The following is a 72,089-nucleotide window of genomic DNA, read 5'->3' on the forward strand; positions in this document are numbered from 1 at the left end:
CGGGGGACCTTTACGATAAAGTCCTGTGCACTAAATGATTCCTTAAATAACTGGAATATTTGCAGTAAAAGGGAAAACCATTAAGGAAAGCCACCCCAACAGTTATCAGAACAATGCACAGAATCACACTCCAGGGTGTACAGACACCTTTTCGTGGCTTGTAGCCAAAAATAGGGAGAGGGGGTGAGATTCCCTCCCACATTTACAGCAGTTGTGAGTCAGCTAGCTTTCCCTTATTCACCTTGCTGTAATTCTGGAAAGTGCTCCCTCTGGTGGCCAACATAGGAAAACATGTCAAATTATTATTACATCCGTTTTTCATTGACTCCATTGAAAAACAGCTCCAATTACGTCCGTAAAAGACGCCGCGAAAAACGCGAGTACTTGCAAAAACGTCTGAAATTCAGGAGCTGTTTTCGCCTGAAAACAGCTCCGTAATTTGACGTATTCTGCGTTTGCGTGTGAACATACCCTTATACCATTTTATCTTTTATGTCTATTTATTAAAGGGGTTTCTATAAATAAATCTTCATTCCTGTATTATCGGCAGTTATGCACATTTTCAATAGATTTTGTGATTCAATACCTCGCCATTTTCCAAATCTCTGTTTGGTGTCATTGAATGGAAACATTGTACAGGCCTTATACTTTTTTAGATGAGCATTTTGGTCAATTTCAGTCCATGCAGTCCTATAATGTAAATAAATCAACAGCACAATTCTTCCCATGTTGATATATTGTGTCCCAAATCAGCTGTTCTCTCCAGGGGAAGCATAGCCACAAATTTGCACTGTATTTATATGAATGGACGACCATATAATAGATGGCTGCAACTCGCTGCTCTGGCTAATAGAGGGATGGTCTCGAGGTAGGGCACCGAGCCTCTGGTCCGTATTCTCTAATAGGGCTTCTAAAAGGGTATTACATAAAACCAGAAAAGCCTTTTAATAAACTCTTCTCCCCTCATGCTTTGAGGGTTCCATAAAGCTGGAGCTGCAACCGATGTTAGGAGCCTCTGTCAGATGTGCCGTTGTTTTTGACGGACATGTTGTCGGATCCGGCAGCTCTGGTTTATCATTGTTCTGCTTCTATGACGGAGCAGACTAACGGCAAGCTGTGACACCGATGTGAACAGAACCTTACTGAACTCCAACTAACAACTGTCTAAGAATAAAAACGACATGGCAAAGTTCAGATTTCATATTTCCTATGCCATACAGTACATAAAAATGAAGTTCAGTTACACTAACGGCAGTACCAGGATAAATGTAGAGATGAAGTTTATATGCACGCACACACGTTTTAGATTTTACATTTGCAGCCCATGTCATTACCCTAAAAGGGCAAAAATAAAGTAAAAATTTAAGTAGTTGGCCAGGAACCTCATCAACTCTGAAATAGAGATTACTGGAATTTAACATGGCTTCCCATTGAAATGCTTAGGATCGAGATATGTTTATATGTGAACAGTCAACCCCAACATTAAGGAGGAAAATAAACAACACATAATGATTCAAATGTTTCTCAAAATTGTTAGGCGATATCGCTTACTATTTATATAACTGACATTCCTTAAAGGGAACCTGTCACCAGCATTTCACCTATTAAATCAGCAATACCTGGTGGTAGTGGGTGACAAATCATTTTTATGTAACCTATAATTATCTCCTAAGTCGGCTCTGTACCTTTAGTATTCAGTTTTCTAGTGTTCCTGTGCCATTTGCGAATGAGCATAAGGGGGGATTCAGACGAGCGCGATTTGCGCGCGTGCAGGCCGCGTATTTTCTGCGCATCACGCACAGCACTATAGAAGTCAATGAGGCAGTTCAAATAGTGCGTGATTCTTGCGCAGCGTTTGTTCGCTGCGTACTATACGCGACCGGTTCAAAAACTCTGCGTATTTCACGCATCACGCACCCATTGAAGTCAATGGGTGCGTGAAAATCACGCGCACCACACGGAAGCACTTCCATGGGACGAGCGTGATTCGCGCAACAGCAGTGAAAAGGATGAATGAAAACCGAAAAGCACCACGTGCTTTTCTGTTTCCGAACATCCAAACGGAGTGTCTTTGCGATGAGCGAAGCCGGACAAGCGTACCGAACTTCACCGGGTTCGGGCAAACTCGTTTTGGCCGATCCCGGCAAAAAAATTATCGGTACGCGACGTCAGGAGATAGTCACTGTCCATGGTGCTGAAAGAGTTAAACTGTTTCAGCACCATGGACAGTGACTTGCGATCCCAAAATACATTAACCTGTAAAAAAAAACCGAAGTTCTAACTTACCGATTACTCCTGTCTCCTTCCTGCAGTCCGACCTCCCGGGATGACACTTCAGTTCAAGTGACAGCTCCAGCCAATCACAGGCCAAGCACAGGCTGCAGCCAATCACAGGCTGCAGCGGTCACTTGGACTGCTGCGTCATCCAGGGAGGTGGGGCCCGATGTCAAGAGAGGCGCGTCACCAAGGACGCGTCACCAAGGACGCGTCACCAAGGCAACGGCCGGGAAGTTCTCGGTAAGTAGGAACTTTATCTTTTTTTTTTACAGGTTTTTCGCTGTTGTGTTCGGCATTCACTGTCGAGGGTGCTGAAAGATTTAGCTCTTTCAGCACCTTGGACAGTGACGGGCGTCGACAAGCCTCATCTCTATGATGCCGGCTGCGCGAAAATCACGCAGCCGCGCATCAGACACGCATGACACACGCAGCTGTCAAATGGTTTTTGCGCTCGCAAAACGCTGCGTTGTTTGCGCGCGCAAAAACGCAACGTTCGTGTGAATCTCCCCTAAGAGTCATATCTTCATTTGAAAAGAGTCATATCGTCATTCCTTAAGCCTTTCCGAGTTTACCCCGCCTCCCTACTTGTGATTGACAGCTCCTCACCTCCCCTGAGCACACACAAAATCCTGCGCCTGCGCATTTATGTCCTGTTCTGGTGCGTGCGCACAACGGGACACCATAGCGGCGCATGCGCAGTAAATAGATTTGAGGCCGGGACGAAGCAGTGAAGGGTTTCGGATCACACATGACGGGCTGATGTGCGCTATCTTAGATGAGGGCAGGCCAGTTTTTGGCAGTGGGTGGGCATAAAAGGAACGAACGAGACTGCTGGATTATTACCATTAAAAGCACAAAATGTTTGCAGACTGTTATTTACGGTCGGAGGAGGAGTTTAGGAGGGGGGATAATGGCAATGAACTTTTGACAGCAGAGGCCAGCGAGGGGTGAGTAGAGTTCAATAGGTGAAATGCTGGTGACACATTCCCTTTAAAGAATGTTGTTTTATTTCAAGAACAGTATGGCCCTGTTCACACGGTGTTCTCTGGCACTATTTTTAATGCGGAAACCACGACAAAAAAGTTTAAAAACGCCTTCCATTGATTGCAAGGCGGAGGTGTTTTTTTCTCGCGGGAAAAAGAAGCGTCATGCCCTTTCTTCAGGCGTTTCCGTCTATGACCTACCATATTCTTCAATGGGAAGCAGAGAAAACGGTTTTCGCAAAGTTTTTTGCTAACGGCGCTCGATGGCCACACCCAAAAACCGGCGCGAAAAACGCGACAAGGGTTCTGCGGCAGGTCAAAATCTGCCTCAAAATTCTTGACGGAGATTTGAGCCAGATTTTTCCGCCTGCCAAAAACTCTGCGTTAACTACACCGCGTTCCAAATTATTATGCAAATGTTATTTTTCGCTGATTTTCCTAAATAGTCGATGCAAATGACAGTCAGTATAATCTTCAAGCCATCAACCGTTAGAGTATAATGCTAATTTTATTGAACAAATCTCCTAATGATAACAGATTTTTTTTTAGAAGTAAAAAACTCAAAATGCACTGTTTAAAATTATTATGCACAACAAAGATCAAAACATTTTAAAGGTTGTAAAGAGAACTAAAATGGTAATTTGTTGAATTTGCAGCATCAGGAGGTCATATTTACAGAAATCAAAAGCTCTTTCAATCAAAAAAAAAACCTAACAGGCCAAGTTACATGTTAACCTAGGACCCCTTCTTTGATATCACCTTCACAATTCTTGCATCCATTGAATTTGTGAGTATTTGGACAGTTTCTGCTTGAATATCTTTGCAGGATGTCAGAATAGCCTCCCAGAGCTTCTGTTTTGATGTGAAATGCCTCCCACCGTCATAGATATTTTGCTTGAGGATGCTCCAAAGGTTCTCAATAGGGTTGAGGTCAGGGGAACATGGGGGCCACACCATGAGTTTCTCTCCTTTTATGCCCATTGCAAACAATGACACCGAGGTATTCTTTGCAGCATGAGATGGTGCATTGTCATGCATGAAGATAATTTTGCTACGGAAGGCACGGTTCTTTTTGTACCACGGAAGAAAGTGGTCAGTCATAAATTCTACGTATTTTGCAGAGGTCATTTTCACACCGTCAGGGACCCTAAACGGGCCTACCAGCTCTCTCCCCATGATTCCAGCCCAAAACATGACTCCGCCACCTCCTTGCTGACGTCGCAGCCTTGTTGGGACATGGTGGCCATTCACCAACCATCCACTACTCCATCCATCTGGACCATCCAGGGTTGCAAGGCACTCCTCAGTAAACAACATGGTTTGAAAATTAGTCTTCATGTATTTATGAGCCCACTGCAACCGTTTCTGCTTGTGAGCATTGTTTAGGGGTGGCCGAATAATCGCTTTATGCACACTTGCAAACCTCTGGAGGATCCTACACATTGAGGTTCGCGGGACTCCAGAGCCACCAGCGGCTTCAAATATCTGTTTGCTGCTTTGCAATGGCATTTTAGCAGCTGCTCTCCTAATCCTATTAATTTGTCTGGCAGAAACCTTCCTCATTATACCTTTATCTGAACTAACCAGTCTGTGCTCTGAATCAGCCACAATTCTTTTCACAGTACGATGATCACGCCTAAGTTTTCTTGAAATATCCAATGTTTTCATACCTTGTCCAAGGTATTGCACTATTTCACGCTTTTCGGCAGCAGAGAGATCCTTTTTCTTTCCCATATTGCTTGAAACCTGTGGCCTGCTTAATAATGTGGAACGTCGTCCTTAAGTAGTTTTCCTTTGATTGAGCACACCTGGCAAACTAATTATCACAGGTGTCTGAGATTGATTACAATGATCCAAAGAGTCCTAAGGCTGAGTTCACACAACCTATTTTCAGGCGTAAACGAGGCGTATTATGCCTCGATTTATGCCTGAAAATACGGCTACAATACGTCGGCAAACATCTGCCCATTCATTTGAATGGGTTTGCCGACGTACTGTGCCGACGACCTGTAATTTACGCGTCGTCGTTTGACAGTTGACAAACGACGACGCGTAAAATAACTGCCTCGTCAAAGAAGTGCAGGAGACTTCTTTGGACGTAATTTAAGCCGTTTTTCATTCAATTCAATGAAGAACAGCTCGAATTTACGGCCGTCAAAGACGCCTCGCATAATGCGAGAAGGAGCAATTATGTCTGAAACGACGGAGCTGTTTTCTCCTGAAAACAGTCTGTAATTTCAGACGTAAAAGGCAGCTAGCGTGTGCACATACCCTTCACACGACCTATTTTCAGACGTAAACGTATTATGCCTCGTTTTACGTCTGAAAATAGGGCTACAATACGTCGGCAAACATCTGCCCATTCATTTGAGGGGGTTTGCCGACGTACTGTGCAGACAACCTGTCATTTACGCATCGTCGTTTGACAGCTGTCAAACGATGATGTGTAAAATAACTGCCTCGGCAAAGAAGTGCAGGACACTTCTTTGCAACGTAATTTGAGCCGTTCTTCATTGAAATCAATGAAGAGCAGCTCAAGATTTACGAGCGTCAAAGACGCCTCGCAAAATGTGAGGAGGAGCTTTTACGTCTGAAACGACGCAGCTGTTTTCTCCTGAAAACAGTCTGTCTTTTCAGACGTAAAAGCCACTTCTCGTGTGCACATACCCTGAGGGTATGTGCACACGATGAGAGGCATTTACGTGTGAAAAGACAGACTGTTTTCAAGAGAAAACAGCTGCCTCGTTTCACACGTAAATGCTCCTCCTCGTAATATACGAGGCGTCTGTGACGCTCGTAAATCTTGAGCTGCTCTTCATTGAGTTCAATGAAGAACGGCTCAAATTACGTTGCAAAGAAGTGCCCTGCACTTCTTTGCCGAGGCAGTCAATTTACGCGTCGTCGTTTGACAGCTGTCAAACGACGACGCGTAAATTACAGGTCATCTGCACAGTACGTCGGCAAACCCATTCAATTGAATGGGCAGATGTTTGCCGACGTATTGTAGCCCTATTTTCAGGTGTAAAACGAGGCATAATACGCCTCGTTTACGCCTGAAAATAGGTCGTGTGAACCCAGCCTAAGACACAATACCATCCATGAGTTTAAGTGAAAAACTAATAATTAAATGTTTATGATTATGACACTTAAATCCAATGTTCATAATAATTTGGAACACGGTGTAGTCCTATGCCTTTATAAAACCAGGTTTTTATTTGCAAATTTAAAATCGCATAAAGAAGGCTATGTTCACACGCTTATCAAAAAAAACAGCTGAAAATACGGAGCTGTTTTCAAGGGAAAAGCCTCTGATTCAAGCCTCTGGTTTTCAGCAGTTTTTTAAGCAACTTACGTTTTTGCGGCGTTTTTTTATGGCCGTTTTTGGAGCTGTTTTTCTATTGAGTGAATGAAAAACGACTCCAAAAACGGCTCAACAAGTGACATGCACTTCTTTTTTATAGGGCTTTTTTTACGCGCCGTTTTATAAACACACCTTGGGAACGATACGCCGTTTTTCCCATTGAAATCAATGGGCAGATGTTTGGAGGCGTTCAGCCCCCTGTATTTTCAGCCGTTTTTCGCTGCGTTTACGGCACGAAAAATGGTTGAAAATAGGCCGTGTGAACATACCCTAAGAACCGCTTATGTCTTTCAGGTTTCCAAAGCCCTTACAAATTTTTCCTTGGCATCAACTATGCAGCCCCTGCACAAAGCCATAAGGTTCACAGGAACTGACAATCACAGCAAGATAAAAATAAGAGAAAATGCTAATGAAAAATGAGAAAACACAAAACTTGAAAAATAAAATACAGATGCAAATACTGCGCTTAACCCCTTAATGACCAGGCGTTTTTGCACATTAATGACCAAGCAATTTTTTCTTTTAATTTTCTCCATTGCATTTCGGAGTCATAACTTTTTTCTTTTTCCATCGGCATAGCCGAATGAGGGCTTGTTTTTTTTTGTATGTTGTTTTTTGTAGTTGTATATTTTAATTGCACCATATTTGGGTGCACGTAGTATATTGATAAACTTTTATTTACGTCTTTTTCCAGCATTGTTTTTCGCGTTTTAAAATTACGCCGTTTACTCTGCAGCATGAATAACATTGTTCCTTTATTCGATAGGTCGGCACGAATGTGTTGATACTAAATATGTATTTTTTTTTAAATGTTTTACTATGTTTGCACAAAAAAACCCTTTTAAAAATGCATTCCAAGAGCCGTAATTTTTTTATTTTTCCGTCGATGTAGCCATATGTGGGCTTGTTTTTTGCGGGACAAGGTGTCGTTTTCATTGGTACTATTTTGGGATACATGGGACTTATTAATTAACTTTTATTTGATATTTTTTGAGGAGAATGGAAAAAAAAAAAGGAATTTTGCCGTTGTTTTTGTGCGCCTTTCACCCAGTGGTTTAATCAAAGTGTTAACTTCATTGTTAGAGTCGTTACGACACCAGATATGTGTATTTTTATTTATTTTTTACACTTTTCCTAAATAAAACCATTTTATGAAAAAAGAGTGTTTTTATTTTTACTGTAATCCTTTTTTTTTTCCCCATAAACTTTAGTTAACTGTTTTTAAATTTTAGTGCCACCAGGGGACTTCACCATACGATCTTCTAATCGCAGATATAATGCCTAAAACGGACAGTTCATCTATTAGGCAATGCCTCTGGCATAGGCGGTTACTAAAGACAGACCTGGGGTCCTTTATTAGGCCCCCAGCTGCCATGGACACCCATCGGCACGTTGCGGGTGTGCCAATGGGGTGACAGAGGGTGCTCCCTCTATTAAACCCCTTAGACACCTTAGAAGTCGCGGTCGCTATTGACCGCGGGATCTAAGGGGTTAAACTGCCGGAATCAGAGTGTTCTTCGGCATTTGTGGCAGGAGCCCGGCTGTGTATAACGGCCGTGCTCCAGCCAGGGCCGCCATCAGGGGGGTATTAGGGGTACTACTGTAGGGGGCCCGGCCAAACTTAATTGAAAGGGGGGCCCGGCAACTGCCGCGACTTTCCTTTGGTAGAAAAAAACAGGCCCCTGCAATGGGGCCTGTTCTTTTCACCAAAGCAATGTCGTGAGCTGCGGGCCCCCCTCTCGTCAAACACTGCCGTGAGCTGCGGGCCCCCCTCTCATCTAACACCGACGCGAACGACCGCAAGCGCGCACCGGCGTGCTCGTTACCGCAAACGCGCGCTCACGCGCGAACGACCGGGCACGCCGGAAAGCAACCCGCTCGTGCCCGGCGCCGAGAGGGATGCGGTGCGCACGCACAAAAAGTACAGCGACCAAAAAGTACAGCAACCAATCAACTGGGAAGAGCAGCCACACAGGGACAGCGGCGCAACAACTTCCAAAACCGCCTCCCATTGATTTAATCTGAAATCAATGGGAGCCAGTCGCGGAAAAAAGAAAAAGCAGCACGTCCTTTCTTGCCGCGGTTCCGCCTCTGACCTCCCATCGAAATCAATGGGAGGCAGAAAATGCATTTTTCCCTGCGTTTTTTTGTCTGCTGTCCTCAATCGCCGCGGGCAAAAAACGCGGCAAGATAGTGTGGGCAGGTCAAAATCTGCCTCAAAATTCGGTGCGCGGTTCCAGGCGGTCGCGGGTGCGCATGTGCGGGAGTTTGCGGGTGCGCGCGAACGGTCGCACGGGCGGCAGTGTTTGACGGCCCCCATGACGACCCCCATGCTACCCAGGGCCGCCATCAGGGGGGGTATTATGGGTACTGATGTGAGAGGCCCGGCCAAACCTAATTGAAAGGGGGGCCCGCAGCTCACGACATTCTTTTGGTGAAAAAAACAAGCCCCATTGCAGGGGCCTGTTTTTTTTTTCTACCAAAGGCAAGTCGCGGCAGTTGCCGGGCCCCCCTTTCAATTAGGTTTGGCCGGGCCTCTCACATCAGTACCCATAATACCCCCTCTGATGGCGGCCCTGGGTACCATGATATAGTGCTGGACGGAGTACCGTTAACAGGCGGTGCCACGGTAGGGGGGCCCAGAAAATTTAGCTGTAGGGGGCCCTGAAATTCCTGGCTCCAGCCACTGATCTCATGGGTACAGTGGCAGTACCCACGAGATACGCGCAATGGATATATCCGTCACTATTCGGGAACAAGCATCCACTTGTGACGGATATATCCGCCACTAGTCGTTAATGGAGTTAGTGCCGTATTTTTATATTTTCGTCATGTGCATGACTAATCCATCTACAGCAGCTTGCTAAAAGTTTGAGATATTTTTCAGTGTTAAACGGACAGTGAAACAGAGCAATGTACTCTATCTCCCCCCCAGAAAAATAAATACATTTTTGCATACATATCAGAGATAGCATATCTATAAGACTAAGGCTCCTATAGCTGCACCGCTGGATAGAATTGGATGCATTGTCCCAGCAGACAGCATCATACATGATGGGCTTAGATACATGGCACGAGACGACAGTATCACACATCATAGGCTCAGATATGTGGCCCCAGCAGACTGTATTACACATGATGGGCTTAGATACATGGCCCCAGCAGACAGTATCACACATGATAGGCTTAGATACATGGCCCCAGCAGACAGTATCACACTGTGCTGTGAAACAAGCTGGGCATGAATGAAGGGAAGTGTATGATGCGGATTGGTCACTGATTGGGCAGCGTCATACACTTCACTTTACAACACCCACTTGGTAAAAAGTAAAAACACGACCAGTTGGTCATTAAGAACTAATTAGCATAAATATAAAATTGTTCATAACTTGCTAAAAAAAATGATCGTTTTTCAAAATAAAAACCACTGTTGTTATCTACATTACAGTGCCGATCACATTATGTAGGAGATAGGGCAATTATAATCTGGTGACCGAGCCCCTTTAAGGCTCAGAGCCCATTTTTCAAATCTGACATTTCACTTTATGTGGTAATAACGTCGGAATGCTTAAACTTATCCAAGCGATTCTGAGATTGTTTTCTCGCGAGACGTTGGGTTTTATTTTAGTGGTAAAATTTGGTCGATATATTCACTGTTTATTTGTGAAAAATAGCAAAATTTAGAGAAAATGTTAAAAAAAAAAAAATTATTCTGAATTTAACTGCATCTGCTTGTAAGACACAGGGTTATACCACCCAAAATAGTTACTAGTTCACATTTCCCATATGTTGGCATCATTTTTTGAACATTCTTTTATTTTTCTAGGACGTTACAAGGCTTAGAACATACGCAGCAATTTCTTATATTTAGAATAAAATGTCAAAAGCCTCTTTTTTTTTAGGTTCCAGTTCAGTTCTGAAGTTGCTTTGAGGGGCCTATATATTAGAAACCCCCATCAAACACTCCATTTTAGAAACTAGAACCCTCAAAGTATTCACAACAGCATTTAGAAAGTTTATTAACCCTTTTCACAAGAATTTAAAACAAAGTAGAGGTAACCAGCGTAGCCCTCTGAGCTACGCTGTTTCCGTAACTCCCATAGTAGTGAATGGCAGTTATGGAAGCAGCGTAGCATGCAAGCTATGCTGTTTTCATAACTCACGACCATATAACCTTTTTGTCTAATTTCACCTGATTCAGCCACAACGCAGAGCGACAGAACGGGGTTTAGGGGCCCCTGCTCTGGAGATAGGTGCTGACGTTTATGATATATCCTGTGGATATGTCATAAATGCTACCCTCATGGGAAAACCCCTGTAAGTCTTGTATAAAAAAAAACTTCCCAATATCAGCTCCAATTTTGGGATTCCCCATAAAACTTTCTTCATTTTCTCCACCTCTTCACATTAATTTCCCTGCATCCCAAAAAGTCCGCACAATCAGTACAGGTCACGTGGAGAGATATATATTGGCAGCATAAGGACAGAGTAGAGAAAGAAAGGAACTACTTTGAGGAACTATTTTGAATCACAGCCATGGCTCCTTGTTTACTCTGCTGCATTATCCTTAAACTCTTCCTTCTAAGCAATGGTAAGACCCATGAAAAATCCCAATTTTTCCTACTTTACACTTCCTCACTGTATTGTAGAAATCTATTTGTATTTACATTTTAGTCATATTGAAATGATCTTCCTTATCTCTTGTCTCTTATATTGCTATGTGATTGTTATGTTAGAAAAGCTTGAAGGGTTCCTGTATCCTGCACAATTTGTGTTTGTTTTACTAAGGCCTTATTCACACGGGCATTGCGCATCTCAGACGTGAAAAATGTCAGTTTTTCATGTCCGAGGTGCATCCGTGCTCTGCGCTGCGGGATGCGATGTCACGGGATGCGATAACTAGAGTCTATGGAGGGATGCGTGAAGCGTGAATAAATAGGACATGTCCTATTTTCTCACGGACCCTTCACACGGTCCGTTAAAACAATGGCCGTGTGACCGGCCACATTGAATTACATAGGTCCGTGTGACGGCCTTTGTTTTGACAGCCGTCACACGGACGTATAACACGCTTGTGTAAATAAGGCCTAAATGTTCGATGAGTCCGCCAATGACACATTTTTTTCAAATTCTTGGCTCTAGGACTTTAGGCGGCATGTGTAGTACTGCAAAACATCTTGATATTCCAGCTTTAACTATATAAACGAGAAACATACTAAATGTCTATGCATACCAGAGCTGCATACATAGAGATCAATGAATGTAGCCTTTCAATACAGTAAAATTCTGGCCAAAGAAACCCTTAGGAAGCTTTTAAAGTGTAACTAAAAGTTCAACAAACTTCTCACATGTCATAGTCACGTGTCAGAGGTTTTGATTGGCGGAGGTCCATGCACTGAGACCGCCACCAATCGCTAAAACGAAGCAACAGAAGCGCTCGTGTGAGCGCTGAGCTGCTTCGTTTCTGTTCGGCTTTTTTCAGAAATCTATGTAGCGGTGTACAGACTCAATAGAAAGTCTATGCGCCCGTACTCCGCTACATCAGCTTCCCGGAAAAAGCCGAACAGAAACTATGTGGCTGAGTGCTCACACGAGCGCTTCTGCCACTTCATTTTAGCGATTGATGGGGGTCTCAGTGCTCGGACCCCCACCAATTCAAACTTCTGACATGTCACTATGACATGTCATAAGTTTGTGATAGATAGATAGATAGATAGATAGATAGATAGATAGATAGATAGATAGATAGATAGATAGATAGATAGATAGATAGATAGATAGATAGATAGATAGATAGATAGATAGAAATACATTAATACATAGATGGACAGAATTTCGCTAGCTCTGATGTATGACTGTTCAAAGTATATTTTGGCAGCTATTATAATGATTTTCCCATATGGCTGGTCTCACACGGCCGTTATACAGCAGCATTTTAGCAAACATTATATGGCCGCCCCACAGTTCAACTGAACATAGATATAGATAGGTTTCTATAGTAATTCAAGTTTGGTTTAGTAGAATTGTGGTGGTTCCAGGTGTTGTGGCCGTGTGGCTACATTACTGCCATGTGAAAGCAGCCTATAGCTGGTAAAAAATGACTTACTGTAATCTAGCAACTATTGTGCAATTATAATACAGTATCTATAACACTTCATCATCGTATCACAAAATCGGATACACTTGCACCTGTCGCACAGTATCCTGGCAGTATTCCTAGTGGTCAATCATATATATTTTTCACACTAGATATGAGATTATTCCATTGTAATATAATTTCTGTGACAAGCATAAAATGAGAGGTTAACCAGAATGTACCTATGGATTACTACTCCTAGCGGATACTTGCAGACAGCTCCTGATTCCTACTCCACTAACATTGCAAGTAGGTGAGCATATAAGACAATGTCACAGCATGTCAGCCCCATCTGGTTCTTCGAATACCCACATTGATCTATTAAAGAGATTAGCAGACAGCATTAATATTGTATTCCACAATACAAATACAATAGAAATCTAGTTTATAGGACATACAAAGGAGTAATTCTGGTTTAATCTGACAGCCATCTGAATGACTATGTTTTGGGACATCGGTCTGAGCTCTAATAGTTGCAAAAAAAAAAAAGCCCTATTATTGTCCATTATGAGGTTTCCATTCGAATCACTGTTTAAACCATATGTCTAACTGGTGGCCCGGGGTGTATGCACAGGGCCCCAGGGTAGGGGCCAATTCTTTTGATGTAGCTGCCTTCCCCACGATAATGATTAGATGTAAATGCCTTTGTATGCCAAATTCTCTGCCCAACCATGATGAAGAGTTACTCTGTTTTCTCCTCTTATGGGGTACAGTGATATCTCTGTGTGTGTCTATGTTTGGACTTTTTATACACCTGTATTTGTAGTCTGTGTTCCCTCCATATGTATTTTGCCAATAGCAAGAACAGATCCCAAATTATCTTTTTTTCTACATCCAACCTTTATTTTTTTTTATTTTTTTAAGCTAAATAAAACATATGGGTTAAGTGTAGACACAAATACAGCTGTGTAAAAAATAATTATATTTCAATATAATTTGAATTTAAATTGCATATATTTTAAACAACGGTATAAATACTCAGAATAAAGACACAATGTACACTTAACGTAGGTTTTCCTTCCAATCGACCTGCAATCGGGGGTAGCTAGAATACCAATACACATATAACACACCACTCAAAAAATTTACCTCACCCTCACCTTAAAGTTTGTATTCCCGCATTTTTCTGTATATATCCAGCCCTCTCATATTTCCCAGCACATTCCGCCCCCTTACATCACATCTCTCTTGCTTTACAACACACACATCCCATTGCAGAACATTTTCCCTTTATGTCATTCACACACCTGTTAAGAAGCCAGCCAATCAGAGTCAAGCTTATTCAATTTTATGCACTTATGTCAACTTATTTGCTCCATACTTACAGGCTGTCAGTCAGGGCATATGCAGGATTTTCTCTAGGGGGGGGGGTTAAAAAAATAAATTATGAAGCTTTGGCCGGACTTGAAGTGCTGTGTAGTGCAGTGTCGGCCCCCCCCCCCCCATTCTCGCAGCTCCTATCACAGCAGGCTGAGCTGAAGATGTGGGTGCTGGTTACCCTGGAGAAAGGTTCCTGGGATCCTTTCTCCCAAAACACCAACTGCGACATCCTCTGCTTAGCCTGCTGTACTGTACACAGCCTGCCCGGCCTGTCCTAGCGCTGCTGTGCTGGGAGAGAACACTTGCGATCTGTAGTAGTAATAGTAGTAGCAGAAAGTGATCTCTTCCAGTGCTAGGACTGGTTGTGTACAGTACAGCAAGCAGAGGATGTGGCTGCCGGTGTTCGTGGAGAAAGGCAGCTGCATCCTCTGCTCAGCAGAATCTTCTATACCTTATACAGCCTTTAAATATGACATTTTTACAGTTACCATGTGATACCACTATACAGGGTAAAATAATTCCTTCACACTATGACCACATATTACCACCTCATAGTGACTGAATAATATCACCATACTGTTTACTGAATAATACCACCACACCATGACCACATATTACCGCCACATAGTGATTGAATAATGCCACCATACTGTTTACTGAATAATACCACCACACCATGATTACATATTACCACCACATAGTGACTGAATGATACCCCCATACTGTTACTGAATAATACCACCACACCTTACCCACATCGTGAATGAATAATACCCCCATACTGTTACTGAATAATACCTCCATACTGTTATTAAATAATACTGCCACCCCATAACCACATAGTGACTGAACAATACCACCATACTGTTACTGAATAGTACCCCCACACCATGACCACATAGTGACTGAATAATACCCCCATACTGTTACTGACTAATACTGTTAAGGATCTGCCAGGCACAGCTTCTGTATCCACGCCAATAGGTAATCAGTCTGCACCTGCTTCTATGTCTGTGAGACTGACTCCATCTTCCACCACTCAGGATGGCAGGCTTAGGAGTGGGAGAGCCTATCACAGCCTGGCCAGACGGAGCTAGCTTCCGCCCTCTGCCTATTTATACCTGCCTTTCCTGTTCCTCCTTGCTTGTGATTCTTCTCGTTTTGTTTCCTGGCCCTGCTGCAGCTTCTTGAACCGTTTGACCCTGCTTCATATTGACCCTGGCTTACTGACTACTCTCCTGCTCTGCGTTTGGTACCTCGTACACTCCTGGTTTAACTTGGCTCGTTCACCACTCTTGTTGCTCACAGTGTTGCCGTGGGCAACTGCCCCTTTTCCCTTGCTTCTGTGTACCCTTATCTGTTTGTCTGTCGGGCACTTATTGAGCGTAGGGACCGTCGCCCAGTTGTACCCCGTCGCCTAGAGCGGGTCGTTGCAAGTAGGCAGGGATTGAGTGGCGGGTAGATTAGTGCTCACTTGTCTGTTTCCTTTCCCCCATCATTACATAATCACAAGCCCATTTACCTACTCTACCCTGGTCCCTCACACTACTATGGACCCCCTTGAGACCCTGGTTCAGCAAATGCAGGGTCTCTCCCTACAGGTCAAGGCCCTGGCTCAGAGGGTCAACCAGCCTGACGCTACCATGGTAGTGCCCCTCACCTCACCTCTTGAACCCCACCTCAAGTTGCCTGACCGGTTCTCAGGGGACCGGAAGACTTTTCTCTCCTTTCGGGAGAGTTGTAGGCTCTATTTTCGTTTAAAGCCCCACTCCTCAGGTTCTGAGAGCCAGCGGGTGTGTATAATTATGTCCCGGCTCCAGGAAGGGTCCCAAGAATGGGCCTTCTCCTTGGCTCCTGACGCCCCTGAACTTTCCTCCGTTGATCGTTTCTTTTCTGCTCTCGGACTCATTTATGACGAGAATGACAGGACTGCCTTTGCCGAGAGTCAGCTGGTGACCTTACGTCAGGGTAAGAGACCTGTTGAGGAGTATTGCTCTGACTTTAGGAAGTGGTGCGTAGCTTCTCGGTGGAATGACCCTGCCTTAAGGTGCCAGTTTAGGTTGGGTCTGTCGAACGCCCTGAAAGACCTGCTAGTTAGCTATCCCTCTTCTGACTCCCTAGACCAGGTTATGGCTTTAGCGGTACGACTTGACCGACGTCTCAGGGAACGACAACGTGAACGTTTTGGTGTTTTCTCCTCTGACTCCCCCATGATGCCTCCCGAGGTTCCGTTGCTTCGTTCTTCCACGGAAGACTCGGAGGTACCTATGCAACTCGGGGCCTCCGTGTCCCCCCAACAACGTAGAGAGTTCCGCAGGAAGAATGGTCTCTGCTTCTATTGTGGGGATGACAAGCATCAAGTGAACACCTGTCCTAGGCGTAAGAATAAGCAGCCGGAAAACTTCCGCGCCTAAGTGATCATCGGGGAGGTCACTTGGGCGCACAGGTATTTCCCGTAAATATGAAACGTAATAAAATCTTGCTTCCCTTTCAGGTCTCTTTTGGTGGTAGGTCTGCTACCGGCAGTGCCTTCGTGGATTCAGGGTCGTCTGCTAATATCATGTCTGTGGAATTTGCTATGTCTCTAGCTATGCCTTTGATTGATTTGCCTAAACCTGTCCCAGTAGTGGGTATCGACTCCACTCCTCTTGCTAATGGTTATTTTACACAGCATACCCCTGTTTTTGAAATCCTTGTTGGCTCCATGCATTTGGAGCAGTGCTCTGTACTGTTGATGCAGGGATTATCGTCCGATTTGGTTTTAGGCCTTCCCTGGTTGCAGTTGCATAATCCCACGTTTGACTGGAATACTGGGGATCTTACCAAATGGGGTAATGAATGCTTGACGTCATGTTTTTCTGTTAATTCTATTTCTCCCCCTGAGGAGGTGAACATGCTACCTGAGTTTGTTCAGGACTTCGTGATGTTTTCTCTAAAGAGGCCTCCGAAGTGTTACCTCCTCATAGAGAATACGATTGCGCTATCGATTTGGTACCAAGAGCTAAGCTCCCTAAGGGTAGGATATTTAATCTCTCTTGTCCCGAACGTGAAGCCATGAGAGAGTATATCCAGGAATGCCTGGCCAAGGGTTACATTCGCCCCTCTACTTCTCCGCTAGGTGCTGGCTTCTTCTTCGTAGGGAAGAAGGATGGTGGTCTTAGGCCATGCATTGACTACCGTAACTTGAATAAGGTCACTGTAAGGAACCAGTATCCCCTTCCTTTGATTCCTGATCTCTTCAATCAGGTTCAGGGGGCCCAATGCTTTCTCTAAGTTTGATCTATGGGGGGCGTATAACCTTATCCGCATCAAAGAGGGGGATGAGTGGAAGACTGCGTTTAACATGCCCGAAGGTCATTTAGAATACCTCGTCATGCCCTTTGGGTTGTGTAATGCTCCCGCGGTCTTCCAGAATTTCATAAATGAGATTTTAAGAGATTACCTGGGGGTATTTCTTGTAGTGTACCTTGATGACATACTTGTGTTTTCCAAGGACTGGTCCTCCCACATTGAGCATGTCAGGAAGGTGCTCCAGGTCTTTCGGGAAAACAAACTGTTTGCGAAGACCGAAAAATGTGTGTTTGGGGTGCAGGAGATACCATTTTTGGGTCAAATCCTCACTCCTCATGAATTCCGCATGGACCCCGCCAAGGTCCAGGCTGTGGCGGAATGGGTCCAGCTTGCCTCCCTGAAGGCGTTACAGTACTTCTTGGGGTTCGCTAATTATTACAGGAGATTTATTGCTAACTTCTCGGTCATCGCTAAGCCTCTTACGGATCTCACTCGCAAAGGTGCCGATCTCCTCCACTGGCCTCCTGAGGCTGTCCAGGCTTTTGAGGTCCTTAAGAAGTGCTTTATCTCGGCCCCGGTGCTGGTTCAGCCCAACCAAATGGAGCCATTTATCGTGGAGGTTGACGCGTCCGAGGTGGGAGTGGGGGCTGTCTAGTCCCAGGGTACCAGGTCCCTCACCCATCTCCGTCCCTGTGCCTACTTCTCCAGGAAGTTTTCGCCCACTGAGAGTAACTATGATATTGGCAACCGCAAACTCTTAGCCATTAAATGGGCATTTGAAGAGTGGTGCCACTTCCTGGAGGGGGATAGGCACCAGGTAACGGTCCTTACCGACCACAAGAATCTGGTTTTCCTAGAATCTGCCCGGAGGCTAAACCCGAGACAAGCTCGATGGGCGTTATTTTTTACCAGATTCAACTTTTTGGTTACCTATAGGGCTGGGTCTAAAAATATTAAGGCTGATGCACTGTCGCGTAGCTTCATGGCCAGCCCCCCTTCGGAGGAAGATCCTGCTTGTATTTTGCCTCCAGGTATAATCATTTCCTCTATTGATTCTGATTTAGTCTCTGAAATTGTGGCTGATCAAGGTTCAGCTCCCGGGAACCTTCCTGAGAACAAGCTGTTTGTTCCCCTGCAATTCCGCTAAGGGTACTTAGGGAAAATCATGACTCCGCACTATCTGGTCATCCAGGCATCCTGGGTACCAAGCACCTCATTGCCAGAAACTATTGGTGGCCTGGGTTGCCTAAAGACGTTAAGGCCTACGTCGCCACTTGTGAGGTTTGTGCTAGGTCCAAGACTCCCAGGTCCCGACCAGCGGGCTTACTACGTTCTTTGCCCATTCCCCAGAGACCTTGGACCCATATATCCATGGATTTTATCACCGATTTGCCTCCATCTCAAGGTAAGTCGGTGGTGTGGGTTGTAGTAGACCGCTTCAGTAAGATGTGCCACTTTGTGCCCCTCAAGAAACTACCCAATGCTAAGACGTTAGCTACCTTGTTTGTCAAACACATCCTGCGTCTCCATGGGTTCCCTGTCAATATTGTTTCTGACAGAGGGGTACAATTTGTTTCTTTGTTTTGGAGAGCCTTCTGTAAAAAGTTGGCGATTGATCTGTACTTCTCCTCTGCCTTCCATCCTGAAACTAATGGCCAAACCGAGAGGACTAATCAGTCTCTAGAACAATATTTAAGGTGTTTTATCTCTGACTGTCAATATGATTGGGTCTCATTCATTCCCCTCGCCGAATTTTCCCTTAATAACCGGTTCAGTAACTCGTCAGGGGTCTCCCCCTTTTTCTGTACTTTTGGGTTTAATCCACGGTTCTCCTCCGTTTCACCTGGTAGTTCCAACAATCCCGAGGTAGAGGTCGTTCATCGGGAACTGTGCACAGTCTGGGCCCAGGTTCAGAAGAACCTAGAGGCGTCCCAGAGCATACAAAAAACTCAGGCAGATAGAAGACGTTCTGCTAACCCCTTGTTTATGGTCGGGGATCTGGTGTGGCTATCGTCCAAGAACTTGCGCCTTAGTCCCGTCCAAGAAGTTTGCTCCCCGGTTTATAGGGCCGTACAAGGTCATTGAAGTCCTCAATCCTGTCTCCTTCAGACTGGAGTTGCCCCCATCTTTTTGAGTACACGACGTGTTTCATGCCTCCCTCCTTAAACGCTGCTCCCCGTCCTTGGCTCCCTCGAGGAAACCTTCTGTCCCCATTCTCACACCTGAGGGGGTAGAATTCGAGGTGGCCAAGATTGTGGTCCAAGGCTCCCTCCAGTACCTGGTCCATTGGAGAGGATACGGGCCTGAGGAGAGGACTTGGGTACCCGCCCGGGATGTTCACGCTGGGGTATTGGTCAGGAGGTTCCACCTTCGTTTCCCCAATAAACCAGGTTCTTCTAGAAATGGTCCGGTGGCCCCTCATAAAAGGGGGGGTACTGTTAAGGATCTGCCAGGCACAGCTTCTGTATCCACGCCCATAGGTAATCAGTCTGCACCTGCTTCTATGTCTGTGAGACTGACTCCATCTTCCACCACTCAGGATGGCAGGCTTAGGAGTGGGAGAGCCTATCACAGCCTGGCCAGACGGAGCTAGCTCCCGCCCTCTGTCTATTTATACCTGCCTTTCCTGTTCCTCCTTGCTTGTGATTCTTCTCGTTTTGTTTCCTGGCCCTGCTGCAGCTTCTTGAACCATTTGACCCTGGCTTACTGACTACTCTCCTGCTCTGCGTTTGGTACCTCGTACACTCCTGGTTTGACTCGGCTTGTTCACTACTCTCCTGCTCTGCGTTTTGGTACCTCGTACACTCCTGGTTTGACTCGGCTCATTCACCACTCTTGTTGCTCACGGTGTTGCCATGGGCAACTGCCCCTTTTCCCTTGCTTCTGTGTACCCTTATCTGTTTGTCTGTCGGGCACTTATTCAGCGTAGGGACCGTCACCCAGTTGTACCCCGTCGCCTAGGGCGGGTCGTTGCAATTAGGCAGGGACTGAGTGGCGGGTAGATTAGGGCTCACTTGTCTGTTTCCTTACCCCCATCACTACAAATACCTCCACACCATACCTACATAGTGACTGATTAATACACCACAAAATTTATGAATGGGGAAGAGCTCCAGCTCACCGTTTAGTTGTGTCTGAGTACAGACAGCGCCCGGATTCCCGCGCGGCCAGCGGTAAACAACAGGAAGAAAAAACAGAACCAAGATCCAGCGCTGGGTGTGCGTTAAAAAGGAACTCCTGTTCCAATTTTATTGGTATAACAAAGATAAAAATAATAGAACTATATAGAATAGTTCTGTGGCAGAGTACAGGAATGAATGTTAGGTGAAGGATAGCAGTAAGCCCTGTGCAGTAAGCCCATGCATGCCATGAATAAGGACACAGACGTGTCAGAAACGCGTAGGCACATTTCAACAGGGCTTACTGCTATCCTTCACCTAACATTCATTCCTGTACTCTGCCACAGAACTACTCTATATAGTTCTATTATTTTTATCTTTGTTATACCAATAAAATTGGAACAGGAGTTCCTTTTTAACGCACACCCAGCGCTGGATCTTGGTTCTGTTTTTTCTTCCTGATTAATACACCCATACTGTTACTGAATAATACCCCCATACTGTTACTGAATAATACTGCCACACCATAACCACATAGTGACGGAACAATACCACCATACTGTTACTGAATAGTACCCCCACAGCATGACCACAGTGACTAAAAAATACCACCATACTATTACTGAATAGAAAACTACTATAAAAGTACAGTGACCATATAGTGTATACAAGTTCTACACAGGTGCCCTGTAGACCATATTAGTAAATACAGTACAGTTACATCCAGTGACTAACTGGTGGCATCTTCTCTGATTGAAGTTGTTTACCTTCTCTTCTCCATCCATTCCAGACCACCATCACAACTTCTCCCGGCCATGACTCATCTCTGCAGTTTGCTGCCCAAACTTCATTAGCTCCAGAACCCTCCCCACCTATTCTCCACCCTCTACACAAACTTTTCATACTACTTCCTCTTTAACAGTACCATCATGATGCTGCTTCAGGTGCCATCATAACTATACTTACCCCAAATAATAGTGCCAAACAGATAGTTCCCCAGATGTTAATAGTGCCAAACACATAAATAGTGCTCCCCTTTATGTCCAAAGCAGTAATAGTGCCCCCACACAGTGATAGTGCCAATTTAGTTTCCTTCTCACAGTAATAGTGCCCCCTTACTGTCCCTTCAAAGAAATAGTGCTGCCTTAGTGACAGCCAAACAGTTAAAGTGCCCCCTTTGTGTTTCACACATTGTTAAAGTGCCCCTTTAGCGCCCACACACAGCAAAAGTGCCCCTGAAAAGTAATAAAACAAATACTGACCTAACACCGTTCCCATGATTATGGGAGTGTATAATGGGACAAGGAGCTAACAGCTCCCTGCTCCACCATAGAATTCAACTGTATCCGTGTCCTGAAGACACGGATACAGTTTAAAGGTGTGAAAGCAGGCAATTTTATCTATGTAATCCTTTCCCTTGCAAACCGCCCTGCTGGTAGTGTATCAGGGTGAATAAGCTTTACTCAGATTGATAGACTGAAGGTAGTAAGAATGATAGGGATATTGTCAATGTTTCCATGTCTTATTCAGGAGCCTTGATTGCACTTGCTGCCCAAACACCAAGGGCACTACACAATAGACCTCGTGCCCATGCCTTAATCTAGCATCACCACTGGGTACAGTGTTTTCACGCTGTATTTTGCATTGGATTAAGTGGGCATGCATAACATGTGTGCACTGGATCGGAGCTAAAAGTCTGAAGCACATGTTTACTTATTCTAGTGGACATATGTCAAGATATTAGACACCTGGCAGTATTAAAGCTTGTGCTCCATGCAGTGGACATAGGAGAGCACTACAATAGGAAGTTAGCACTCAACCATTCTAGGAAAATACAGTCACCACAGGGAGTACATGGTGTACTACAGCGAAGGGTCCTTCCAGACTTATAAACATAGGTAAGTACAAAGACTAGTCATTGACATTAAACCTGAATCTCAATACACGGCCTTTATATCAGACTGACTTAGTGTTCTGTAATTCAGTTTTATTTTATTCTTCATACACACTGATTTACAGTCCTAAAAGTGGCATTCAGAACCATATCGTTTCTTTATTTCTAAAATAATTATTTTTCCACTAATCTCTTCCTGAAAAATAATTATTGCAATATTCAGTACATTCTTTTATTTACAGCCCCAGAAACATGGTTTCATGGTATATCTACAGTATAGAATATGGTTAGAGAAAAGTATATATAAAATTCACGATCACAGAGGTACAGCAAATTTACCTTAGAAGACTACAACACTATCACAGGAGAGTTAGATAGACATAAATTAAAACATAATTTTTATTCTGTAGCAATAAAATTGACACTCAGTTATAAAAAGCTCAGCATTAACTAGTAGAAATCGAAAAACGGTGAATGTATTTCCAGAATTGGAAAAAATGTATAGTTTTACTGTGGAATTGTTGAAATCTATCTGCACGTTGGGTGAAAAATTCAGTCCTAAATCACAGGATTTCACTAGATTGAATAGTGGAATAGAGACCTGTCTAATATAGTGGCATAGCTGACTCTCTCTGAATATAATTGTTGGAAAAAGTGTTTCATAGTAAGACCTTTGAGCTTAAACCCCAGTAACCAATCTCAGACCCCAAGGCTGATGTAAAGAGTCTATGTATGCAGCTCCTAGGACAAGATTTGTGCATAGAGATCAATGTATATAGCTTGAGCTAAGAGCTGCATAGAGGGACACAGCTATGTAAGCAAACTCATCTGGCTCGTCACTCTCCTGGTTTGCTCCATTGAAAAACTTTTTACACTTCAGCTGATCTATTAAACTCAACATGTTAAAAATGGACATCCCCTCTAAGAAATCAGTGAAAAAGTAAGGGGGGAAAAAAACGTTATCTATCTTTTGCCTGTTTGTATGTAACTACTTTTTTCTCTTCTATTTATACAGCTCAGCACTACGTAACTGTCTATCCTGTGGATCCAGTGGTGTCTGTTGGAACATCAATACAACTGAACTGCTCTATCAATTGTCCTTCAGGCACTGTAGTCTGGAAAGGTCTTGACACTAAGGTTAATGGACAAGCTATTTCTCCTGGATACAGTGTCCAGACCTTAGAAAATATAAGTATCTCCATGGAAGGCACCAGATTCTGTGTAGGGACTTGTCCAGGCTCTCGCAAAAGTTACGAGAAATCAATGGAACTCCATGTATATGGTATGTACCATTATGCAATGTTTACACTTTTCCTGATCGTAGTGACATGACAGATTATTAATGATAATTAAAGCACATTTTACAATTATATGCTGAATAATCATTAAAGGGTTTTTTCCTGGGACATTGATATTAATTACCTATCTTTAGGATGTATCATCAATATCAGATTGGAGGTGGTCTGCCATCAATCGCTTGCGCTGTGGCCTCTTTATCTCTTACCAGGAACGGCTCTATACATTCAGTAGTGGCTGTGCCTGGTACTGCAGCTCATTGCAGCTCAGTCCCATTCAAGGGAATGGGACTGAGCTGCAGTACCAGGCACAACCACTATTGAATGTATGGAGCTGTGGCTAGTAAGAAATGAAGAGGCCACAGCGGTGGAGATGCCGAGCTTTGGACCCCTACAGATCTAATATTGATGAGCTATCCTAAGGATAGGTCATCAATATCAAAGTCCCGGAATACCCCTTTAAAAGGAAATTGGTATTAACATAATAAGCCTGTTCACTACATACTAGGAGTTTCTATATATATTGTTATCTATTTTGCAGCTTTACCAAAAACTTTGCTTCTAAGCAACAGCATGGAAAATGGAGTCCATTACCTTAACGCCTCAATGGTAAATGTGTACCCCCCACCGGATATCAGCTGCTACACCGGGTCTGAAATGTTGGATAAGGCCAATGATATCAACGAGGTTCATGATAGGGATTACCTATACAATGTAACCTGGAACTGGGTAATCCCTAAGGAGGACTGGCCATCAGAGAGTTCATACAGGTGCGAGGCACAAGTGCTTGTGAATGACCAGGTGTTGAGAAGAGAAGCGACCTTAAAAATAGGTAAAAATACTTAAATAATCATGAAAAACAATGTATTAAAATGTATTAATTTTATAGTGCTTCATAGCGCTTTACAGAGCACAATATACAGTAGGGTAACACATTGGTACAATTACACAATAGTGTGGTACTAACAAGTTAAACATATAACATATTTGGTAGGAGTCCTACTCATTTGAGTTTACAATCTATAAGGTATAGGGAATAGATACAAGAGGTCTGGGAGAGGAGTAAGTATCTCTAGATATGTCAGGTGGAGGTGGTGTTGAAATAACGGTTGGGGGCTTTTTAGGACAGGTTAGAGGCTTTTGGGGGATTGGAGAATGTCCGATGGAATGAGGGAGGGAATTCCATAGGAGAGGGGAGGTATGAGAGACTTGTCTGCGAAAGTGTGAGGAGGTGATTAGAGTGATAGAGAGGAAATTATCATTGGCACAGCTGTCCCGAAACAGACTTGTTGATAAAAATTTTAGTCCATTCCTATATTTACAGTCCCAGAAACATGGTCTCATGGTATGCACAACCTGCGGCGTGGGAGCCACATGCGGCCCGCGTTACCACACAGCCCTCAATGTTAAGAACACAGACAGCATGGCTTTACGAGTTCTGGTTTAAGAAACTTAAAGGGGTTGTCCAGGCATGGAGTGGTTTTTCATACTGATGACCAATTCACAGGATAGGTCATCAGTATATGATTGGTGGGGGTTCGACACTGTATAGCGGCTGTGCTGCAACATTGCAGCTCTGCTACTAGTCAGGTGAATAGGAGTAGAGCTGCAGTAACCCAACACAGCCGCTATACTGTGTACGGAGCCATCTGCTTCCGGCACCGACCCCTTCAAAACTTCCGGTGTCCGGAGGCAGCCGGAACAGCTGATCGGAGCACCCACCGATCATATATTGATGACCTATCCTTTGAATAGGTCATCAGTATGAAAAACCGCCCCATTCCTGGACAACCCCTTTAAAAGGTGCAATCTAGGCAAAGCTGTTACTGTGTTATACCTAGTTCAGGCCTGCAGAGACAGTGCAAAACTAATATTCTCTATTAAGTGTTCTTTGAATCACTGTGCAATGCACCACCCTGCACTAGGTATACAGCATTGCATCAGTTTTACCCACAGTGATTTCTTAAAGGGATATTCCCATGTGCGACATTTATGGCATATCCCGATTCCCTGTTGTTAAGCACTCCAGAGAAACTGTTTGTGTTTTTCAGATAGGTGGTAGTCCCAAAAGTTTGAACCCCCACCTGTCAGACATTTATGGCATATACTGTTGATATGCCATAAATGTCCAAGATGGAGATAACTCTAAGTTTTATAGCAGCCCTTGGGAGCAGTACAATCTGATAATGTGGCCCTCGGAAAAGAAAAGGTTGTGCACCCCAATTTCAGCATAGGATCACGATCACCAATATACAGTAAAATTCTGGATTATGTTATGGTTATAGAAAAGCATATATAAAACTATTTTAGGAGAATGTGAAAATAGCTTGAATTGTGCCAAATTCATACAAATGGTACACATGAAATAATAAACTTGGCGCAACTCGCTAGACATATTAGACAGTTTCCTTTTCCTCATCCCATTTTATGACTGACGTACTTTGCACTTGTTTTGCCCCAAAAAAATGTGTACACGGTTAATAGATTTGGCACATCTTACGACTCCTCTTGGTAACGCTCATTATTCTAGACACTTTTAAAAACGTAAACACTCTCTAAAACACATAATAAATTTGTTGCACACATTGTACTCCACTTTTTTGCCACAATTTCCACCAGAATCGAGGACGATTTTGCTTAGTAAACCTCCTCCAATGTCTTCATGTGGTATTTTGCACTGGACTAAGCTATGATATGTGGGCATGCATAACATGTATGCCCATGCTTAGGCCTCATGCACACAACCATAGGGGTTTTGCGGTCTGCAAAACCAATGATCTGTTGTAGTTTATTTCACCGCAAAAAACCTTTGTTGTGCCTTCGTGTGTCATCAGGATTAACGGATCAACAGGAAAAAAAAACTGTTTAATGAAGCCACAAATCCGGACTGTAAAGTGAATTGTCCTGAGTTTTTCCGGTCCGGATTCGTAGCCCCAGCACTGATCCATGAAAAAGATGGTTGTGCGCATGGGACCATAGAAATAATGGGTCTGCAATTTATCCGCAAAAATGAGAATAAACTCACGCAAATGCACGGTTGTGTGCATGAGGCCTTACTCTAGTCAACAAATGTTTACATGTTATTTTTAATTGGCTGCATTGGTAGATATAGACATATGTCTGTGATAATCTGATTAGGCTATGACTAAAGGTGCTATTACATGGCCCGACGTGGGCCGTGCAAACAAATACCGATCAACGAGACAGCTTGATGATCGGCGCTCGTTTGCTCCAGTCACAAGGAGATATGTATGGGGACGAACCGCTCATTACTACGATCGCTCATCCCCATACATTTCTATCAGGTCGGCACCACGTCTCCCTGTTTACACAGGGAGATGTGCTGCCGACAACGATAAGATTTTTGGCATTTAAAACTATACAATCAGCTGATGAACGAGCGTTTGCTCAATCATCGGCTGATTGGGAATGAGCGTTCTGTCAACACTCGTTTGCCCGATAATCGGCCCCTGTAAAAGAGCTCTAAGAATCGTTTCTAGTGTTCAAAACGCATAAGTTGTAATGGGGTTGAATTTTAAACTGTTTTGCCAAAACAGGTTATATTTATGGGAAATTCCCTAAGTGCTAGATGACCTTTTTTTTTATTGATTTACAAATAGTCCCCAAACTATAATCTGTGCAGCGAACGCTACAGGATACACACATGGACTGGTGAGCTGATGAGATATCTGTTTGTTTGCATGGGTGATGTTTTTAGTAGTAGCGTTATCATGTCACAAACATCGCCAGTAAATGGTGGCTGACTTTAGAACATATGGCACTTCATACATTAGATCATTGCACAATTCTTTTGCTACGAGCAGTCACCCATGTAGCCTAAACCATAGGGGCTTAAAATAGATTGTTTTTACAGGTTTTTGTGGAAAATGGGAAGAGAGTACTTCTTGTTGTGTATGTTCCTGTTTCTAAGAATTCTTGCTTAACTAAATTAGTCATAAGATTGCAGGAGGAAGGAATGTTAACTGTTAATTTACTACTATCGTATACTAAATATTTTCATTTATAGATGAGACCACTATAGATGAGACCACTGCTGCCGTTTCTGCTTTTTCCACCTCCCAAACCACATCTACCCTATCACAAAAGTTGAAGACACCTTATGTGACATCTGATATTAGTAGTACACGGCCTACTACAGTGACGGATCCCACCCGACCCATATACACAGGTAAGAACACTGACAAAGAATAGTCATTTCCACTAAACCTTAATCTCCACACACACACACCATTTACATCAGACTGACTTGCATCCAAAATTATAGGAAATATTTCTTCAATTACTGTTTGATTTACTATCTGAAAAAGACTTATTGATGCAATTTGCAGTACTTTCTTTTGTTTACAACCCCAAGAACATGGTTTTATTGGATGCATACAGCATAGGATTAGGGCCGGTTTTACATTGCCCTGTGCCCTGATGCCCTGTGCCCTAACTTCTGGTGGTGTCACTCCCCATATGGTGTACTGTCATACAGTGCACAAATAACCATATCAGAAAATATATAAGAGGTGACGTCACTTCTTGACGAGGTTTCCGCTTCAAGTTCCGCCGTGAAAACCGCATCTGGTAACCACAGGCACTGAATGGGGCTGATCTCCGTGCAGGAATGCGGCATCTTTTATTGGAAAAACGTAGCAGAAATCCGAGGGTCAGCCTCAGACTTCTGCCGCGGTTTCTCAGGCAATTCGACTTTGGATATTTCTACATGAAAAATCCACCTTGAAAACATAGCCCAAGGGTCTGTATCACGGGCAGATAAACTGCCCATTACAAGCGACAATCGATCGGAGGTATAGGAAGTCCATTGGCGCTCATTTAATTTAATTTTCATGTAGCAATGATCATTAGGGGGTTCGTATGAACGACAGTTTAACCGATTGTTCGTTCCTCCTCCTCTCATAAACTTTATTTTATTGTCAGCAGCACATCCTGTTTACAAGTGGGGATGTGCTATTCACAAATAATATTTTTTATGCCGGCATAAATGATTTAAAGAGGCTCTGTCACCAGAATATAAGAACTCTATCTCCTACATAATCTGATTGGCGCTGTAATGTAGATTAGGGTATGTTCACACGTAGTCAACAAAAACGTCTGAAAATCCAGAGCTGTTTTCAAGGGAAAACAGACCCTGCTTTTCAGACGTTTTTTTACCAACTCGCATTTTTCGCACCGTTTTTCGCGGCGTTTTTACGTCCGTTTTTGAAGCTGTTTTCATTGGAGTCTATGAGAAAACAGCTCCAAAAACGTCCAAAGAAGTGTCCTGCACTTCTTTTGACGAGGCTGTATTTTTACGCGTCGTCGTTTGACAGCTGTCAAACGACGACGCGTAAATAACAGGTCGTCTGCACAGTACGTCGGCAAACCCATTCAAATGAATGGGCAGATGTTTGCCGACGTATTGGAGCCGTATTTTCAGACGTAAAAAGAGGCATAATACGCCTCGTATACGTCTGAAATTTGGCCGTGTGAACACACCCTAACAGCAGTGGTTTTTATTTTGAAAAACGATCATTTTTGAGCAAGTTATGAGCTAGTTTAGATTTATGCTAATGAGCTTCTCAATGGACAACTGGGCGTGTTTTTACTTTTTACCAACTGGGTGTTGTACAGAGGCGTGTATGACGCTGACCAATCAGTGACCAATAAGTGTCCTGCACTTTTCATTGTTCCAGCCCAGCATGATCAACAGCCCAGTGTGATTGTGCAGTGAAAGATGTAAACACGCCCAGTTGCTAAATACACAATACACGCCCAGTTGTAAATAAGAGAAAACACGCCCAGTTGTCCATTAGAAAGGCTCATTTGCATAAATATAAAATAGCTCATAACTTAGCCAAAAATGATCGTTTTTAAAGAAAAAAAACGTTACTGTTATCTACATTGCAGCGCCGATCACATGCAATAGGAGATAGGGATTTGAGAATCTGGTGACAGAGCCTCTTTAAATCAACAACAAATGATAAAACGCTTGTTTCTCATTCATTGAATAATTTGATTGATTATACTGGGCAATGATCAGGAATGATCATTTGCGCGATCATCGCCCCTTATAAAAAAGCCCTTTACATTCTGCCACAATTGCACAAAATTGCGCAATTCTTTCGCTATGAACAACCACCCATGTAGCCTTTACCATATAGTTTTTACAACAAATGGGAAGAGAGTACTTCTTGCTATATATGTTCTTGTTTCTATGAATTCCTGCCTAACTAAATTAGTCATCACATTGCAGGAATGTTAACTGTTCATTCACTATCATCTCATACTAAATATTTTCACTTATAGAAGAGGCCACTATAGATGAGACCACTACTGCAGGTGGAAGAAGCTCTCTCCCTGCTTCTTTTCCCTCAAAAACCACATCTACCCTATCACAGAAGTTGAAGACACCTTATGTAACAACCCATATTAGTAGTACACGGCCTACTACAGTGACAGATCCCACCCGACCCATAAACACAGGTAAGTACACAGACAAAGAATAGTCATTTCCACTAAACCTTAATCTCCATACACTGCCTTTATATCAGACTGACATTAATCCAAAATTATAGGAAATATTTCTTCAATTACTTTTTGTTTTACTACCTGAAAAAGACCTATTGATGCAATTTTCAGTACATTATTTTATTTACAATACCAAAAACATGGTCTTATTGGATGAATACAGCATAGGATTAGGGCCAGGTTTACATGGGATGATGCTCTGTGCCCTATCTTCTTGTGGCGTCACTCCCCATATGGTGTACTGTCATACAGTGCACAAATAACCATATTGTCACCGTCTGTGGGTATGTGGACCCACTAGGCCGAGCCGCCAAAGCGGGGAGGCAGCTGGCCAAACAACAGAGCACCTAATTAATACAAAGTCCAGCACAAGGGTACCTGAATAGTCCAGACAATGTCAGAGGCTTTAGCACGGATGGGGCTGGATGTGGCAGGTTGAGCCAGACGTGGTGGATGATAGCAGGTGCAGCAGGTTGTGCCAGATATGGCGGATGACAGTAGGTGCGGCAGGTTGCGCCAGAAGTGGCGGACGGCAGTAGGTGCAGCAGGACACGACTCCACCACTAGACAGGCTCATGAACAAAGCACGGCACAGGATACAAGATACAGGTAGCAGGGCATGGGAACAGGATAACACTGAGGGACCATTTGCAAAGACTAAAATGGGAATTACTAACAGCGCTCAGGCAGGGAGTGAAGGGGCAGGGCCCCTTAAATAGTCCAGAGTGATTGGGGCTAATTTAAAATAATTCATGTGCATGCGCTGGCCCTTTAAGGCCGGGCACGAGCGTGCATGTACACCCTACGGGATAGTGTAGAGCGGAGCGGAAGTGAGTGCTGGCGTCTCCTGGGAAGGAGATGCCGGCCAGCATTCACAGATCCATGGCCGCGGCCGCCGAGGGGGTGAATAGGAGCGGTGGTCCGCGGCCATGGACGCTACAAATATCAGGCAATATCGAATTATAAGCGGCAACTTTGCAAAATAACTTACCTCCAAATAACCCATACCTGCAGTTACATAAATAACAATACTATACAGCACCCTCAACACCATACACTGCAAATATAATATACTATGCCTAAATAGTAGTGCCACACAATCTAAATACCACCAAGCAGTGCCCAAAAATACTAACATACAGTAACCAGATAACAAATCCATACATAAAATAATTCGGGTCTCTTACATTCTAGCAAAATATACACAGTCAACTTGAACTCCAAAGCCACGAAAACAGCGTCGGGTAACCACAGGCAGATTAGTCAATGATCGTGAGGGGGTTTGTATGAACGACAGTTTGAGCAATCGTTTGTTCCTCTTCCTCTCATACCCTTTACATTATTGTTGGTAGAACATTCCCTCTTTACAAGCGGGGATGTGCATTAGCTAACAATAATTTTTACGCCCACATAAATCATTCAATCAAAGACAAACAAGCGTTTTATCATGTGTTGTTTGATTGATGGACATGTTTACACTGAACAGTGATCGAGAATGAACGTTTGTACGAATGATCGTTCGGTGATCATCGCCCCATATAAGAGGCCCTTTAAATTCTGGCACAATTGCACACAATTGCGCAAATCTTTCACTATGAAAAATCCCCAATGTTGCCTATACCATAGAGGTTTTTGTGGGAAGCAATTACTTCTCTCTCTGTGTGTTCTGGTTTCTAAGAATTCTTGCCTAACTAAATTAGACATCACATTGCAGGAGGAAGGAATGTTGATTGTTTATTCACTTTCACCTCATACTAAATATTTAAATTTATAGATGAGACCACTATAGATGAGACCACTACTGCCGTCCCTGCTTCTTCCACCTCTCAAACCACATCTACCCTATCACAGAAGCTGAAAACACCTTATGTGACATCTGATATTAGTAGTACACGGCCTACTACAGTGAAGGATCCCACCCGACCCATAAACACAGGTAAGTACAAAGACAAAGAATAGTCATTTACATTAAACCTTAATATCGATACACTGCCTTTATATCAGACTGACTTCCATCCAAGAATGATAAGTAATATTTCTCACATTACTGTTTGATTAGTAAATCTGAAAAAGACTTATTGATGCAATTTTCAGCAAACACTTTAATTTACAGCCCCAAAAACATGATCTTATTGGATGAATACAGAATAGGATTAGGGCCGGTTTTACATTGGATGATGCCCAGTGCACAAATAACCATATCAGAAAATATCTAATTATAAGCGCCAATTTGGCCAAATATCTTACCTCCAAATAACACATACCTCCAGTTACATAAATAACAATACTATACAGCACCCTCAACACCATACACTGAAAAAATAATATACTACGCCTAAGTAGTAGTGCCACACAATACCACCATGCTGTGCTCAAATAATACTAACATACAGTAACCACATACCAAATCCATACATAAAATAATTTCAGGTCTCTAGCAAGATATGCACCGGCAACTTAAACTCTAAGGGTATGTTCACACGACAGCGTCCGTAACGGCTGAAATTACGGGGATGTTTCCTCCTGAAAACATCCTCGTAATTTCAGCTGTAACGGTATGTGCAGGCGCTTGAACGCCGCGTCCATTACGGACGTAATTGGCGCTGCTATTCATTGGAGTCAATGAATAACGGCTCCAATTACGGCCAAAGAAGTGACAGGTCACTTCTTTGATGCGGACGTCTATTTACGCGCCGTCATTTAACAGCGGCGCGTAAATATACGCCTCGTGTGAACAGACAAACGTCTGCCCATTGCTTTCAATGGGCAGATGTTTGTCAACGCTATTGAGGCGCTATTTTCGGCCGTAATTCGGGGCAAAAACGCCCGAATTACGTCCGTAATTAGTGCGTGTGAACATACCCTTAGACCGAATGCACACAATGCATATTACGTGTGGATTTGCTGCGCATATTTTCGTGCGGCAAATCTGCAGCGTAATACAGTACCAGCAAAGTAAATGAGAGTTCAAGAAATCTCATCTACACGTTTCGGTTTATTTCTGCATGTAATTTGAGCTGCGGTGCGTATTTTTAAATCCGCAGCATGACAATTTATTTAGCGTTTCCGCTTGAGAATTGTATCTGACTAGTTTTAGAAGGAAACGCACCTATTTCCGCATCAAAATGTAGAAACCTCACCTAAAAACGCATTAAAAACACATTAGGTGCGGAATTTACTACCTGTGTTTACCTGCGGTTTTGATGCAGATTTTCTTCACCAAATTCCGCAACTTGTGCATGTAGCCTAAGGCTGGGTTCACACGACCTATTTTCAGGCGTAAACGAGGCGTATTATGCTTAGATTTACGCCTGAAAATACGGCTCCAATACGTCGGCAAACATCTGCCCATTCATTTGAATGGGCTTGCCGACGTACTGTGCCAACGATCTGTAATTTACAGTGCAGGACACTTCTTTGGACGTAATTTGAGCCGTTTTTCATTGAATTCAATGAAGAACAGCTCTAAATTACGGCCGTCAATGACGCCTCGCAAAATGCGAGGACGAGCAATTACGTCTGAAATTACGGAGCTGTTTTCTCCTGAAAACAGCTCCGTAATTTCAGCCGTATCGGACGCTGCCGTGTGCACATACCCTAAAACCTTCTTCATGCCTGCATTTGTCCTCCCTTTAGGATCCGCACCTGGATGAACTAAACCGTGCCTTGTCACTTTGGCCCATTGGTGCTGTTTTGTGCTTAACCTCTTCTTGAAGTGCTATTACATCTAGGTGATCGTGCAGTCGATCACTGGCGGGAGGATGGCTGTAATACACAACCCTGATCCAGAGTTGACAACATCAGTGTCCTTGTACTGGTGATCGCTGGCTCTGGGGACATGATTGTCATGGCTGGCATCACTATAGAGACAGCTTAATTCTTATTCTTATTTCTTATTATGAAAGGTCAGCCATAATAAATTCCCCCCATAATGTCAGTGTGAACTGTGAGAAAATAATCAGCCAGAAATTCATGGAACTTTTGAATGAATATGCATTTTATTAGCTTACTTGATGTATGCGACCACAGAAACAGACCTCTTCAGTAATGGCGGAGATCCCACTAAATGGGCAGATATTTTAGGCCTTGTTCACACGGCAGAATTTTCATGCTGATTCTGATGCGCTGCCCGCATTGGAATCAGCGTGAACACTTGTAACAAGCCTTTCATTGTCTTTAATGGGAACCCCCCCCCCCCCCCCTGTTGTTCATATGGGGGACTTCTGCCACGGTTCCTCAGTGAATTCCACTTCGGATTTTTCTACATGAAAAATCCACCTTAGAAACATAGTCTAAAGGTCCTTATCACAAGCAGATAAACTGCCCATTACAAGCGCCGATCGATCGGAGGTATAGGAAGGTATAGGAAGTGGATCGGCGCTCGCTTACTTTCACTTTCATGTAGAAATGATCATTTGGGGGTTCGTATAAACGACAGTTTGAGCGATTGTTCGTTCCTCCTCCTCTCATACACTTTACTCTATTGTCAGCAGCACATCCTGTTTACAAGCAGGGATGTCCTGTACACAAATAATATTTTTTATGCCGGCATAAATGATTCAATTAACTACAAATGTTATAACGCTTGTTTGTCATTGATTGAATCATTTGATCGTTTACACTGGGCAATGATCAGGAATGATCATTTGGGCGATCATCACGCCTTATAAAACACAATTGCGGAATTCTTTCGCTATGAACAATACCCCATGTAGCCTAAACTATAAGGGTATGTGCACACGATGAGAGGCTTTTACGTCTGAAAAGACAGACAGTTTTCAGGAGAAAACAGCTGCGTCGTTTCAGACGTAAATGCTGCTCCTCAAATTACGTTGCAAAGAAGTGTCCTGCACTTCTTTGCTGAGGCAGTCAATTTACGCGTCGTCGTTTGGCAGCTGTCAAACAACGACGCGTAAATTACAGGTACACAGTACGTCGGCAAACCTATTCAAATGAATGGGCAGATGTTTGCTGACGTATTGGAGCCCTATTTTCAGACATAAAACAAGGCATAATACGCCTCGTTTACGTCTGAAAATAGGTCGTGTGAACCCAGCCTAAAGGTTTTTACGGCAAATGGGAAGAGAGTACTTCTTGCTGTGTATGTTCTTGTTTCTAAGAATTCCTGCCTAACTAAATTAGCCATCACATTGCAGGAGGAAGGAATATTGACTGTTTATTCACTTTCACCTCATACTAAATACTTTAATTTATAGATGAGACCACTATAGATGAGACCACTACTGCAGTCCCTGTTTCTTCTCGCATCCAAATTACATCTACCCTATCACAGAAGCTGAAAACACCTTATGTGACAACCAATATTAGTAGTACACGGCCGACCACAATGAAAGATCCTAACCAACCCATAAACACAGGTAAGTGCAAAGACAAAGAATAGTCATTTACATTATAACTTCAAGGGTTTGTCCACTTTCGGAAAATTAATGTTACAATTTGTTATACAAATGTCCAGAATAATTTCTGTATTAATTCCGCACGGTTTTCAAGATGTCTGCTTGTTGTTATTCAGTAGGAACATTCATTGTTCACTTCCAGTGGATACAATTCTGTCCATGGTCATGTGATGAACCCACACTCGCTGGGATCGTTAGAAAACACTGCTTTGATACACATACTGTTAATGTAACGATCCCAGCACCTGCCTAACAAAGGCCCCAGGTCTGCCCTGGCTATATACCTATTAGGACGTGCCAGAGGCACGTCCTAATACATTGCCTGTCAAGGCTGGATTCCCACGAGCGTTGCACATCTCGGACGTGAAAAACTGATGTCACACATTCCCCATAGATTAGAGTCTATGGAGGGATGCGTGAAAATATTGGACATGTCCTATTTTCTCACGGACCCTTCACACTATCCGTTGAAACAACGGCCGTGTGAACGGCCACATTGAATTTCTTTTACTTTTAGGCGGGATTCACACGAGCGTGTGCGTTTTGCACACGCAAAAAACGCGGCGTTTTGCGTGCACAAAATGCACTTAACAGCTCCGTGTGGCCTCAGCATATGATGCGCGGCTGCGTGCTTTTCGCGCAGCCGCCATCATTATGACACTCATAATGACTTCAATGGGTGCGTGATGCGCGAAAAACGCCCAAAGAACAGACATGTCGTGACTTTTTTTCAGCGGACTCACGCACATGTCTACACGGCCCCATAGACTAATATAGGTCCGTGCGTTGCACGGACGTATATCCCGTTCGTCTGAATAAGCCCTTACGAGGGAAAGGGCTGTCCCTTCTCTCTATCCTGCACTGATAGAGAGAAGGGAAGTACTTTCACCTCAATACACAACGGCTAGTCCGCATCAATTTAAGGCCGGATTCATACGAGCGTGTGCGTTTTGCCCGCGCAAAAAACGTGGCATTTTGCGCGTGCAAAAGGTCCATAACAGCTCCGTGTGTCAGCAGCGTATGATGCGTGGCTGCGTGATTTTCGCGCAGCCGCCATCATTATGACACTCTGTTTGTATGTTTGTAAACAGAAAAGCACGTGGTGCTTTTCTGTTTTCATTCATAGTTTTTACTGCTGTTGCGCGAATCACGCGCGTCACACGGAAGTGCTTCCGTGTGGTGCGCGTGATTTTCATGCACCCATTGACTTCAATGGGTGCGTGATGCGCGAAAAATGCAGAGATATAGAACTTGTCACGCTTTGTACGCAGCGGACAAACGCTGCGCAAAAAACACGGACTGTCTGTACTGCCCCATAGACTTCTATTGGTTTGTGCGTGGCGCGTGAAAACAACACGGGCAGCACGGACGCAAATCACGTTCGTGTAAATCCGCCCTAATGCCCATTTTAGGCAGAGCCGCAACAGAATCTGCAACGCAGATTATGTGCGGCATTGATGCGGACAGTGGCGGAAGAAATACGCCACGTCTGGTCATGCACTTATAGGTTCTGTCAGTTTTGCGTCGGGGTGTCCGTGGTTTTAACGGAAACAATACTGCGGTATGGTGCACTGTTGTTTCAGGTATTATTTGCAAAATCTGCAACTTAGGCCCTAACAGAGCCTCCAACACAGATGTGAACAGGGCCTAACTGAGAATCCAGCACTGGGGTGACATATAATGCTCAAAGTGAAGTTTAAAGGCTATGTACACCTTTTAAATCGTTTTTTTTTTTGTTTTTAATAAAAATGTCTATCATGTGTTTGGTGCAACTTTCTAAATACTTTTTATTAAAAATAATTGTGACTTTTTCAGATACAGCTGCTTTGTATCCAGTATACAGAGCACCTGTATCTAGCGCTGAAACTTTTATCTGTCAGGTCAGCGGCATTGACGGGTTCAGTGAAAACGGGTCTTGCGTGTCTCTGACACACAGGATCAAGCTGTTAATGATCACATCTAAGTTCATAACTTAGATGTGATCGATAACAGGTGGATCCTGCATGTCAGAGACACGCAAGACCCGCTTTCACTGAACCCGTCAGTGCCGCTGACCTGACGGATTCAGGTCTCCGCGCAAAATACAGCTGCTCTGTATACAGGACACAAAGCAGCAGTATGTGAAAAAGTTAAAATTATCTTTAATAAAAAGTAATTAGAAAAAAGCATGGTGGAATGTTTGAGGTTTTTATGCTTGACCCCCCAAAAATGAAATTCCTAAAAATAAAACACTAGTACCCAAAATGGTTTGTGTAGAAGCTGCAAAAACAAAAACGACATTTATTTTTTCCAAAAGCCTAAAAATGGCATGGTCCTAAATTTGTTACACCTGATTCTTGCTATTTATTTTGCAATCCTTTTATATAAACCATGCAGGTTTGGACTGGTCCATAGGAGGACAGGAGAATGCCCTGGTGGGCCCATGTTCTGACACAATAAAGGGGCTCGGCTACAGGGCCCATGAGATTCAACATAGACAACCAAAAGGGCAAATTCCTTTTTTGTTATTTCACAATTAGGTGAAATTCACACGAACGTGTGCGTTTTGCACGCGCAAAAAACACAGCGTTTTTTGCGCATTGCAGTTCCGTGTGTCATCAGTGTTTGGTGCGTGACTTAGTGATTTTCACGCATATACCATCCTTAGAAAAAGAAATGAAGGAGGTGGTTTTATTTTTCCCTTCATTTCTTGATCTACAGTTGCGCGAATCACGCGCGACACACGGAAGTGCTTCCGTGTGCTGTGCGTGATTTTCACGCACCCATTGACTTAAAAAACTGCTCAAGTATAGGACATGTCGTGAGTTTCACGCAGCGGACACACGCTGCGTAATAAACATGGAATGTCTGAATGTCCCCATTGCCTTTCACGGACGTGAACTACGCTCGTGTAAATAAGGCCTTAAACTAAGGCCAGGATCACACACACAGTTTTGTTGCAGTTTTTGTCACAGTTTTTTTTAGCCAAAACCAGAAGTGGATCCAAAAGGACGCACGGACCTAAGTCAATGGGGCCATTCAGACATTCCGTGTTTTTCACGCAGCGTGTGTCCGCTGCGTGAAACTCACAGCATGTCCTATACCTTAGCGTTTTTTGTCCATCACGCACCCATTGAAGTCAATGGGTGCGTGAAAATCACGCTCAGCACATGGACGCACAGTTGTTCAAGAAATGAAGGGAAAAATAAAACCACCTCTATCATTTCATTTTCTAAACCTCAAAACTGTGTGTCATAAGGATGCCAAATATGCGCGAAAATCATGCAGCCACGCGCCAAACACTGATGACACACAGTGAACTGCAACGCGCAAAAACGAAGCGTTTTTTGCGTGCGCAAAACGCACACGTTCGTGTAAATAAGGCCTTAGTGTCTCCTCTTCTGGCAGATCCTTTACATGTTTTTGCTTAAAAAACACATGCAAAATCTGCAGCAAATCTCAGCTGTGTGAACAAGGGCCTAAGGCCTCATGCACACGACCGTAGCCATGTGCACGGCCGTGATTTTCAAGTCGGCCGGCCGCGGAGTGTCACCCGTGAGCCGCCCGCATGTCAATTATTTTCTATAAGCCTGTACGGCCGTAATAAGACATGTCCGTTCTTTCTGCGGTCCAGGCTCCTGGGCCATGCACGGACCGTGGAAACCACGGTCGTGTGCATGGGCCCATAGAAATGAATGGGGCCGCAATTCTCCTGTGGATTTTCGGGGGAATTGTGGCCGGAAAAGCACATTCGTGTGCATGGGGACTAAGGGTTCATTTAGAGGAGAAGTTTTTGGTCGCACAGTTAAAGAAACGTAAGCGGTTTAAGGCTATGTTCACACAGTTTTTTGTAGGCGGAAATTCTGCCTCAAAATTCAGTTCGGGCATAAAACGCCGCAAAATACGCTTTCTCTGCCATTGATGTCAATGGGAGGTCAGAAGCGTAAACGTCCGAAGATGGGGCTTGTCCCCTCTTCCTCCCGCGAGACGATTTTACCGCTCGCGGGAAAAAAGACGCCCCCGCCTCCCATTGAAAACAATGGGAGGCATTTTCGGGCAGTTTTTGACTAGTTTTGCGGCGCGGTTTCCGTGTCAAAAAACTTGTCAAAAAAATTCTGTGTGAACATAGCCTTACTGTGTATTGCAGCAGTTTGCGATGCGATTTTCGTCTGTGCGATTACAAAGGCAAAGGCCAGACTCCCCAGTTCGTATACTCTGTGTAAAAACTGGAACCCGCAGCACCTTCTATCTGAAAAAGCGCACCACATTGTGGTGTTTTTCGAATGGTAATTTCCGCTGCGGAATGCAGCTCTGGGGGAAAATAATAAACAGCGATACTTACCCCCTCCCTATTTTTTGCGCTTAGTCCAACCGACTAAAATGACGTTGCAGGCCATGTGATGCTGCAGCCTGTGATTGGCTGCAGCGGTCACATGTGATGAAATGTCATCCCAGGAGGTCAGACTGCAGGAAGAAAGAGAGAGTTCTGGGTAAGGCCCCATGCACACGACCGTAAAAACGCCCGTAATTACGGCACGTTTTTACGGGCCCATGGACTTCTATTGGCCACGGATACCTCCCCGTTTGCTTACGGGAAGGTCCCCGTGCCATTGAAAAATATAGAACATGTCCTATTTCAGCCGGTAATTACGGCAGTATTTACGGGTGGACAGAAATACGGTCGTGTGGATGAGGCCTAAGTATGATTTTTTTTTTTTCCCCGAGTTGCAATTTTTGCCAAGTCGCAACACTTGGCTTTCTGTTGCAGGTTTAGCATCCCCATAGAATTCAATGTTGAAAACCCGCGACAGAAAATCAACGAAAACGCAGCATAAATTGACATGCTGCGAAGTTAAATTCTGCAGGTCAATTTATTAATGTTTACGCTGCGTTTTTTCCCCGCAGTGTGACTATGAGATTTTCTAAATCTCATCCACTTTGCTGCTACTGCAAATGCTGCGGAATTTCCGCACAGAATTCCGCTGCGGAAATTCTGCAGCGTTTATGCTACGTGGGAACCCGGCATAAGGGTGCATTTAGATAAGACTCTTTTGACGCGCGGTAAAAATGCATCAAATCACACAGACGAAAATCGCATTGCAAACCTCTGCGATATGCGGTAAAACCAAGTGGCCAAAAACTTCTCCTCTAAATGCACCCTTAGGGTATGTGCACACGAGAACTGTCTTTTACTTCTGAAAAGACAGACTGTTTTCAGGAGAAAACAGCTGCGTCGTTTCAGACGTAAAAGCTCCTCCTCGCATTTTGCGAGGCGTCCTTGACGGCCAATCATTTGAGCTGTTCTTCATTGAATTCAATGAAAAACGGCTCAAATTACGTTGCAAAGAAGTGTCCTGCACTTCTTTGCCGAGGCAGTCAATTTACGCGTCGTCGTTTGACAGCTGTCAAACGACGACGCGTAAATGACAGGTCGTCGGCACAGTACGTCGGCAAACCCATTGAAATGAATGGGCAGATGTTTGCCGACGTATTGTAGCCGTATTTTCAGACGTAAAACGAGGCATAATACGCCTCGTTTACGTCTGAAAATAGGTTGTGTGAACCCAGCCTAAGGGTATGTGCGCACGAGAACTGGCTTTTACGTCTGAAAAGACCCACTTTTTTCAGGAGAAAACAGCTGCGTCGTTTCAGACGCAAAAGCTCCTCCTCGCATTTTGCGAGGCGTCTTTGACGCCCGTAATCTTGAGCTGTTCTTCATTGACTTCAATGAAAAACGGCTCAAATTACGTTTCAAAGAAGTGTCCTGCACTTCTTTGACAAGGCAGTCATTTTACGCATCGTCGTTTGACACATTACTGGTCGTCGGCACAGTACGTCGGCAAACCCATTCAAATGAATGGGCAGATGTTTGCTGACGTATTGTAGCCGTATTTTCAGGCGTAAATCGAGGCATAATACGCCTCGTTTACGCCTGAAAATAGGTCGTGTGAACCCAGCCTGAGGCTGGGTTGACACGACCTATTTTCAGACGTAATGGAGGCGTTTTACGCCTCGAATTACGTCTGAAAAAACGGCTCCAATACGTCGGCAAACATCTGCTCATTACTTTCAATGGGGTTTACGATGTACTGTGCCGACGACCTGTCATTTTAGGGTATGTTCACACGATGAGAGGCATTTACGTGTGAAAAGACAGACTGTTAACAGCTTCCTCGTTTCACACGTAAATGCTCCTCCTCGCATTTTGCGAGCCGTCTGAGACGCTCGTAAATCTTGAGCTGTGCTTCATTGAGTTCAATGAAGAACAGCTCAAATTACGTGGCAAAGAAGTGCCCTGCACTTCTTTGCCGAGGCAGCCCAATTACGCGTCGCCGTTTGACAGCTGTCAAACGACGACGCGTAAATTACAGGTCGTCTGCACAATACGTCGGCAAACCCATTCAAATGAATGGGCAGATGTTTGCCGACGTATTGTAGCCCTATTTGCAGGCGTAAAACGAGGCATAATACGCCTCGTTTACGCCTGAAAATAGGTCGTGTGAACACAGCCTTACGCGTTGCTGTCAAATGACGGCACGTAAAAATACAGCCTCGTCAAAACAAGTGCAGGACACTTCTTGGGATGTAATTGGAGCCGTTTTTCATTGACTTTATTGAAAACAGCTCCAAAAACGCCTCAAAAAACGCCTGAAAAGAAGCCTCAAAAGAAGCTCCAAATTTCATTTTCAGCTTCAAAAACGCCTGAAAATCAGAGGCTGTTTCCTCTGAAATCAGCTCCGTATTTTCAGACGTTTTTTGTTAAGTATGTGAACATACCCTAAGGGTATGTTCACACGATGAGAGGCATTTACGTGTGAAAAGACAGACTGTTAACAGCTGCCTCGTTTCACACGTAAATGCTCCTCCTCGTAATTTACGAGGCGTCTGAGACGCTCGTAAATCTTGAGCTGTGCTTCATTGAGTTCAATGAAGAACAGCTCAAATTACGTGGCAAAGAAGTGCCCTGCACTTCTTTGCCGAGGCAGTCCATTTACGCGTCGTCGTTTGACAGCTGTCAAACGACGACGCGTATATTACAGGTTGTCTGCACAGTACGTCGGCAAACCCATTCAAATGAATGGGCAGATGTTTGCCGACGTATTGCAGCCCTATTTTCAGACGTAAAACGAGGCATAATACGCCTCGTTTACGTCTGAAAATAGGTCGTGTGAACCCAGCCTTAGGGTATGTGCACACGATAAGTTTCTTTTATGTCTGAAAAGACAGACTGTTTTCAGGAGAAAACAGCTGCGTCGTTTCAGACGTAAATGCTGCTCCTCGTATTATGCGAGGCGTCTTTGACGCCTGTAATCTTGAGCTGCTCTTCATTGACTTCAATTTACGTTGCAAAGAAGTGTCCTGCACTTCTTTGCTGAGGCAGTCAACGACGACGCGTAAATGACAGGTCGTCTGCACAGTACGTCGGCAAACCCATTCAAATGAATGGGCAGATGTTTGCCGACGTATTGTAGCCGTAATTTCAGACGTAAAAGCCACTTATCGTGTGCACATACCCTAAAAAGAAGTAGTATGTCATTTCTTGGGGCGTTTTTTTGAGCTGATTTTCCATTGAACACAATGAAAAACGCTTGTAGCCCTATTTTCAGACGTAAAACGAGGCATAATACGCCTCGTTTATGTCTGAAAATAGGTCGCAGCTGTTTTCTCCTGAAAACAGTCTGTCTTTTCAGACGTAAGGGTATGTTCACATGAGGGCGTCCGTAACGGCTGAAATTACGGGGATGTTTCAGCCTGAAAACATCCCCGTAATTTCAGCCGTAACGGCATGTGCAGGCGCTTGAACGCCGCGTCCTTTATGGACGTAATTGGCGCTGCTATTCATTGGAGTCAATGAATAACGGCTCCAAATACGGCCAAAGAAGTGACAGATCACTTCTTTGACGCGGGCGTCTATTTACGCGCCGTCATTTGACAGCGGCGCGTATATTACGCCTCGTGTGAACAGACAAACGTCTGCCCATTGCTTTCAATGGGCAGATGTTTGTCAGCGCTATTGAGGCGCTATTTTCGGACGTAATTCGGGGCAAAAACGCCCGAATTACGTCCGTAATTAGTGCGTGTGAACATACCCTAAAGGACAGTTCTCGTGTGCACATACCCTTATCGTGTGCACATACCCTTAGGGTATGTTCACACGTGCACGTCCGTTACGGCTGAAATTACGGAGCTGTTTTCAGGCGAAAACAGCTCCTGAATTTCAGACGTAATGGCAAGTGCAGGCGTTTTTCGCAGCGTCCATTACGGACGTAATAGGAGCTGTTTTTCTATGGAGTCAATGGAAAATGGCTCCAATTACGTCCCAAGAAGTGACATGCACTTCTTTGACGCGGGCATCTTTTTTACGCGCCGTCTTTTGACAGCGACGCGTAAAAAAAATGACCGTCTGCACAGTACATCGTAAAACCCATTCAAATGAATGGGCAGATGTTTGCCGACGCTTTCAAGCAGTATTTTTGGCCGTAAATCCAGGCGTAAAACGCCTGAATTACGTCCGGAAATAGTGAATGTGAACATACCCTTAGAGGGGTATAACACTACTACGTTTTAAACATATGTGTACCTCCGCTGGTAGTCTGTATATAAATTTTTAGGCCGGATTTACACGAGCGTGTGCGTTTTGCGCTCGCAAAAAATGCAGCCTTTTGCGTGCGCAAAAGGCACTTAACGGCTCCGTGTGTCATCATCATATGATGCACGGCTGCATGATTTTCACGCAGCCGCCATCATTATGACTCTCCGTTTAGATGTTTGTAAACAGAAAAGCACGTGGTGCTTTTCTGTTTTCATTCACACTTTTTACTGCTGTTGCACGATTCACGCACATCACACGGAAGTGCTTCCATGTGGTGCGCGTGATTTTCACGCACCCATTGACTTCAATGGGTGCGTGATGCGCGCACAACGCACAAATATAGGACATGTCGTGCGTTTCACGCAGCGGACACACGCTGCGTGAAAATCACATACAGTCTGTACGGCCACATAGACTAATATACGTTCGTGTATATAATATGTTTCCATTCCCGCCAACTGTTGGGGTCGTTTTTCTAGTTCTATGATGTTTAGAAAAAGAAATGAAGGAGGTGGTTTTATTTTTTCCTTCATCTCTTTATCCACTGTTGCACGAATCACGCGCGACACATGGAACTGCTTCCGTGTGCTGCGCGGGATTTTCACGCACCCATTGACTTCAATGGGTGCGTGATGCGCGAAAAACGGCCAAGTATAGGACATGTCGTGAGTTTTACGCAGCGGACACACGCTGCGTGAAAATCACAGAATGTCTGAACGGCCCCATTGACTAACATAGGTCCATGCGTATCACGGACGTTAAACACGTTCGTGTGAATAAGGCCTTAGGGTTAATTCACACGTTGTGTAAATACTGCCTTTTTTCCGCAACTGTATTCATTGCGTAAAATCCGCAGCAAATACAGTAGCAGCAAAGTGGATGAGATAAAACAAATTTCATCCACACGCTGCGTAAATAATGAGCGGAAAAAACAGAAATTGACCTGCGGTGCGGAATTTTATTCTGCATTATGTTAATTGTATTTGCGTAAACGCTTCTTATTTTTTGCGGGATTTAGCAAGGTAAATCCCGCAACAAATAGCAGTTTTTGCGTTTTTTGCAGCGGGTTCACAGAGATTCCGCCGCAAAAAAGGCAACACAGGAAAAAGCCAAACCTTATACTTACTCAGAAGTCTGTATTCCTCCCTCAAGCGCGGCCTCCTGGAATGACGCTTCATCCCATGTGACCGCCACTGCAGCCAATCACAGTCTGCAGTGGTCTCCTGGGATGAAACGTCATCCCAGGAGTCTGGCCTGTTTTCCACCTGTTTTCCGTAGCGGACATTCCGGTTGAAAAACTGCACCACTGTTTGGTGTGGTTTTTCGCCCAGTATTCCCTGCGGTGCACAGGGTGGATACGCTGCCTGCTGTTACGCAGCGTATCCGCCCAGTGTGAACACAGCCTTAGGTCCTGTTTACACAGTGCAGATTTGCTGCAGATTTTGGATTCATTTTTTAAGCCAAAACCAGAATTGGATCCATGAGAGCAGACCTATATGGCCTTCCTATATACATATATTATGTCTAGGTTCTGCTTCTAGTTTTGGCTTAAAATAGTACATGCAAAATCTGCAGCAAATCTGCACAGTGTGAACAGGGCCTATGTCCTTCCTAGTGATATGACCTGTGTGTCCAACAGACATAGCATAGCTTATATAGCAAATGGCTCGGCCATCAGAATAATTTAGTCTGCTGGGCCCATCATACCCCAACCTCACCTTGAAACCATGACGATGACTTCAGATTTGTATGTTTAACCCCTTCCCGACAATTCCCATATGGATACATCATGGAAAGCTAGTGCTTCCCGCATTTTGCCGTATCCATACGACAAATGGTGGACACCGGCTCAGAAGCTGAGTCGGTGCCAAAATCGCCGGATGTCAGTGGTATCTTACAGCTGACATCCAGCTGTAATGGCGGGGACCGAAATTAGCTTCGATCCCCGCCATTAACCCCTTAAATGCAGCGCTCAAACGCGATCACTGCATTTAAGCTGTTTGCAGCTCATCGGATTCCGGTGCCTGCACTGGCAACCAGAGGCCTAATACTGGCCTCCCGGGCTGCCTAGCACGGAAAACTTCCAGCCCCCATCCGGCGGCGGGGCCTGAAAGGCTTCCGTAGCCGACGGCAAGATGTCGCCGGCTCAGGAGCTGAGCCGGCGTCATCAGCGGTGAATGTCAGCTGTATGTTACAGCTGACATCCACCTGTAACGGCAGGAACCGGAGCTAGCTCCGATCCCTGCCATTAACCCCTTCGATGCAGCGATCACAAGCGATCGCTGCATCTTAGAGGTTGCTAGCAGATCGCCAGCCCTGCCATGCAATCAGGGCTGCCGATGCTGCTATGGCAACAGGAGACCTACCAATGGCCTCCTGCTCTGCCATTACGGAAGCCGATTAGGCCCCTGTCGGCTTGCTGTCAGTGAATGACTGACAGATCTAATACATAAGTAGTGCAATGTATTAGAAAAAATAAATCTGACAGTTAGGGTATGTTCACACGGCAGCGTCCGTAACGGCTGAAATTACGGGGATGTTTTCAGGAGGAAACATCCCCGTAATTTCAGCCGTAACAGCATGTGCAGGCGCTTGAACGCCGCGTCCATTACGGACGTAATTGGCGCTGCTTTTCATTGGAGTCAATGAATAACGGCTCCAATTACGCCCCAAGAAGTGACAGGTCACTTCTTTGACGCGGGCGTCTATTTACGCGCCGTCATTTGACAGCGGTGCGTAAATATACGACTCATGTGAACAGACAAACGTCAGCCCATTGCTTTCAATGGGCAGATGTTTGTCAACGCTATCGAGGCGCATTTTTCGGACGTAATTCGGGGCAAAAATGCCCGAATTACGTCCGTAATTAGTGTGTGTGAACATACCCTTAGACCCTAGTGGGACTTCAAAAAAAGTGTAAAAAAAAAAATTTTTTAAAACATATAAAAGTTTCATGTAATAAAATAAAACACAATCGCCCTGTTCCATTATCAAGTCCTTTATTATTGAAAAAAAACCAATAAACCATACATATTTGGTATCGCCGCGGCCGTAACCGCCTGAACTATAAAAATATTATGTGATTTATTCCACGTGGTGAATGGAGTAAAAAAAACTTAAAAACTATACCAGAATTTCAGTTTTTTGGTCACTTTGCCCTACAAATATTGGAATCAAAAGTGATCAAAAAGTTGCATGTATCCAAAAATGGTACTGTGATCGCAATGAGGTCACTTTACGCCTTGATCTCCATGCAGGTTCAAATCAGGTGGGGGGGGTGCGAGCTCGGAGAAGCAACAGATACACTGAGACGTTTCTCAAGGTAAAAATCCTTCTGACTTTATTTGCAGAGACACAGAGTTTATATAGTAAAAATATCATATAATTACGTGCAGACACATATACATTCTTGTGGTTTCTTTCCTCATTATTCTTATCTCTACATACATTGTTCTTATTCCTTACATCTAATTTTTAATCCGGTGTTCTACCCATCTCTATCTTGGCTGTACGCCCAGAACCCAAAAAGTCTGTAAACAGACTCCCTAGTTCCTGGTAGTACCCTCATAACATAATAAATTCGCAATTTCCAGTTTCGGCAGAACATCTGCAGATTATCACATTCCATAACCTTTCAATTATATCCAAAATATAGACTCGTTTATCCTTCTACCTTGAAGTAGTACATACATTACACTTATATGATTGATTATAGGTTGTTCTATACCATCACAATCCCTCCTTTTGTGATTTTACCAACACCTAAATTCCAATGCTACTTCTATCTCCTGATAGCAAGGCTTCGATCCATTTCTTCACTTGATTCACACAGGTATGTAGGTGGGGTAATCTCACAACACTCTTTCATCATAATGTATAGGCCTCTGATTGAATGCTTCCCTCATTTTGCAAAATGTATAACAATTGAAACATGTAAGCAATATAAACAATATTATGAAACATATCAAGGGTTGGAATAACATATGGAGTATCTTAGTGGCAGTGGGGGAAAATCCTGTAAATATGTCATACCAGTGATGGGCACTAGCATCTTTTATTGCTGACGATAAATTTATTACTTCCTTAGCTGCTATTGTAGCCAATACTTTCACTTTACTTAGAGTTACATTATGGGCTGCTATCAATTTCTTTACGTCTTTAGACTTTTGTAACACTTGTTTTAACTCTTCCAGTGGCAAACTAAAATTTCCATAGGGCAAAGGTTCAGGTACCCATACAGTGGACATTATTTCTTCTAAAGTAGGCAGGAACACTATAGTTTGGTTCCCCCAAGTCAAATGAGTCACATTGTATAGACATCCTGAAAATGGTCCTATGAGATTAAACTGGCTAAGGGTCTGCTTGTTGTTAGTTATTAAACATACATGCTGTGGACCTACTTCAATATAAACCTGTAGGTTAGCTTCTGGGATTATAGTGAGTGCGCATACATTATCCTGGTGCTGCATTAGACAGGGTTCATATATCCCTGACTGTTGATTACATACATATCCTTGCTCTGTTAACTGGCACAAATCTATATTCCTTGTCTTATTTTGAGAATCTATGTGTGTTCCTTTTATTTCTGGCATCCAATATTGTCCTAATAATGTCACCGGATCAATCATTACCATTGGCATAACAATAAATTTGCATAATAGAGTAGGATTTTTCACATTAAATGCTATTAGTCTTCCTGCACACCATTTAGGTGTACACTCAGTATACTCAGGCTGTAACAATAACCACGTATCATTTCTCTCTCCTATGGGCAGAATGTCTGTCCATTGCCTAACATGACTACTAAACAATTTATTCTTAAAATTATTCATCTGTTCTTGTTGCCACATCGTTTTAAGCGTACATACTGTCCAATTTACAAAAGTTGATACATTCTGTAATGTTCTATATTCGGTTAGCATACTTTCATTAAAAACATTTAAAAACAGTTCATCTATAGTTAACCCTTTCTGTTGTATGGCAAAGGTAGTAGGTAACCATGAGGCACCTATCCTTAATGCAGTAGATGTGTCATCTCCCACTGAGTTTAATTTGTTCATAACTGTTTCTAACTGTATACCATTCAATACTCCTAATCCCGTTCCTACCCCTCCTCATAGCATGTCATACCATTCTCTTTTTTTGTCTATGACAGCTGGGGGATTCAGGGAAGGAAATATTGAAGTGTACATTCTCTTTCTGCTGTTGGGTTACAGCGCTCTTACAAGTGTGTGCGATTCTTTCCAGACTTTGTACTGTTATATGTGGCTTAAAACTATCTCTTAAAATTGTTATCAAGAATACAAAATATATTCTATTTCTTATTTGGCTATTATTCATACATAATATCATCCCATCAGTTTCTTTTATTACAATCGTAGAGTTGAGCCTCTCCTTGTTGCATCTTTCATAAGTCTTATTTATCATTTCATTTCTATTTTTACTGGTTGTATATTTCTATAGATACTGTAAATCTGATTCATAACAACAAAGCAACAGCCCCGGCGTCTCTTCTTGTATGCTAATGTTGGCTGTTTTGTCTATGTGAAGGTACACAGTCCCTCCATGTGGTCCTTTTCTCCAAGTCCCTTCGGTTGTAGTCACATTTGTAGTATAACACGGGGCATTGGCCTTACAGGTGTAGTTACCCTGCTTTCTATCACTGTGGCATTCACCCACCCTGTCCTGAACTGTTCCAGTGATTCTGTACTGATTACGTGTACAGGAGTAGCAGTTCTGCCTTTTTGTATAAGAGCACACGCAACAACCGCCGCAACAACCGCAAAGATCTTCATTCTTCTGGCTGAAGAACCTTTTTACAATGACTGGCGTGAATCCAACTTGTCTTTCCTTCGAGCTTCACTGAGGTGTTTGTAACGAGTAGGACTTGAAATGGTCCGTCAAATCTTGGGTCTAGACTTTTCCTCACGTGTCTTTTGACAACGACCCAATCTGCTGGTTCTAGCTTATACGTCCCTTCAACTGAATCAGGATCTGGAATGGAAGCAAAAACTTGTGCATGCACCTTGGTCAATTGTTTGTTCAGCATTGATACATAATCTGTTAGTCTACCATACTGCATTTGGAGCACCTGTGGAAAATAACATCCTAATCTGGGAGCCGACCCAAATAAGATCTCATATGGGCTGAGACCTGTTCTTTTTGTGGGCGTGTATCTTACTGAGAACAAGGCTAATGGTAGACACTCGGTCCATGGTTTCCCGGTTTCTACCATTGCTTTTTGGATTTTCAATTTGAGAGTCCCATTTAGTCTCTCAACCTTCCCACTACTTTGTGGATGGTATGGTGTATGTAGGGCTTGACTTATGCCTAGAGCTGACAACACATGGTTCATGATTTCACCCGTAAAATGAGTTCCTCTGTCGCTCTCGATCACCTCTGGAACTCCATATCTGCACACCACCTCGTTGATCAGTTTCTTTGCTGTGGCTACGGCTGTAGCTTTGGTGACTGGAAAAGCTTCTGGCCATCCTGAAAAGAGATCAATACAAACAAGCACATACTCATAGGTACCGACTTTTGGTAATTGAATATAGTCTATCTGTAGTCTCTGGAATGGGTAAATTGGTCTGGGTGTGTGCTTCTGTGGTACTTTTACAGTTCTTCCAATATTATGTGTTGCACAGATCATGCATCCTTGTGTAAAACTGCTGGCCATCACACTAAACCCTGGGGCATACCACACCTTGTTTACCAAGTCCATCATTGCCGTTTTTGACTGGTGTGTCTCTCCATGTGTTATTTGGGCCATCATTGGGAACATTGTCTTAGGCAGGCACAGTTTATTCTGGCATTGCCAGAGGCCATCTTTTCGTAGCGTTGCTCCTTGGGCCGTCCACTTGTCTTTTTCTTCTTCTGTTGCTTGTCCTTGAAGTTTTTGCAGTAGTTCCGGGCTTACAGCTGGTCTTGTTTCCTCTGGATCTTTTATCTGACATACGGCTGCTAACACGGGTAGCTTCTGTGCTGCTTGCTTTTGCGGCTTGGTCTGCCAAAGCATTTCCTTTTGTCTCTGGTGAACTCACCTTAGTGTGAGCTTTTATTGTTTACTACTGCTACTTCTGTGGGTAACATCAGGGTCGCCATCAAATATTTTACAAAGTCTGCATTCTTTACAGGTGTACCTGCAGAGGTCAAAAATTGTCTTGCCCTCCATATGGGGCCATAATCGTGTGCAATCCCAAATGCATATCGAGAGTCAGTGTATATATTTGCTGTCTTTCCTTCTGCATGTTGGCATGCTGCTGCCAGGGCCTTAAAGAGGCTCTGTCACCAGATTTTGCAACCCCTATCTGCTATTGCAGCAGATAGGCGCTGCAATGTAGATTACAGTAACGTTTTTATTTTTAAAAAACGAGCATTTTTGGCCAAGTTATGACCATTTTTGTAATTATGCAAATGAGGCTTGCAAAAGTCCAAGTGGGTGTGTTTAAAAGTACAAGTCCAAGTGGGTGTGTATTATGTGCGTACATCGGGGCGTTTTTAATACTTTCACTAGCTGGGCGCTCTGATGAGAAGTAACATCCTCTTCTCTTCAGAACGCCCAGCTTGTGACAGTGCAGATCTGTGACGTCACTCACAGGTCCTGCATCGTGACGGCCACATCGGCAGCAGAGGCTACAGTTGATTCTGCAGCAGCATCAGCGTTTGCAGGTAAGATCGACTTACCTGCAAACGCTGATGCTGCTGCAGAATCAACTGTAGCCTCTGGTGCCGATGTGGCCGTCACGATGCAGGACCTGTGAGTGACGTCACAGATCTGCACTGTCACAAGCTGGGCGTTCTGAAGAGAAGAGGATGTTACTTCTCATCAGAGCGCCCAGCTAGTGAAAGTATTAAAAACGCCCCGATGTACGCACATAATACACACCCACTTGGACTTGTACTTTTAAACACACCCACTTGGACTTTTGCAAGCCTCATTTGCATAACTACAAAAATGGTCATAACTTGGCCAAAAATGCTCGTTTTTTAAAAATAAAAACGTTACTGTAATCTACATTGCAGCGCCTATCTGCTGCAATAGCAGATAGGGGTTGCAAAATCTGGTGACAGAGCCTCTTTAAGCTCCGCTTCTTGTGCTGAGCGGGACGCTGGTAAGGAGGCTGCTTCTAGGACTACATCTTCGGTGGTTACTGCATATCCTGTAAGAAAAGATCCTTCTACACAATACCTTGAACCATCCACAAAGAGTATTAGGTCTGGGTTTTGGAGTGGGGTATCTTTTACATGTGCGAACCCCACTGTTTCCTGGGCCATAAGGGCCATACAATCATGTTCATCAGTTTCAGACAAAAATTGTGACCATACTTTACCTACGTCTTCTCCCCCTTGCTCCAAAGGCAGTAAGGTAGCTGGGTTCAATGTAGTACAGCTATGGAGTGTGACCTGCTCAGGGAGAAGAAGCGCACAGGTTAATCTTAGATATCTTGCTGTTGACAAATGCTTCAGCTGTACTTGAATAAAAAATAGCAGTAATATCATGTGGTGCAAAACTTGGACAGGAAATGCCAGGACCAAATCTGAGGCCTTGTTTAACATTGAATTTACAGCAATGATAGCCCTCACACATGATGGGGAACCTCGGGCCACAGGGTCTAGTCTAGCTGAATAATATGCTACCGGGCGCTGCTGTGGTCCATGACTTTGTGTGAGAACTGCAGTGGCATGTCCATTTTGTTCAGTACAGTACAAAGTATATGCTTGCGTGGAGGTACTCCATGGATTGGTGTCACAAGCCGCTACCAAACACAACTCCTCCTCATTCAGTTGATAATCCAGAATACTTTGAGAATCTCACTTTTATCAGGTTCTGCAAATTCTTGATTAATACAAAAACAAATAAAAACAAATAAAAATAAAACATCCCCAAAAACTTTACATCAAATTAACAATGTCCAGACAAGTTTTGTTTTGCCTTCTCCCTCATCTAAATCCATAAAAACTCGTGTGAGTGATGTCACATCGCCTCCTGTGTAACTTTGCTGGAGGGGGATGGTCTCTTACACATAAACCAAAATTGTACCTGATCAGTTCCTTCACCCTTCCCCCCTTTGTGGACTCTGCGAGAGTGATGTAGCAGAGTTCAAAACTACATCTCAACATAACACTAGTTTAACCCCCTGTAATGTACAACAGCCTGAAACAAAAATAACTTTTTCCTGACAAACATTTGATCTTTACAATAACATAACTCATGTGTGAAATCAAAAATAAAACAATTGTAGTTAGTTATTCAATAAAACAGAAAATATTATCTCTGATAACATTAATTACTGCAAACCAATAAACTGTATATAAAAATAGGGAACGGTGGGGGGCACATACATTTTCAAACCCCCGTGTCTCACCGTATCTGTAGTTTAATACGTCTGAATTAACATCAAAACACATGAAATCTGATCACATCATAACAAATCAATATCGTAACTTTTATAACCAACAGCGCTTGCGCAAAAGAGAAGAAATTTATTTCAGTTTGTACACATTACTGATATATATATATCTCAGCAGTGCATATTGAGATCCCTTTGTCTCATCAGCCCTGCAGACTGCACCCAGTCAGCCCCCCTCCTCCTCCTCCCAAACACAGCACACTTTAGGGGGGAGGGAGGGGGGTCACAAACTCATTTCTCACAACTTCTCACAATCTTAACACTTTCAATGCCGGCAAAACAACATACGTATCTGCAATCATTTATCACACCATTGTACAGGAATTATCTACGTTAATGTTTAACAATACAATCTGACGGCCACCATCTCTATATTATGATGACGTGTTGTTTCATCAGTGAACTAGACTGGAACTTCTGTAAATAGAAAAGACACTACAAATGACAAAATTAACAAGGTGATTATTTCATACTGATTTGGATGGGCTGGGCGTGGCCACATCAGGGGCAAGGGGGGGGGCAGCCTCTCCCATTGGAAACACAGTACGCAGGGGGTTTCCCACCAACAATGAGGACACACTCAACATGAGGTACGGACGCCATTACCGGGCGTCTGCTGGTCCTGTTCTCTAATACATACAATATGACACAAAGTCATACAAAATATCTATATCAGCATTTAATGTTGTGTCCATTCATTTCAAGAACAAGATTACATTTCTTATCTCACTAGCAGCTGTTCTTCACCTCCCCCTTCTCTTGTCACACTAGTTGATTCTAAATTATACCATATGGGAATTTACTATAAGGTCACTTGCAACTTTAAAACAGCTACTACTTCTATCACTTCCTTTGCTTTAAACTTTACTTTATAAAATATGAATTTCCTCTGACACTTTTCATCTTTCAGCCATCCACGTTTTGTGTCACAACATTCATTCCATTTTCCTGCGTCTAAGGGTATGTTCACACGGCGGGGGTCCGTAACGGCTGAAATTACGGGGATGTTTCAGCCTGAAAACATCCCCGTAATTTCAGCCGTACCGGCATGTGCAGGCGCTTGAACGCCGCGTCAATTATGGCCGTAATTAGCGCTGCTATTCATTGGAGTCAATGAATAGCGGCTCCAATTACGGCCAAAGAAGTGACAGGTCACTTCTTCTACGCGGGCGTCTATTTACGCGCCGTCATTTGACAGCGGCGCGTAAATATACGCCTCGTGTGAACAGACAAACGTCTGCCCATTGCTTTCAATGGGCAGATGTTTGTCAGCGCTATTGAGGCGCTATTTTCGGGCGTAATTCGGGGCAAAAACGCCCGATTTACGTCCGTAAATAGGCCGTGTGAACATACCCTAACCGTCCATGGGATTCTAGACCACATGCTTTCATTAATTATTTTTTTTTTATTTATTTATTTTTTTGTTCCCTGCGTTGCCTTTTTACCTTCTCTTTCTGCTACTACCTGTTTGGCGGTTTGTCCTTTGGGGTGCTCATCTCGTACTCTTGTTACAGATTCTAGCTACTGACAGATGAATTCCATTCTCATCTGTTTTAGACAGTTTCTAGTTTCCGTACTTACTCTTGTTACAGATTTTAGCTACTGACAGATGAATTCCATTCTCATCTGTTTTAGACAGTTTCTAGTCTCCGTACTTAATAGGGACACCAAGTTCCCCATTGTCTAGTTATAAGTGGTCGCCTATAGGCAGACCCTAAGTTATGTAGGGGGTAGTTTTCCTGATAGGTGAATTTCTGGATTTACGATCCCCTAGTAAGCTTACACCCTTTTAACAGGTGCTTGCTCACCCATATGCCATACCTCAAACTCTCGTTTGCCGTGACTGTTTCCCATAGCCCTGCTATGATGGAGGGGACTCTTACCCTTCTCTCTCAGTTTTTATCTTCACTAACAAACACTATGGCTATTGGCTGTTAGGGAAAGTCCCACACTACCTTTCTCACCTATTTTATACAGTTACTTATCCCCTCAAAACCCTTTTAAACCTTCTTCTACTCTGGCCAGAGAATTAAATTCCTTTTATAACTAGCTTACTTTCTTCTTATTCACTTTAAACACCACTCAAGGAGATATCCTCCACACCATAACAGTAATATGACAAATATTCCTGATCCAAATAATAAGGCAAACGTAAAATCAAGCTGTTCTTTTGACATGCCGGATTATCAGATTGCACAAAATTTTGGAATTTTGAGCTGAAAATCAGCGCATGATAATCTCCGCAAGTACCTCAATGCTGTACACACATTTTCGGCATTTTTCCGGATTATCAGATTGCACAAAATTTTCGATTTCCGGGCTTAAATTTAGCCTATCATAATCCCCGTAGTCACCTGAAGCATGTACACATGTTTCTGGTAATTTGCCGGATTATCGGAAGTTTTTTCCAAAAACAATTTCCTTATTCTAAAATGCATTTGTGACACAAAACTGGGTTTCTACAACATTCATACAAATACTGTCATGGAGATCAGGCACTTTATCCTGAGGGTAGGATTACATATAGACTTGACCAGATTTTTACACTAAAAATACCCTCATGTGGCCCCTCTATCCCTCAGGAGTACTACCGGGAAGGTGACCTACCAGACAGGAAGGTGCAGAGCAGAGTTTGTAAGAATTAAGTCTTCTTACCTTGCTGCAGCAGTGGTCTGCACGTTCCTTCGTCCGGGTGGTCGCCACTCTAGTCCCGGGAGATCCCCTAGGTGGGGTGCCGTCCTTCTGGTCAAGTCCCTGTTTCGGGCGCCAATTTCTGTGATCGCAATGAGGTCACTTTACGCCTTGATCTCCATGCAGGTTCAAATCAGGTGGGGGGGGGGGTGCGAGCTCGGAGAAGCAACAGATACACTGAGACGTTTCTCAAGGTAAAAATCCTTCTGACTTTATTTGCAGAGACACAGAGTTTATATAGTAAAAATATCATATAATTACGTGCAGACACATATACATTCTTGTGGTTTCTTTCCTCATTATTCTTATCTCTACATACATTGTTCTTATTCCTTACATCTAATTTTTAATCCGGTGTTCTACCCATATCTATCTTGGCTGTACGCCCAGAACCCAAAAAGTCTGTAAACAGACTCCCTAGTTCCTGGTAGTACCCTCATAACATAATAAATTCGCAATTTCCAGTTTCGGCAGAACATCTGCAGATTATCACATTCCATAACCTTTCAATTCTATCCAAAATATAGACTCGTTTATCCTTCTACCTTGAAGTAGTACATACATTACACTTATATCATTGATTATAGGTTGTTCTATACCATCACAGTACCTATAAAAACTATAGCTCGTCTCGCAAAAAAATTAGTTAAGGCTTCCATAAGTCAGGAAATAAAAATATGCGGTTGTGCAGATCAGAGGGGAGCATTTCTTCTGTTTCGATAGGCGAATTATCAAGGCACTAAAATTAGGGAACTAGGAAGGGGAGGGCCCAAACATATCTGCTGGAAGGGAGGGTGCCCATATTATACCAGGACAACACTACCCAGCAAAATTCCCCAAACTGCAAATGTGCGGAGTGTGGACCAAAAAGGGGATAAGAAAGGACATTTATCAGAGCGACACCGGCCTGTGCAGAAAGGATTGTGTCACAGCGTAACACACATATATGGATTATTTTTGTTTTTTTTAACCCAATTATTATACCACCTGACTATGCCCGTGATGTACTCTGCCCAGCTTACATATTGTCCCACATTATAAACAGAAACACCAGCAATATTCAAACCAATATACTACAAAGCAAATCCACGCTCCAAAAGCCAAATGGTGCTCCCTCCCCTCTGAACCCTACAGCGTGCCCAAACAGCAGTTTACTTCCACATACATGGCATCGCCATACCCGGGAGAACCCTTTTAACAATTTTTGGGATGTGTGTCTCCAGTGGCATAAGCTGGGCACGACATATTTGCCACTGAAATAGCATATCGAGGGAAAAAAATTTAATTTTTACTTTGCACCATCCGCAGCGCAATCATTTATGGAATAGACCTGTGGGGTGAAAATGCTCACTACACCCCTTAATAAATGCCTTGAGGGGTGCAGTTTCCAAAATGGGTTCACTTCTCAGGGGTTTCTTTTATTACTTCACATCAGATCCTCTGCAATTGTGAACCAATACTTTGTAAATCTCCAAAATAGGCCTCAATGTTACATGGTACTCTTTCACTCCTGAGCCCTGTTAAATGTCCAGGCAAAATATTAGGAACACATGTAGGGTGTTTCTAAAACTGGGAAACACAGCATAATAATTAGAGAGCTGTCTTGTTATGGTGGCATAAGCTGGGCACCACATATTGGCATATCTATGGAAAAAATCCAATTTTCACTCTGCAACATCGAGTGCACACTAATTTCTGCAAAACACCTACGGGTATAACATTCCCACTACACCCCTAGGTGAATACCTTGAGGGGTGTAGTTTCCAAAATGTGGTCACTTCTGGGTGGTTTCCACTATTTTGGTCCCACATGGGCTTTGCAAATGCGACATAGCGCCCAAAAACCAATCCAGTAAAATCTGAACTCCAAAAGCCAAATGGCGGTCCTTCCCTTCTGAGCCCTGTGTGCCCAAACAGCCGTTTATGACCACATGTGGGGTATTGTTTTACTCGGGAGAAATTGCTTTACAAATTTTGCAGTGCTTATTTTTCCTTTTTTTTCTTGTGGAAATGAAAAAAAATTAGCTAAACCTACATTTTCTTTGGAAAAACATAGATTTTAATTTTTACGGCCTACTTCCAATAATTTCTGCAATGAACCTGTGGGGTCAAACTGCTCACTATACCCCTAGATAATTTCCTTGAGGTGTGTAGTTTCCCAAATGGGGTCACTTTTGGGGGATTTCCACTGTCTTGGTACCGCAAGAACTCTTCAAACCTGACATGGTGCCTAAAATATATTCTAATAAAAGGAGGCCCAAAATCCTCTAGGTGCTCCTTTGCTTCTGAGGCCTGTGCTTTTAAATGGATTAAAAATGAATTTCTATAAAAAGAAATTAAATGTATAAATTTCCCCTCTGCTTTGATTTATTTCCTGTGAAACGTCTAAAGTGTTAAAAAAAAAAATCTAAATGCTGTTTTGAATACTTTGAGGGGTGAAGTTTTTAAAATGGGGTGACGTATTGTGGGTTTCTAATATATAAGGCCCTAAAAGCCACTTCACAAATGAACTGGCCCCTGTAAAAATAGCCTTTTGAAATTTTCTTGAAAATGTGAAAAATTGCTGCTAAAGTTCTAAGCCTTGTAATATCCTAGAAAAATAAAAGTATGTTCAAAAAACAATGCCAACATAAAAGTAGATGGGGGATGTTAACTAGCAGCAATTTTGTGCGGTTGCGTGGTATAACTGACATTTAAATTTAGAAAAATGCTAATTTTTGTAATTTTTCGCTAAATTTTGATGTTTTTCACAATTAAATACTGAATGTATCGAACAAAATTTGCCAGTAACATAAAGTCCAATGTGTCACGAGAAATAAATCTCAGAATTGCTTGGATAGGTAAAAGCATACCGACGTTATTACCACATAAATTGAAACATGTCCGATTTGAAAAATTAGATTCTGTCAGGAAGGTCAAAAGTGGCCAAAGAGGGAAGGGGTTAAAGTGACATATATAGTAATCAGGTCTGATGGAAATGTCACTAAACATGCTTACATTTATTTTTCAGATGGGCTTAACCGTATGTGGATACTTGCCCCAGCTGCAGGTCTGGTTGGGAGCTTTCTTCTTTCTCTGCAAATCTGCAGACAACTGAGCAAGAAAGGATTCTTTCAACCCAATCAAATGGAATTTACAACAGGCAAAAAAGACAGTAAATCTCAATGCAGCTTGCAGGCAGTAGTTTGTTATGATATACCAACCAAGGAGTTTTCCGTGTAGTAATTGACTTTTTCCATCTGCAATCCTATGGAGGGCAATGAGCTTAGAAGAATGACTGATCCAAACTGTGATTAATCTAAGGTACAGAGCATGATGATACAGAATGATGAAACATCCTGTTCCTGAAAGCAATCCGCAACGCAACACACATTACATCTGCGGATTTCATTGCGTGTAATTTTGAAACTCCATTGAAGTCAATGGAGAAATTCCGCAACAAGTACGCATCAAGTCCGCAACAGACAGTGCATGCTGCGGACAGAAAATTATGCACCGCAGCCTATTGTCCGCAGCAGAGTTTTCCGCAACGTCTGCACGAAGATAACTAAAAAGGTGTGGAAACCAATGGACAAACTGTCTGCTGCGGATTTCCACTGCGGACTGTCCGCAGCGGAATTCCACAGCAATTCCGCCATGTCTGAACGTGCCCTAATGGTGTCCATACACGCAGTGGCTGCCACGCAGCCTAGAACCACAGAGAAAATATTCATGCAGATTCAGGGCATGTTCACACAACTTATTTTCGCCTGTTTTTCGGGCCGAAATATGGGGAAAAAATCGGAAGCAGAACGTCTCCAAACATCTGCCCATTGATTTCAATGGAAAAAATGGTGTTCTGAGCCGATGCAGGGTTTCTTACGCGGCCATTTTGAAAAATGCGCACGTTAAAAAACGCCCGCGAAAAAGAAGTGCAGGACACTTCTTGGGATGTTTTTTGGAGACGTTTTTCATTGACTCAATAGAAAAACAGCTCCAAAAATGGCCGTAAAAAACGCAGCGAAAAACGCTACTTAATTAAGAAAACGGCTGAAAATAAGGTGCTGTTTTCCCTTGAAAACAGCTCCGTATTTTCAAAAGGTTTTTTTGTTAAGCATGTGAACATACCCTTACAGCGAAATGCTGTGGTTTTGCAATTTGATTTCTGGACACTTGACGCTTTTTTTTTTTTGTTGTTGAAGAGGATCTGTTACTAGTTTATGAATTCCCTATCTCCTTACTAATCTAATAGGCGCTATGATGCTGATAACTACAGTGTGATTTGTTTTAAAAAAACATTTATTATTTGCAAAGTTATGAGAATTTTTCTAAAAAAGGTAATTTGGCTCTAAGGGTATGTTCACACGCCCTATTTACGGACGTAATTCAGGCGTTTTACGCCTCGAATTACGGACGAAAAAACGGCTCCAAACCGTGCAGACAGGCTTTTTTTTTACGCGCCACTGTCAAAAGACGGCGTGTAAAAAGACGCCCGCCTCAAAGAAGTGCATGTCACTTCTTGGGACGTAATTGGAGCCGTTTTTCATTGACTCCAAATGAAAACCTACTCCAATTACGTCCGTAAAAGACGCCGCGAAAAACGCGTGCACTTGTCAAAACGTCTGAAATTCAGGAGCTGTTTTCGCCTGAAAACAGCTCCGTAATTTCAGACGTAATTGGCGTTGCAGTGTGAACATACCCTAAAAGTCAAATAGGAGGTGACTCTTTCTTTTCACTCTGGGCGGTGTCATGTTTTTTGTATGACGTTGTCTAATCAGCATACAGCTTCTCCCCCTTCACTGCCCAGCAACACAGCGTGATCATATAGTATACAGCTTCCATTCCCTACTGTGTATTCAACTGGCGATATCTACGGTTGTTTCACAGCTAGAACTGCGATCCAGCCTCAGTCTCTCACACTGTGTGAAGCAGCTTCATGATGATAGGACAGCGTCAGAGGCTGTGCGGTAGCTCCACCTCAGGAGAATCACTGGTGTTGACACCCATTTGTCAAGTATAGGTTCATTTACATATTTAGAAAGAGAGCTCATAACTTTTAAAATAATAAACGTTTTGGGACACAATTTTCACTAGCATTCTCAGTGTGACGGCGCCTATTAGATTAGCTAGGAGATCCTTTAAGGAACGTGCAGGAATTATCTTGCAGGACTAGATGTTAATTTTTTAGTACAACTTTGGTAATAAAGAAGTATATAAATAAGCTTTAAGTTTACTTTTTTTTTCTTGGGTGGGGGGATTCTGACATTGTTTTTTTTATATGCTGTTCACCAATAATAACTCACTTTATTATATAATATGTTAAAATAAAAATAAATATATATATATATATATATATATATATATATATATGTATTTCTATGTTTTGCGTTTCTTATTTTATAAAAATTATTTCTTTAAAAAAAATGTTTACGATGTCCATACTTTTACTTTTTCAACTTTATTTTTTATTAGATTGAGTTACACCTCAGGTATGTCCTAACAGGTGTTATGTTAGGAGCAGGGTACAACTGAGCTAAAAATCATGGACAGACCAACATTTTTACGGACATAATACAAAATCATTTCCAGTGCACTGTGCTGTGTAATAGGAGTTACTCACCAATCACAGCCCCGCTTGTAGCTCTCCCACACTAACTTAGCGCGGGAAAGCTGCAAGCGAGGCTGTGCTTAGGGAGTCTAACTCACTCACCACTCACAGAGAGTGGGAGATTGAGAATAAATCCCAGACGGCGTTTTTATCTGGTAGTTACTGGTAACAATGACTGGTAACATCGAGTTGTCAATTTATTAATAAATTTGTATGAGGTATAACAGGATAGAGTTCTAAGAAAAGGTGCTGCAGATTTGTTATTTTATGGGGCATACAATTACCATATTTTTCGGACTATAGGACGCACTGGACCATAAGATGCACCCATAAATTGTAGTATAAAAGAGAAAAAAAAGGATTTGCCTTTAACCCCTTTTCAAATCTCACGTGTCACTTTATGTGGTAATAACTTGGGAATGCTTTTACCTATTGTCATGTAGGCTTCGTGGACCCATTGGGCCGTACCGCCTTGGATGAAAGGAGTTCGTGGTCAGCGACCACGGACGTTACAGTATCCCCCCTCTTATGCCCCCTCCTCTTGGGACCAGAACGAGAGAGAAACCTCTTAATGAGGGTAGGAGCGTTGAAATTCTCCTCTGGCTCCCAGGGCCTCTCTTCTGGATCAATCCCCTTCCAATCTACTAAATAAAAGGTTCTTCCTCTTACTTTTTTTATGTCCAAGATCTCCTTAACCTCGAAGGTGTCTGAAGGGCTGCTGGAGGCAACCGCAGGGCTTGGAAACTTGGTAAAGCGGTTCAGAACCACTGGCTTCAGGAGAGAAACATGCAAGGAGTTGGGGATCTTGAGGGTAGGAGGCAGACGAAGCTTGTAGACGACAGGGTTGATCTGCTGCAGGATTTCTAAGGGACCGATGAACCTGGGAGCAAATTTGTACGACGACACCCTCAGTCGAATATTCCTGGAGGACAGCCAGACCTTCGTGCCAGGAAAAACCTGAGGAGGTTCTCTTCTCCTTGTGTCCGCCTTCCGCATCATGCGACCGCCAGCACGATGGAGGATCGAGTCTGCTGCCAGATCTGCAGAAAGTCCCCAAAGGCCGTGTCAGCAACTGGCACCTCGGAAGTAACAGGGACCGGGAGAGGAATTCGTGGGTGCTGGCCATAGACAATAAGGAACGGTGTGTTCTGTGTGGACTCGCTGGTATGAGTGTTGTAAGAGAACTCAGGCCACAGAAGCAACTGCACCCAGTCATCATGCTACTTGGAGATGAAGTGGCGTAGGTAGTTCTTTAAGATCTGATTGATCTTCTCGACCTGACTATTGGACTGAGGATGGTAGGCCGAGGAAAAGTCCAACTTTATACCTAGGAGTCCGCAGAGGGCTCTCCAGAACTTCGAGGTAAACTGAACCCCCCGATCAGACACAATATGCTGTGGCAAGCCTTGCAGGCGGAAGATGTGTTGGATGAACAGCTTGGCCAGCAGAGGAGCAGAAGGAAGAAATGTCAGAGGAACGAAGTGGGCCATCTTTGAAAATCGATCCACCACCACCTAGACAGTACTGCATCCGGCAGAGAGAGGCCGGTCCGTAATAAAGTCCATAGCTATATGCTGCCAGGGGGCATTGGGCACAGGCAATGGCTGAAGCAGACCAGCAGGTCTGGAGTGAGCAACCTTGTTGGCTGCACATACTGAACAGGAAGAAACAAAGTCCATAAAGTCCTTGGGCAGCGTGGGTCACCAGAAATGACGAGCAATCAGATCCCGAGTCTTACGGAGTGTCCCCAGCGGAGGATTCTTCCACGGTCAGCCAGGCGTACAAAAGTCCTCCCTGGAGGAATGTCCCCAACTTGCAGGGGATTGACAAAGACAATGCAAGATGGATCAATGATGTTCTGTGGAATCTCCATGGTGTCTTCTGTCTCGAAAGACCTGGACAAGGCATTGGCCCTCACATACTTGTCGGCCGGGCGATAATGGGGCTCAAACTGGATTCTGGTAAAGAACAGTGACCACCTGGCCTGACGAGGGTTCAGCCGTTGGGCCGTCTGAAGATAGGTAAGGTTCTTATGGTCCGTAAAAATCAGGGATGAGCTGTGCCCTCTAGTAGATGTCTCCACTCCTCCAGAGCCAATTTGATGGCCAGTAACTCCCGATCCCCAATTGAGTGGTTGCCTTTCCACATACCATTGACTTGCCCTTGGAGCCTCTCTGGAACAGGAGTGCACCAGCACCGACAGAGGATGCGTCCACCTCCAACGAGAACTGTAGAGAGACATAGAGGCTGACATGAAGGCACTCTTCAGGCTATTGAATGCGGACTCTGCCTCAGGAGTCCACGTCTTGGCATGCATGCCCTTCTTAGTGAGGTTAGAGATAGGAGAAGTCAGTGAGGAGAAGTTTGGAATAAACTGTCTGTAAAAATTGGCAAATCCGAGAAAGCGCTGTATGGCCTTGAGGGCGTGGCCATTCCAGGACAGACTTTACCTTTTCAGGATCCATCTCGAGACCAGGAAGGGTAGAGCATCTTTTTCAACTTAGCGTACAGACGATTCTCCCTTAACCGCAGCAAAACTTGACGGACATGTCTCTGATGCGTCATAGGATCTGGAGAAAAAATCAAGATATCATCAAGGTAGACTACTACACAAACATAGAGGAGGTCACGGAAAATTTGATTAACAAACTCCTGGAAGGTCGCGGGAGCATTACACAGGCCGAAGGGCATTACTAGATATTCATAGTGTCCATCACGGGTGTTAAATGCAGTCTTCTATTCATCACCCTGGTGAATCCGGACTAGGTTGTAAGCCGCACGCAGGTCTAGTTTGGAAAAAATCTTGGCACCACGTATACGATCAAACAATTCTGAGATCAGTGGCAATGGATATTTATTTTTCACCGTGATCTGGTTGAGACCTCGGTAGTCAATACAAGGACGAAGAGAACCATCCTTCTTTTTGACGAAGAAGAACCCGGCACCTGCTGGGAAGGAAGACTTCCGTATGAAGCCCCTCTCCAAGTTCTCTTGCACATAGGCGGACATGGACAGAGTCTCTGGCAAGGAGAGAGGATATACCCTACCACGGGGAAGGGATGTACCAGGAGTCAGCTCGATAGGGCAGTCGTACGCCCGGTGTGGAGGCAATGTCCCCGCCTCCCTCTTGCTGAAGACGTCTGAAAATGCAGCATAATGACCCGGCAATCCTGCCAATGACCGAGGCAGTGAAGGCTGAGCCGAACGAATCTGCACCAGGCATCAGCTTTGACACTCAGGGCCCCACTGGAGAACCTCTCCAGAATTCCAGTCCAGGACTGGGGCATATAGTCGGAGCCAAGGCAGGCCCAGCAACACAGGGTTAACGGCTTTGGATAGGACATAGAACGACAGGAGTTCGGAGTGAAGAGCTCCCACTTGGAGCCTCAGCGGCTTGGTCACAGCTATAACTGGGCCTGGCAAAGGTAGTCCATTCACTGATGCAACCATCAACGGCCTCTCCAGAGGGGTGGTGGGTAATTGAAGAAGATCCACCAGGTCTCTACGGATGAAATTAGCAGCGGATCCAGAGTCCAGATACGCAGAGACCTGATGCATTCTCTCGCCGGACACTATGGTCACTGGTATGGACAATTTAGACAGAAGTCCTTTCTTACACAAGGTTGCCTCTCCTAGCCACCCTAGGCTTTGGAATTTTTGGGGACACAGGTGCACAAGATGGCCACCGAGGCCGCAATATAGACAGAGTCCAGAAGTGCGTCTGCGTTGTCTCTCCTGGGTGGATAGCTTACACTGGTCCATCATCACAGACTCCTTAGGGGGATCGACATCTGAGGACAGCAGGGGTTGCTGCAAAGTAGGGACCAGACTAGGAAGGCCTCCCTCCCGACGAACCTCTTGGAGGCGTTCTCGGATCTGCATATAAATCCGGGGGGATTGTCCTCACACAATCCCCCCTCCCTTATTCTGGCTAGTGCCAGGAGAAGGAGGGGTTTGAATATTCAAACCTCCTACACTGTGTGCCACCATTTTCTGAGCGACTACACATTGTAGGAGGATTAGATACAGTGCTCAGCAGACAGTATCACACGAACATAATACACACATCACATACCATACACGAACATAAATTACCTTCTCCTGCCGCCGCCGCTGCCTTCGCTGCCTCCGCTCCTATTCCTTGCGCCTTCGCTTCCTTGAACATATGGCCGGAAACCGCGGCCGGAAGTCGTTATCTTACTGTCCGGCAGCGGCTTCCGGTCCACATGAAAATGGCGCCGGATTTCGCTCTGCGAACGAGCTTCGTTTGGGTCTGTGTGGAAGCGGCGCATGTGTCGTTCCCACACAAAAGGCGTACGCTTCAGAGAATGGAACGGCTCCCGTTTGCATTCTCTATGGGGTTGTATGTGCCGCATTCCATCTCTGTATGTGTCGTTAATCGACACATACAGAGATGGAAAAAAAAATGGCAGCCCCCATAGAGAAGTAAAAGTAAGAACAAAGTAAAAAGTAGAACATGAGAACACAAATAAATAAAATTTATGTTAATATGATATTAAAAGCAATATTATAAAAAAAAAAAGTTCATGACACCTTGCCTTTGAGTCTGGACTGAGCTCGTGATCGCACCGTGGTGGTAACTGTGGAGCAGGACGGCCGTATGTGCAGACATCTCTTGAGAGAAGGGGGTCGACTGGATGGAAGGAGTTTGTGGTCATCGACCATGGACGTTACACCTATCCAAGCGATTCTGAGATTGTTTTCTCGTGCCATATTGTACTTTATGATAGTGGAAAAATTTGGTCGATAAATTTTATATTTATTAGTGAAAAACACCAAAATTTGGAGAAAATGTGCAAAAATTAGCATTTTTCTAAATTTAAATGTATCTGGTTGTAAAACAGATCGTAATAACACACAAAATAGTCACTAGTTACCATTTCCCATATGTCTACTTTATGTTTGCATCGTTTTTTGAATGTCCTTTTATTTTTCTAGGACGTTACAAGGCTTAGAACTCTAGCAGCAATTTCTCACATTTTCAAGAAAATGTAAAAAGGCCATTTTTACAGGTACCAGCTTAGCTGTGAAGTGGTTTTGAGGGCCTTATATATTAGAATCCCCAATAAATCACCCCATTTTAAAAACTGCACCCCTCAAAGTATTCAAAACAGCATTCAGAAAGTTTCTTAACCCTTTAGGTGTTTCACAGGAAATAACTCAAAGTAATGGGGAAATTTACAAATTTCATTTTTTTTTGCCGAAATTCATTTGTAATAAAAAAAATTATGTAACACAGAAGGTTTTACCAGAGAAACGCAACTCAATATTTATTGCCCAGATTCTGCAGTTTTTAAAAATATTCGACATGTGGCCCTAGTATGCTACTGGACTGAAGCACCGGCCTCAGAAGCAAAAGAGCACCTAGTGGATTTTGGGGCCTTATTTTTATTAGAATATATTTTAGGCACCATGCCAGGTTTGAAGGGCTCTTGCGGTGCCAAAACAGTCGAAACTCCCCAAAACTGACCCCATTTTGGAAACTGCACCCCTCAAGGAATTTATCTAGGGGTATAGTTAGCATTTTGACCCCACAGGTATTTTGCTATATTTATTGAAGTTAGTCTGTGAAAATGAAAATCTACTTTTTTTTCTGAAAAAACTTAGAAATTTGTAATATTTACAAGGAATAAACAAGAAAATGCACCCCAATATTTGTAAAGCATCTTCTCCCGATTACGGAAATACCCCACATGTGGTAATAAACTGCTGATTGGACCCACAGCAGCGCTCAGAAGGGAAGGAGCGCATTTGGATTTTGGAGCGCAGATTTTGCTGGATTGGTTTTCAGTGCAATGTCGCGTTTGCAATGCCGTGGAGGGACCAAAACAGTGGAAACCTCCCAAAAGTGACACCATTTGGGAAACGACACCCCTTAAGGAATTTTTCTAGGGGTATAGTGAGCATTTTGTATCAACATTTTTGTCCACTAAAATGTTGAATTTTTTAATTTTCACAAGGTATAAAGGAGAAAAAGTCGCCCTAAATTTGTAGCGCAATCTCTCCCGAGTATGACAACACCCCACATGTGGTAGTAATTGATTTTTTTAATAGAAATAAATTAACCTTTGCAGGACTGATCCTTTTTTGCTTTTCCATTTTAGTTTTTCACTCCCCGCATTCCAAACGCCATAACTTTTTTATTTTTCCATTAATAGAGCGGTGTGAGGGCTTATTTTTTGCGGGAAGGGTTGTAGTTTCTATTGACATCATTTAAAGTACCATGTAATGTACTGGGAAACCGAAAATAAAATTCTTTGTGGGGGGAAATTGGAAAAAACTGTGATGCCTACATTGCTTTTTGGGTTCCGTTTTTACCGCTTTTACCGTGTGGTAAAAATGACAACTTATCTTTATTCTGCGGGTCAATACGATTACGGTGATACCAAATGTATATATATTTTTTTATATTTTACTACTTCTACGAAGAAAAAACTATTTGTTAAAAAAAAATTATTGTTTTGTATCAACACATTCTGAGAGCCATAACTTTTTTATTTTTTGGTCGATTGTGCGGTGTGAGGGCTTATTTTTGACAGGACGAGCTGTATTTTTTATTGGTACCATTTTTTGGTACAACGTTTTGATCACTTTTTATTACATTTTATTTAGAGCTTTGGTTACCAAAAAACAGTGATATTGGCGTTTTAAATTCTTTATTTCTTATGGCGTTCATTATGCACTAAAAATTACAGTTTTACTTTATTCTGCGGGTCGATATGATTACGGCGATACCATATGTATATAGTTTTTTTATGTTTTGCAGAGTTTACACAATAAAATCACTTGTTTATAAAATAATTTATTTTCTGTGTCACCATATTCTGAGAGCCATAACTTTTTTATTTTTTAGTCAAAAAAGCTGTGTAAGGGATTGTTTTTTGTGGGACGGATTGTAGCTTTTATTGGTGGTATTTTGGGGTACCTGCTGACTTTTTGATCACTTTTTATTCTATATTTTGGGAGGGGTGGTGACCAAAAAATAGTGATTCTGACATTGTTTTTAGTTAGTTTTTTTTGCGGCGTTCGCCATGTGGGAAAAATATCATTATAGTTTTATAGATTGGGTTGTTACAAACGCGGTGATACCAAATATGTGTACTGTTATTTAATGTTTTCATTTCTTTCCTATAAGGCCCTGTTCAAACTGAGTTTTTTGACAAGTTTTTTGGCGCGGAAACCGCTCCGCAAAGCTCGTCAAAAAATGTCCGAAAATGCCTCCCATTGATTTCAATGGGAGGCGGAGGCGGTTTTTTACCTCGAGCGGAAAAACCGTCTCGCGGTAAAAAGAAGCGATATGACCTATCTTGAGGCGGTTTTCGCCTCCAAAACCCCATTTCAATCAGTGGGAGACGGAAAAAAATCGCCTTGACAAGTGTTTTGACACGTTTTTGTCAAACCACTGTGCAAAAAACGCCTGGAGCAGATTTTGCAGGAGGAATTCTCCTCCTGCAAAAAACTCAGTGTGAACTAGCCCTTATAAGAAACTTATTATAGGAAAAAAAAATCTTTTGTTTTTACACTTTTGTTAATCCCTTCAGGAAACAGCCTATTTTGGCCTTCAGGAGAATCTAAGTTATGAAGCATGATTAACCCCTTAAAGGGAACCTGTCACCAGCATTTCACCTATTAAACCGACTATACCTGGTGGTAGTGGGTGAAAAATCATTTCTATATAACCTAGAATTATCTTCTTAGTCGGCTCAGTAGCTTTAGTATTTAGCTTTTTAGTGTTCCCACACCGTATGCTAATGAGAAGAAAAGAGTCAGATCTTCATTTGAAAAGAGTCAAATCTTCGTTTGGAAAGAGTCGTATCTTCATTCCTCAAGTCTTTCCAAGTTTACTCCGCCTCCTTACTTTTGATTGACAGCTCCTCACCTTCCCCCAGCACACAAAATCCCGCACTTGTGCATTGATGTCCTCTTTTGGTGTGTGCGCACAAAGGGACACCGCATAATTACGATAAAAGGCGCAAAACGTTTGCAGACCGATATTTACAGTCGGAAGAGGAGTTTAGGAGCGGGGATAACGGCAATGAACTTTTTATAGCAGCGGCCAGTGAGGGAGAAGTAAAGTTCAATAGGTGAAATGCTGGTGACAGGTTCCCTTTAAGGATGCAGCCTGTTTTGGCCTGCAGGACACAGCCAATTTTTTCAAATCTGACATGTGTTACTTTATCTGGTAATAACGTTGGAATGCTTTTAGTTATCCAAGCGATTCTGAGACTGTTTTCTCCTGACATATTGTACTATATGTTAGTGAAAAAATTTAGCATTTTTCTAAATTTAAACGTATCTGCTTGTAAAACAGATAGTAATACCACACAAAATAGTTACTAGTTAACATTTTCCATATGTTTACTTTATGTTTGCATCGTTTTTTGAACGTCCTTTTATTTTTCTAGGGCGTTACAAGGCTTAGAACTTTAGCAGCAATTTCTCATATTTTAAAGAAAATTTCAAAAGGCCATTTTTTTCAGGGACCAGTTCAGTTCTGAGGTGGCTTTGAGGGCCTTATATATTAGAAAATCCCCAGAAGTCACCCCGTTTTGAAAACTGTACCCCTCAAGGTATTCGAATCAGCATTCACAAAGTGTTTTAACCCTTTAGGCGTTTCACAGGAATTAAAGCAAAATAGAGGTGAAATTTACAAATTTTATTTTTTGTGCCGAAATTCATTTCTAATCATTTATTTTTTTGTAACACAGAAGGTTTTACCAGAGAAATGCAACTCAATATTTATTTCCCAGATTCTGCAGTTTTTAGAAATATCCCACATGTGGCCCTAGTGCGCTAATGGACTGAAACACCAACCTCAGAAGCAAAGGAGCACCCAGTGGATTTTTGGCCTCCTTTTTTTAGAAATATATTTTAGGCACCTTGTCAGGTTTGAAGAGGTCTTGTGGTGCCAAAACAGTGGAAACACCCCAAAAGTTACCCCATTTTGGAAACTACACCCCTCAAGGAATTTATCTAGGTGTATAGTTAGCATTTTGACCACACAGGTGTTTTGCAAAATTTATTAGAATTAGTCTGTAAAAATGAAAATCTACTTTTTTTCTGAAAAAACATAGAAATTTTTAATATTTACAAGAAATAATAAAGAAAATGCACCCCAGCATTTGTAAAGCAATGTCTCCCGATTACGGCAATATCCCATATGTGGTAATAAACTGCTGATTGGACCCACAGCAGGGCTCAGAAGGGAAGGAGCACCAGTTGGATTTTGGAGCACAGATTTTGCTGGAATGGTTTTCGGTTCCATGTCGCGTTTGCAACACCCTGGAGGGACCAAAACAGGGGAAACCCTCCAAAAGTGACCCCATTTTGGAAACTACACCTATCAAGGAATTTATCTAGGTGTATAGTTAGCATTTTGACTACACAGGTTTTTCGCTAAATATATTGGAATTTGTCTGTAAAAATGAAAATCTACTTTTTTTCTGAAAACATATAGTAATTTTTAATATTTACGAGCAATAATGAAGAAAATCACCCCAACATTTGTAAAGCAATGTCTCCTGATTACAGCAATATCTCATATGTGGTAATAAACTGCTGATTGGACTCACAGCAGGGCTCAGAAGGGAAGGAGTGCCATTTGGATTTTGGAGCACGGATTTTGCTGGATTGGTTTTCGGTGCCATGTCGCGTTTGCATTGCCCTGGAAAGACCAAAACAGGGGAAACGCCCCAAAAGTGACCCCACTTTGGAAACTACACATCTCAAGGAATTTTTCTAGGGGTATAGTGCGCATTTAGAATTTTGCAGAATTTATTAGAATTAGGCGAAGAAAATTAATATCACAATTTTTTTCCACTAAAATGTTGCATTTTCTCATTTTCACAAGGGATAAAGGAGAAATGAACAACCAGCGTGCACCGGGAACCACGCAGTAAGGCTGGATTCACACGAGCATGTTCGGTCCGTAAAGGACAGAACGTATTTCGGCCGCAAATCCTGGACCGAACACACTGCAGGGAGTCGGGCTCCTAGGATCATAGTTATGTACGACGCTAGCAGTCCCTGCCTCTCCGTGGAACTACTGTCCCGTACTGAAAACATGATTACAGTATGGGACAGTTGTCCCACAGCGAGGCAGGGACTCCTAGCGTCGTACATAACCTGTAGAATTTGTTTCCTCGGCCCAAGTGCATAACCTTACATTTATCGACATTA

The 72,089-nt window shown here is 43.3% G+C and overlaps 1 protein-coding gene across 1 annotated transcript; it reads left to right on the forward strand.

Annotated features, from left to right (window-relative positions):
* The first annotated feature begins 14,238 nt into the window (after nucleotides 1-14,238).
* On the forward strand, nucleotides 14,239-59,680 carry MADCAM1 (mucosal vascular addressin cell adhesion molecule 1). The gene is made up of 7 exons (XM_075854988.1): nucleotides 14,239-14,323; nucleotides 23,397-23,663; nucleotides 24,218-24,508; nucleotides 26,739-26,747; nucleotides 32,000-32,146; nucleotides 35,427-35,588; nucleotides 59,313-59,680. Exons 1-7 carry the CDS (start codon nucleotides 14,239-14,241, stop codon nucleotides 59,522-59,524), a joined length of 1,173 nt encoding a protein of 390 aa, XP_075711103.1. The 3' UTR covers nucleotides 59,525-59,680.
* Nucleotides 59,681-72,089: the final 12,409 nt, after the last annotated feature.

The sequence above is a fragment of the Rhinoderma darwinii genome, chromosome 1 (assembly GCF_050947455.1).
Source record: "Rhinoderma darwinii isolate aRhiDar2 chromosome 1, aRhiDar2.hap1, whole genome shotgun sequence".
Classification (NCBI taxonomy): Eukaryota; Metazoa; Chordata; class Amphibia; order Anura; family Rhinodermatidae; genus Rhinoderma; species Rhinoderma darwinii.

Coding starts and splice junctions, on each gene's coding strand:
- MADCAM1 (XM_075854988.1), top strand. CDS start 14,239: ATGTGGGTGCTGGTTACCCTGGAGAAAGGTTCCTGGGATCCTTTCTCC. Junction 23,664..24,217: donor AATGGAACTCCATGTATATG/GTATGTACCATT, acceptor TCTATTTTGCAG/CTTTACCAAAAACTTTGCTT. Junction 32,147..35,426: donor CACCCGACCCATAAACACAG/GTAAGTACAAAG, acceptor TTTAATTTATAG/ATGAGACCACTATAGATGAG.